The 61,418-nt window shown below is 42.4% G+C and overlaps 4 protein-coding genes across 8 annotated transcripts; 2 read left to right on the top strand and 2 right to left on the bottom strand.

Annotated features, from left to right (window-relative positions):
• Window positions 1-1,771: 1,771 nt before the first annotated feature.
• On the bottom strand, window positions 1,772-12,404 carry LOC128410467 (amine sulfotransferase-like). Of its 3 annotated transcripts, none has more exons than XM_053381741.1 (7): window positions 12,284-12,404; window positions 11,804-11,948; window positions 10,602-10,810; window positions 10,222-10,348; window positions 6,527-6,621; window positions 2,334-2,514; window positions 1,772-1,965 (listed from the first exon to the last, which is right to left on the bottom strand). In XM_053381741.1, the coding sequence occupies exons 2-7, from the start codon at window positions 11,943-11,945 to the stop codon at window positions 1,841-1,843; spliced, it is 879 nt and encodes a 292-aa protein (XP_053237716.1). In that variant the 5' UTR covers window positions 11,946-11,948; window positions 12,284-12,404; the 3' UTR covers window positions 1,772-1,840. The 3 variants fall into 3 exon arrangements, with proteins under 3 accessions (XP_053237716.1, XP_053237715.1, XP_053237714.1); XM_053381740.1 differs by having other exon boundaries at window positions 12,155-12,403; XM_053381739.1 differs by lacking the exon at window positions 12,284-12,404 and having other exon boundaries at window positions 11,804-11,954.
• Window positions 12,405-28,244: 15,840 nt separating this feature from the next.
• DHRS1 (dehydrogenase/reductase 1) lies at window positions 28,245-29,603 on the top strand. The gene has a single exon (XM_053381752.1). The coding sequence runs from the start codon at window positions 28,503-28,505 to the stop codon at window positions 29,490-29,492; it is 990 nt and encodes a 329-aa protein (XP_053237727.1). The 5' UTR covers window positions 28,245-28,502; the 3' UTR covers window positions 29,493-29,603.
• Window positions 29,604-31,563: 1,960 nt separating this feature from the next.
• ZUP1 (zinc finger containing ubiquitin peptidase 1) lies at window positions 31,564-43,528 on the bottom strand. 3 transcript variants are annotated; one of them, XR_008329515.1, is made up of 10 exons: window positions 43,432-43,528; window positions 40,518-40,628; window positions 39,071-39,183; window positions 38,085-38,253; window positions 36,801-36,989; window positions 35,753-35,921; window positions 34,907-35,058; window positions 33,298-33,515; window positions 33,074-33,195; window positions 31,564-31,845 (listed from the first exon to the last, which is right to left on the bottom strand). XR_008329515.1 is itself a non-coding variant. In XM_053381749.1 (9 exons), the coding sequence occupies exons 2-9, from the start codon at window positions 40,597-40,599 to the stop codon at window positions 33,148-33,150; spliced, it is 1,140 nt and encodes a 379-aa protein (XP_053237724.1). In that variant the 5' UTR covers window positions 40,600-40,628; window positions 43,432-43,528; the 3' UTR covers window positions 33,027-33,147. The 3 variants fall into 3 exon arrangements, 2 of the variants coding, with proteins under 2 accessions (XP_053237724.1, XP_053237725.1); XM_053381749.1 differs by lacking the exon at window positions 31,564-31,845 and having other exon boundaries at window positions 33,027-33,195; XM_053381750.1 differs by lacking the exons at window positions 31,564-31,845; window positions 43,432-43,528 and adding an exon at window positions 41,284-41,528 and having other exon boundaries at window positions 33,027-33,195.
• On the top strand, window positions 42,757-59,222 carry KPNA5 (karyopherin subunit alpha 5). The gene is made up of 14 exons (XM_053381748.1): window positions 42,757-43,039; window positions 45,081-45,214; window positions 46,657-46,758; window positions 46,839-46,938; window positions 48,459-48,553; window positions 49,953-50,084; window positions 50,977-51,065; window positions 51,319-51,418; window positions 51,694-51,857; window positions 53,126-53,204; window positions 54,812-54,937; window positions 55,809-55,936; window positions 56,351-56,529; window positions 57,926-59,222. The coding sequence occupies exons 1-14, from the start codon at window positions 43,036-43,038 to the stop codon at window positions 58,111-58,113; spliced, it is 1,620 nt and encodes a 539-aa protein (XP_053237723.1). The 5' UTR covers window positions 42,757-43,035; the 3' UTR covers window positions 58,114-59,222.
• The last annotated feature ends 2,196 nt before the right edge of the window (window positions 59,223-61,418 follow it).

The following is a 61,418-nucleotide window of genomic DNA, read 5'->3' on the forward strand; positions in this document are numbered from 1 at the left end:
AGGGAGCAGTGACACAAGTGTAACGGTCAGAAGGAAAGTGGGAGGCTGCGCGCGCGCGCGAAGTTCAAATGTGGAGGAGCGCGGGACAGCAGAAAACCCGGATTGGGAGCCAGGTCCTAAAGCCCGAAGGAGGGGGGGAGAAGAGTCAGGGGACTCAGCGTCAGAGGAATCTAGGAGGGCTGAGACTCCGACTAGCAGGAGGACCCAGAGAAAGAAGGAACAGAGGAAGAGGTGGAGTAAGGCTAGAATCTTAAACTGGTGTCAGGGGGGAGGAGATTCGGATGGGACTTCTACGGTCTAAGGCATAGACGTAGCGTTGCGCGCTGCGCGTCTGGAAATGAAACTGAACTTCAATAAAGACTTTTTTACTTGAGGAAGAGGCAGCGTTGGTCTTGTGTGAGCTGGGACCTTGGGCAGCGCTGACAGTCACATACCCTTTTTGAGAGAAAGAGCACTTGGAACCCCGGGAATCTTGCACTGCTCAAAATTGGGGTGGCATGCAACAAGATGGCATAAGAAGTCTTTCTTGACATAGATCGTGGGGGTAGGATGCAGAGGGCTTCTTCACTGCTTTGCTGTCAACTGCAGCCCAGGTTTCTCAGAGATGGGCAGTGGGGTCAGGATGGCACTAGTGATGTGCCCCTCTGAGCTCCTGAGACCTTGCCCAGGGCCTGGTGTGTTTGATTGCTGCTCTCAGGCCTAGGTTGGACCCTGGGCTAAATTTTCCTAGACCTTCAGGACGTGGCAAAGTGCAGCCTTCTCCCTTCATATGTCCCGTGCTTGGGCCCTGTTCCAAGAATACCTGGGCCCTAAGCTCTCTAAGGAGACTATCAAGCAAACAGGCACCCTTCAAGTGGGTTGGGTCTGCAAGGATTTTTTGCACTGGTGCAGGGATCTTTGTGTCCTTGGAGGAGATGGCGGCAGTGTTGGTTTAGCATTGAATTTACTCTAGTTTCCTCCCCTGAAGGAGAAGGCTTCTTGCTGACTGCAAGAGGCACCAAGGTTGTTCCACAGCAGCCGGTGTCTGGCTTGAGGTGTCCAATGTTTCAGGGCAGAACATTTCTCTACTACTGGCCTCTTCCCTGGACTCAGATGCTTCTTGGGGTCCTCATTTCACCTCCTCCATTCCCCAAAATTTGTTTTAACCCTTTCTCTCTGCTCCATGATCCCGATGGAATTTTCAACCTGACCCATGAAAGAAATTGCTATGGGCATCAAACATGCATTGTCCATTTTCCCCACTTGTCCTCCCCGCATATTCCTGACACACCCTCAAAAATGACTCTGTGGGGGTAAGGAGAACCCCAAGAACAGTGCAGAGGGAAAGGAGGGGGAGGGCGGAGGGGTTGTGCCATCTGGCAAACTGAAATGTTTGTCCTGAGAGAACAACTGGAAGAGTGTGAAGTGGAATTCCACCAACAATAAATAAATAAATGACTTGAATGACTCGTATGATTTACATTTGCATGTGCAACACCAATAGTTAGTTAGGTTTTTTTAACAATAATCTTTATTAATTTTCAGTTACAATAATCCAGTAGTAGCTTCATTAAAACAGTGCCAAATTATAATACAGTTACTAATCCCAATAGTTAGTTTGGGATTCCTTGACTGTTACACATGGAGTCAAAAATTAAGACATGTTGGAATGCAGAAAGAGAAGAGGTTTACAGTACAAATGTAATTGTATTGTAGTGGGGGTTTTTTAAAAAAAAAATTACACATATTCAGGCATTAGGAAGCTATTAAGCCACATGAGAGGTTTTCCCCCCTAACTCTTACAAATAGGCCTGGATTAAATGCATACACTTTATTTCATCCTTCCAAGCTGAAGGCAGACTCATGATTCCTCATGGATGTCCCAGCAGAACTTGAAGGGCAGCTTTTCCATTCTCTCCTTAAAAACACTGTCAAATCTTTCACTTTGTGCGACTGTCATTATGTTCTTCCAGTCTCCAACAGTGCCTGGCCCAGGAAGCAGACAGAAAGAAAGGGCATTGTGGTGGTCAAATAAATATCCATAACTCCAGATATATTCCATCCCTAGTTGGGAATATGACCCTCTGTGTGAAAAAGTTTCCACACTCCAGATTGTAAAGACAACTATGCCACCCTTAAATATACATATTTAGAAGAAGGGAAAAACAACAGAGAAAGTACATAATAGAACAACTCTAAAATTAGGAAACACCAGAAACTGAGAGTTTCATGAAGACTGGAAAAAATGAAATCACCATCACTTGGTGCCTATCAAATGTCATAGTAGGTGCCAAGTGAATCTGTCGGGAATTCTGCAAGCCGCAGTAAGTCAGTTTGATCTGCCACTGACTTACCTTTGCGAAGAAAATGCCCTCTGCTGTGGTCTATGAGATCCGGTGGCAAGAACTCATAGTTTGCCCTGGGATCTGCTTTCATTTTATTAAATGTAGCCTGATCCACAACAGCATCCACCTCCTTTTCCGTCAGTCTCTTTCCCAGGAAGTTGCATAATTTCAATACAGAGCTTCTTAGATCCTGAAATGGAACGTGGTTTAAATGTCAGGCCACCCACAATAGAGAAACCTGACAGCTTAGAGACTAAAACTCATGGAATAGGCAGAATAATAATAATAATAATTAACAACAACAACAACAACAACAACAACAACAACAACAACAACAACCTGCTCATCTGGCTGTGTTTTCCCAGCCACCCTGGGCAGCTTCCAACAAAATATTAAAATACAATAATTAATCAAACATTAAAAGCTTCCCTAAACAGGGCTGCCTTCAGATGTTTTCTAAAAGTCAGATAGTTGTTTATTTCTTTGCCATCTGATGGGAGGGCGTTCCACAGGGTGGGCGCCACTACCGAGAAGGCCCTCTGCCTGGTTCCCTGTAACTTCGCTTCTCTCAGTGAGGGAACCGTCAGAAGGTCCTTGGGGCTGGACCTCAGTGTCCGAGCAGAACGATGGGGGTGGAGATGCTCTTTCAGGTATACTGGGCCGAGACCGTTTAGGGCTTTAAAGATTAGCACCAACACTTGAGTTGTGCCCGGAAACGTTCTGGGAGCCAATGTAGGTCTTTCAGAACCGGTGTTATGTGGTCTCGGTGGCCGCTCCCAGTCACCAGTCTAGCTGCCGCATTCTGGATTAGTTGTAGTTTCCGGGTCACCTTCAAAGGTAGCCCCACGTAGAGCACATTGCAGTAGTCCAAGCAGAAGATAAGCAGAGGATGCGCCACTCTGGCAAGGCAGTCCAAGGGCAGGTAGGGTCTCAGTCCTGGACACAGAATTGGCCTGCACCTCCATGGACACCTGTGAGTCCAAAAGGACTCCCAGGCTGCACACCTGATCCTTCAGAGTCACAGTTACCCCATTCAAGACCAGGGAGCCCTTCACACCTACCCACCCTCTGTCCCCCCAAAACAGTACTTCTGTCTTGTCACAATTCAACCTCAATCTCTTAGCCACCATCCATCCTCCAACTGCCTCCAGACACCCACACAGGACCTTCACCACCTTCACTTGTTCCAATTTTAAAGAGAGCTAGAGCTGGGTATTATCCGCATACTGATGAACACCCAGCCCAAACCCCCTGATGATCTCTCCCAGCGGCTTCATACAGATGTTAAAAAGCATGGGTGAGAGGACGGAACCCTGAGGCACTCCACAAGTGAGAGCCCAAGGGTCTGAACACACATCCCCCAATACCACTTTCTGCATACGGCCCAGGAAGAAAGAGCAGAACCACTGTATGACAGTGCCCCCAGCTCCCAGCCCCTCTAGACAGTCCAGAAGGATGCCATGGTAGATGGTATCAAAGGCCGCTGAGAGATCCAGCAGAACTAAGAAACAGCTTTCAACTTTTTCTCTAGCCCACTGGAGATCATTGACCAGTGTGACCAAGACAGTTTCAGTCCCATGATGAGGCCTGAATCCTGACTGGAAGGGATCCAAATGGTCCGCATCCTCCAGGTGTGCCTGGAGTTGTTCAGCAACCACCTGATCAATCACCTTGCCCAAGAATGAAAGATTTGAGACTGGGCGATAGTTGGCCATATTGGCCGGGTCTAAAGATTTTTTTGTTAAGAAGCAGTTTAATGACTGCCTCTTTCAGTGGGTCTGGGAAGGCTCCCTCACAGAGGGAAGCATTCATCACCCTGCAGAGCCCATTGCCCAGCCCTTCGCAGCTCGCTTTTATTAGCCAGGATGGGCAAGGATCAAGGAGACAGGTGGTTGGTTTCACTCGTCCAAGCAGCTTGTCCACATCCTCGGAGGTAACAGATTGGAATTGATCCCATACAACTTGACTAGACAGGACTCTAGCGCTCTCCCGCCCCAGCCCTGCTCCCACTGTGGCGTCTACCTCATTCTGAATCTGAGAGACTTTATCTGCAAAGAACTTTGCAAAGTCATTGCAGAAGATATTGGGGCCTTTACCGGGCCCTGATGGCACAGGTGGTTCCATTAAATTGTGAACTACCTGAAAGAGTATCCTGCTGCTGTTTTCTGCAGATGCAACAGAGACAGTGAAGAAGGTCCTCTTCGCTGTCGCTATCACCACTACCAAGTGGTAGGCTCAATGTTAAGCTCTAACCCGTATCTGCTCAGATTCAGAATGAGTTTTCTGGCACCGACGCTCTAGCCGTCTCAGTGTTTGTTTCATCGCCCTCAGCTCTGGGGAAAACCAAGGGGCTGTCCAGGCTCCATGCAATCGGAGAGGGCGCTTCGGAGCCAGACAGTCAATAGCCCTGGTTAACTCCACATTCCAGCGGGCCACCAGGGAATCAGCTGAAAGGCCATCAACATGGGATAAAACATCCCCTACCACTCTCTGGAAACCATTTGGATCCATTAAGTGCAGGGGGCGGACCACCTGAATTGGTCCCACCTTCCTGCAGAGGTCACGGAGAAGTCCAGTTGCACCAGGAAGTGATCTGACCATGGCACTTCTTTTGTTTCGCTTTTACTTAGTGTCAGGTCACCCACATCCATAGAGGTGAACACCAGGTCTAAGGCATGTCCGCGGCTATGAGTTGAGCCAAACTTATTCAGGGACAGCCCCATGGAGGCCATGCTTTCCACAAAGTCCTGAGCGGCCCCTTGTAAGGTCGTGTCTGTGTGGATGTTAAAATCTCCCAGGACAACCAAACCAGGTGTCTCCAGGAGAACATCCACCACAACCTGAAGCAGCTTGGGCAGTGAATCCTTGGTGCAGCAGGGAGGTCGGTACACCAAAAGGAATCCTGTACTGCCCCTATTGCCCAACTTCCAGAACATGCACTCAGAAAACTGAGTCTTCCCAATAGGACGCCTGGTGCAAGCTAATGACTTCCTAAAAATCACTGCAAACCCCCCCCCCACATGACCTGGGTTCTTGTGCGTAAGAGAAACCTGGTGGACAAGCAGCGGCAAGAACAGGACCATCTGCTTCATCCAACCAAGTTTCTGTCACACATGCCAGATCAAGTCCTCCATCCACGATCAAGTCATGGATGGCAGTGGTCTTATGAATCATTGACTTGGCATTGCACAGCTGCACCTTCAGGTCATGTGGGTATCCCTTGCTGATTCCAGTATCCATCCGGTCAAGACCAGACCTGGAGGCAGGAATAGTCCTCAAACAGCGACTAAATCTGCTTCCTCTCTAATGACATGGTCTGGTCTTAGCGTAACTCCTCCTCCTACCCGTGATCACTGAGATTGGTTGTCCCAGTACACACACACACACACACACACACACACACACACCGTGGAACCTGCCCCAGCCATTCTGTTGGCTGGGGCCCACTCCCAGGCAGCCTTGACCCCACCCCTTAAAAACAAAATACAAACTAAACAAAAAACCAATAAAACAATAGAAACTAAAAATAATTTAATAAACGACACTCATACTAAATTTAAGCAAATCCCTAACCGCAACTAAACATTTAAGCTAAAAAAGAATTTAAAAGGATAAAAGAATAATTTAAAAACATTTTAAAAAGAACCCTCTGTGCTGTACAGAGGCCTGTCAGGCCCCGTTCTCAGGATAACAAGCAGGGGAAACAAGCAGCCTGGATCTTTCTTTGCCTAGTTTGTAATAATTGCCATTGAATTATATTGTACTTTCATTGTTGCTTTTATTCCATGAGCCATGCAGAATGCATTATATTATGGGGCAGCTCTTTCAACTGAGTCCACAAGTAAATAAATAAATGTCCCTGTTGAAGACACAAGGGAGGTTCTGTGACATCTCTCTTCAGCATCAGAGGGCCTGTGAAATGACATATCTTACTTGGGATCACGACACTTTATTTATCGCCCCATAATCCCTCAGGGGAAATGGTTAAAGTGCACTTTTCGCAGTCTGGGGTCTGAAAAGCGGCTCCTGAGTCCATGGCCCACTAGTCTTTTTTTAAAAAACCTTTAGAAAAGAGATGAGACTAGCAGGGGAAGCAGCAGCTGAGGGCACTTGAATAATCAAATTGCTTCCTTCCTCCATTTTGTAAAGGAGAGTTTTGAAGGATGTTTAATATCAGACTGGATAGCATTTTGATAACTTACCTTCTTCATTTCTTCATAGGTAAGAAATAGAATATTGAAGTCATCCTTGTGAGAGTACCAGCCTTCTACATGGTCCAACCATGAACTTGCAAGTACTGATGGGAAAGAAGTTGATTTGGCATAAAATGTAGATCAGGTGATTTTTCGAAAAACATTCAGAGAAAAGCAGTACAAACATATAAATTCCATTAAAACAATTTAGAGGAATCAGTTTAAGAACCAGCAGTGCTACAAACCATTAAAGAGAAGCTGAATTAATACCATCCACCCTCACCAAACACTTTCTCAGAGAAGGAATTTTCAGAAGAGTTCTGCATTTTAAGGCTCCCTTCTGTGCTTCCAGGCAATGTGATGGAAGAGTGATGGGTGGGCTGAGATCAGGCTAGCCTTCCTCCAGCTCACTTCCTTCCCACACTGCCAGTTTCCTTATATGGTGTGGCAGTTAATACTTGCAACATTTAGGAGACATGGTCTGGGTTTCTGAGTTATAACTTGACACAAATCTTTATACTTGATTAAGAATTCGGGGCTCCACCTTGTAATGATTTGTAGCTGCTGCATCCTGATGCAAAGAGAATATAAATCCAACTGATTTCCTTTGGGAGTTGGCCAGATCTACACCCTTCCTTCTGCTTCAATGGGCACCATTCATCAGTGGCATAAAATGGTGTAGTTGGAGTCTGAGTTGGAGACTCTTTGTGATGGATGTGGAATTTCCTCAGAGTAACCTATGGCATCAGACATGGCATTCTGAAAACGTTCCTTACCACACAGAGAATTTCTTTAATCTGTTGTCAAAGGAGATAAGGATGAAGGGACAAAAGAGATTCATTTTAAGCTTCCGGATCCTGTCTGCCTTGAAGCAGCTCTCAAGAGAGTGGGAGATCATTGCAGAGGGAAAAACAATGATGATTGAGGGTTATTATCCTTGCATATTCCCCAGGCTTCACTCGCAGTTTGTCTCGGTACCTGACTCCCGCTCCGGCATGGAATGCTAGAGGCAGGGATTTGTTGGGTGCAAAAGCACTTCACCTGCTGATAATCCTTCTATAACGCCATTAAGAAGCAGAGGTTCTCCTGTTAATGAGAGCTTAATTTGGACTAATGTATAGGCATGTGCTAGAAGAGATGAGATTACAAACTGCAGAACGGAATCAATTGCAAGGTCATCAAGGTTTGAACTTGAGAGAAGACTTCATTCGCTGCAAAAGACAGTGGGGAGGAACCTACGTCTTCTTTATACAAAGTTTTTTATTTCTTTACATTTATGATATGGCAACCCTCCCTTGAATGCTAGTCCAATTTATATATGTGCAAGTGAGGAAGAAGGACACTGGATTGTTGATATGGAATACAAAATTAAATGGAACTGTGTGTGAAGAAGAAAAAATGGAAAGAGAGAGGGAAGCTCTGTTTTGCAAAATATTTACGATGGAAACTTAGAGCTGTCTTTTCCATATCCTTTATTATTTATGGGCTGAACTAGAAAATGCTAAAGGACTTGGAATTTAATTTAATTTAATTGGAAGTACGACTTCGTAGTTATCTCTAGCTGAACAGAAAGACGAAAGGGATCTGTGAACTTGCCAAGGAACTGATAAGGTTCATTACTATTCAAACATGTATATGATAGAGAATACATTCACTTTTCAGACCATTCTCAATCTGCCAGAAGAATTGACTTCATTTGGATCTCAGAGGACTTAGTGCCAAAATCAAAATGGACAGAAATAAAACCAATGACTTTTTCAGACAATAACCCAGTTTATTTGGAATTAAGAGGTGAACAAAATCCAACAAGAAGATGGGGGTTATCAAAAGAAGGTGAGAGATGCGAAAAAAAGATGTGAAGAAAAAAGAAATTATGGATGAATTAATTTAAAAAGAAAAAGAATTGACAAAGCATCCTAAGAAAGAAGAAATAAAACAAAATATAAAGAGATAAAAACACAATTTTCTATGCTAGTGAACCAAGAAATAGAATGGAAAATAAAAAAATTAAGATAAATGAATTTTGAATTTGCAAATAAACCAGGGAAATAATTAGCATGGCAGTTAAAGAGAAAACAAGAAATTAATGTTATATCCAAGCTTGAAGTCGATAGAAAAATAATAGATGACCTGAAGGATATAACAATTTGTAAAGTATTACTTGAATTTATACAGAGCCAGTAAAGAAAACAAATTTAAAATAGAGGAATATTTAAAGGAGAACAATTTACCAAAAATTTCAAAAGAAAAACATACATTTAAACGCATCAATAACAATGAATGAACTTCAACAAGCTATCAACCAGACAAATCGTCTGGACCTGATGGACTGACCACCAAATATTACAGAAAACTGCAAATGTATATCTCAGAGCCACTGAAAGAACTTATGAATAACATCCTGAGATCAAGGAAAGCCCCAGAATCCTGGAAAGAGGCATATATTAGCTGCCCGGAGCCCGGTTATGGCCGGGGAGGGCAGGGTACAAATAAAAATTTATTATTATTACTATTGTTGTTGTTGTTGTTGTTGTTATTAAACAGGATACTGATTTAACAGCAGTAAAAAATTATAGACCAATTTCTCTGCTGAATAATGACTATAAACTGTTTGCCAGTATTATGGCGGAAAGTTTGTAAGTAATTTTGAAGGATTTGATACATCAGGATCAAGCTGGTTTTCTACCTGGCTGACAGATGAAAAATAACATAAGAAATATAATAGATGTGATTGAGTATCTAGAGGTCAGGGATGAAAGACAGGCAGCACTGATGTTTGTTGATTCAGAGAAGGCTTTTGATAATGTCTCTTGAAAAAAATGATTGAAATGATGGACTTCAGTCAGACTTTCTTAAATGGTATAGAAGCAATTTATTTTGAACAACAAGCGATCTTGATTGTAAACAAGACAATAACAGAAAAATGTAAGATAACAAAAGGAACAAGACAGGGTTACCCCCTATCTCCATTATTATTTATATTAACCTTAGAAATCTGGCAAAGAATATAAGAATGGATGATAGCATTAAAGGAATAACAGTGGGTTGAAAATCATATAAATTAAAGCTTTTGCGGATGACCTGGTGATAACGGTAGAAGACCCCTTGGACAACATACCAAGGGTGCTGGAAAAAATTAAACAATTTGGACAAGTAGCAGGCTTTAGGCTAAATAAAAATAAAACAAAGCTTCTGTTAAAGAATATGTCAGAAGAATGGAAAAATGAATTTAGAGAAACAACAAAATTGGTGGTAGAAAAGAAGGTAAAATACCTTGGTGTATGGCTAACAGCTAGAAATATAAACATTTTGAAAGATAATTATGTAAAGGAATGGAATGAAATGAGATGAAATAAAAAGAAATATGGAAGTGTAATATGGAAAATAAACCTGTCATGTGGGGGAGAATCTCAGTGATCAAAATGAATGTATTGATAAGAATGTTGTTTTTATTCCAATCAGTACCTGTAGTCAGAGGTGCAGTATACTTCAAACAATGGCAAAAAGATGTTTCAAAATTTGTCTGGCAAGGCATGATGGAAAACAGCAACAACCGGGAAAGATAGACATAATGATTGGTATTAGTAATTGTATTGCATTGTTGTAATGAGTCTGTCATTGGGTTGTAATTGAAAACTAATCAAAATTATTATTAAAATTATTATTAAAAAGTTGTTCATTTTAGAGTAGGAAATCATCCTTACCCTTTCCAGCCAAAAACCTCTCCATGAAAATTCCAAAATCTTCTACTTCTTCTAATTTGACTGAAGTTTTGGAAAAATGGTAATAGGAAACCAAGACATCCTTTGGGTTTCTGACCACATAAACAACCTGCAGGAATAACAACAAATTCTATTCTATTGCTGATCTTATTGTTCCTACTGTCTCTTCTGTTTTGCTTCTGTAGTTATTTCTGTGGCTCTGAAATGTGCCAGGAACCAGGTTGTTGAAGTAGGATATATACGCATAAAATTTCTGAACTGTCCTCAGAAACGGAGAAATGTTAACAGAAACCCAGATGTTAATTTAAATAAGACAAGACAAACATTGAATATGATCAAATAATAAATGTGCCATTTCCTACTTTTGCTCTTCTGTTCCTTAATCCCTTGGGTGCTAAATAGTAGGGTAGATGGGAAGCAAAGAGACGAGGTGATGGACGACTGATGTAATCCACATTGCGGATATTGTACTCCAGCCATGGAACTCTGTCTAGTAAATCCACTTTTTCAGTTCCATCTCGGTGACCTTCATGATAAATCAAGCTCAAAATATTTTGAGTCCATATTGTTCCTATAAATGAGAATAAGTCTATTTCATTCATTCATTGTCATGAATGTACTTAGTACTTTGCAGAGTGAAATAACTGAGAACAACATGTCTCTGCATCGAGGATTTGGGAAGACAGAACAATATTTGCTAATAAGTTCCTTTATTTTTTAGCAAGCTACCAAAAACGCTATTCCAGATTATTCTCAGAACATTATACAAATGACAGTCAAAGACCAGGAAATTAAAAGAAAGTTGTCTGTTCTCCAAAGTACTTTGATTCAGTGGATTCAAACCATGATTTTTTATCAATGCATTCTAGGAACAGGAATGTTGACAAATGGCCAGTGAGACAAACATAATAGGCAAAAGGCAGTTGCAGAAGCCTTTCTTCATGTCACCCAAGTCCTAAATGCCTGTACAGTGCAGAACTTCCCCTCTCTCTCCTCTCCCTTATTGTGTCCTCCCCACCCCACCAACCCTCCAAGGCAGATTTGGGGAACACTGGGGACACAAGGCGAGAGAAGAGTGAAGGAGGTTCTGGTGTGGAAGTGGAAGTTATTGCATGTAGGACACAATTGCATTGGATATGCCCCCCCCCCCCGTTATTGGCAAAGCTGTGGCAGATAAATGCTGAAATACAGAGACACAGTATGAAAGTTTTTTTAAGAATAGAATTTTGCAAACACCATTTTACAACCACATATAAAATCTGAAAGTCAGTAAATACAATAAACCCTTAGCAAGCAAATTTGAATGTTTTTGATGTGTATTTATGTTGTTTTCAAAACCTCAAACAGGTTGACACCGGTGGGAAACATATTACTCCATCTTAAAAATAATAATTGCCCAGTTCATCTTTACATAACCTGATAAGTTCCATACTACCCATATTCACCTCAATTTTGCATGTGGTTTTAAACTTGCCTTAGGATAATAGATACTATTTACATATATGTGGGTATCCATCATGGTTGAATGGCAATCATGGTTCTTCCTATGAAAATGCACTCTTACCTGACTTTGGATAAGTGACTAAATATACATCACTGTCTCTTATTTCAAAATCCTCCAAGGTATCCAAGTACTCCGCTGAAGCCATGTCTGGCTGGAAATAGAATCCTTTGTATGTGAAAAGGTATTTCTTGGCTGGTTCCATTGCCTGCATAAGAATAAAGAGATGAGAACAGTTACCTCTATTATGCGACAGCAGGAAATCAGAAAGAAATAGAGGTGTCATTTTGTGAAATCCTACACTTTTTGCAGACCCCATAGCAGAATCCCATGCTTCTCTTCCATCACAGGTGAGCAACATAAAGGCCCATCATTTAAAGAGCAGAGGCTTGGTTCATCATTGAAGCAACTCACCTAGCCTTTGCACTTTGTTGTTGTTGTTGTTGTTGTTGTTAGACTGAGGTGCCTTCCCGCTGCTCTTTAATTCTTCTTCATCTGACCCTTCCTCATTACTTTGAGAGCCTCTCTCCAGAGACAACTCACCTTGGTACTGTGCAAGCTTTGCCCTGCACAAGAAGGCTTTTCTCTTTCACCCTGACACGGTTGTTTGGTCAGTGCATGTGTGCAGCATGCAAAATAGCAGCCCTTGGCCTCACTTTATGCTGCCTGGCATCATAGTTTGGTCAGTGCTGCCATCCTCACACTCATTCCTGTACTCAGGGGAGGTGGGAAGGAAGCAAAAAACTTCCCCCTGCAATTGGAACGCTTGCAAATTCCTCCTGGGTGCTTTATGAACTGCATGGATGGGCTAATAATATTAATGGTAATGATAATAATCATGATGATGATGATAAGCAACTGGGGCAAAACCAGTTTTCCTTTCAGTGTTAGCCTCTGACTGTTCCTGGCATTGTTGGAGAGATTTATTTCTGTTCTACTCCCCCTATGACATACAGTGCCATTAAGCCTGAAAATCACTTTAATTCTTGTGTTTCATTGCTAAGAAATGCAGCAATCCTTTAGTGGAAAACATTGTATGTACAAAATAGTAACAAGAAAAATACTCTGATTGATTTTCCAATATATAAATTAAGGGTTGTATCCCATGCCGAATGAGCAGGGTTCCACTTGCACAATGGGAGTTCACATTCAGTCCCCTCAAAATAACTATTAATCTCTGGTAGCACAAATGTTGCATTCTGTGTGACACCAGAAAAGAATATGAACTGTGACCAGAGTTTTCATGCATCTGATGAAATACCTTATTGCCCCTCAGAACTCCTGCAAGAAAGAGTAGATTACTTGTTTGTCATTCAGTAGTCCTGCTTTTCCCTGGAAAGTTTAATTTACAAGAAAACTTACCTACCTTTGTTTTTAGAGTCAAAAAGTGTAGGAGAGAGAGGGAAAGAATGATCTCTTTTGCAGCTTGGAGTATTTCAGGTTTTCAAGGCTCAAGTTCAGAGTTCTCCAGGTAACTGCTTTATAGAATTCTGTTTTCAAGGCTCAAGTTCAGAGTTCTCCAGGTAACTGCTTTATAGAATTCTGTTAGCTAATAAGGGTTGGGTTAAGCCGATGGCTCCTCCTTAGTAAATCATTCCTGGCATGCTATGCAAGAAAAGAAAGGTAACACAGGTGCATAGAGACAGATAATGTAAAGAACAACAGGGGAATAACTTGTTTCTTTACTCAAACAACAGCCAATATCAACAGTGGTCTTTGTCCGTTTAAGATAGAAATGCAGTGTTACGTCTGCTCAGGTCCACTAGTAGAAAATGGGCTCAAATGGTAAGAGAGACCTGAGATTCACCAATGGATGTCTATTTGTACACACATGCCTGCACTGACTTACACCCCAATAACACCAACTTTAACTCCAAAATAATCCCTATTTGTTTTAATAAAACTTACTAAATAATTAGCATTGGTTGTTTTAGAAATCTATCTAAGAAAAGTAGCAACCTTTATGTCTTACTCCCCCAAATATTTTATGCCGTATTCTCCATTCCAAATATGTTGGACTGATAGATGTTTAAGTGCCCTTACAAGTCATCTCTGACGGAAAGCTCAGAAAGACCAGAGTATGCCATGCTTCAGAATTCCCCCAGAGTACTGAGCTGTAACCTCCTTCTCATAGGCTGTGGACAGGTGCGCCAAGTTGGGCCAAACATTGGGGGAGTGCATCACGTATTCATGATGTCACATGCATGACACCCCCCCAGCCCAGCCAGACCCACTCAGTCCACTATCCACCAGACACATTTTCTGGTGGGGGTGACTGGGCCTCCCCAACAGGCTCCCATCAGAACCTGGCTCCAGCATGTGAAGGAGCTGTCAAGACTGTCACTCTCCTCAACTGGGCTGCACCACGCGCATCTCCTCTTCAAGTGGGTCTGAGCCCTATGCCCCCAAATATTGAGGGGGCTGAAGCCCCCTCCACCCATATACTCAGTGTCCCTGGCTGTGGGCACAGCTAAGCAGAGGTGGGTGGAGTCAGCAATTTGGACATCAAGAGAAAAAGCAATAGAGAGAATTAGAGGGCAGAGGGGAGAGTTTGGTTCTGGGGTTCAGCTGGCTAGGAGTGTAACTCCTGGGCTGTGTGTGTGTAAAATCCACTCTGAGGAAAAACATCTACAGGCACAGAAGGAAGACTCTGAGCTTATATTGAAAGGCAGTGTCTTTAAAGAGTATTTCCACAAGGTTTAATGTGTAAATACACATGTATTTACACATGGTTTAATGTGTCAACCAAATTTCAACTTCCTGAAACAGTATGGGAACAGAAATACAGCTACAGTTCATCCATCAAAATTCACACATATCCAAATTATGCAAAACAGCTTTCCAACGGAAAGGGACCATGTTTATTATACAAATAAAGGTAAAGGTACCCCTGCCCATACGGGCCAGTCTTGACAGACTCTAGGGTTGTGCGCCCATCTCACTCTATAGGCTGGGGGCCAGCGCTGTCTGCAGACACTTCCAGGTCACGTGGCCAGCGTGACAAGCTGCATCTGGCGAGCCAGCGCAGCACACGGAACGCCGTTTACCTTCCCGCTAGTAAGCGGTCCCTATTTATCTACTTGCACCCGGGGGTGCTTTCGAACTGCTAGGTTGGCAGGCGCTGGGACCGAGTGACAGGAGCGCACCCCGCCGCGGGGATTCGAACCACCGACCTTTCGATCGGCAAGTCCTAGGCGCTGAGGCTTTAACCCACTGCGCCACCCGTGTGCCTTATACAAATAATATGATATAATATTATACAAATAATATGATATAATGCTTATTTTAGCCAAATATCCTACAGAAAGTGTTATATTAAGAAAAACCATTGTGTGTGTATTAAACATGTTTGTCTATAAATTTGTATATCAAGAGAAATGCACACTAAAATGCTGACACTTTTTTCTTCTAAAAAACACAGACTGGTGCAGAAGTATGGTGAACCAAAAAGAACAGTGGAAATGTGAGAAAGTGAGAGGAAACAAAAAAGATAAGAGTCACTCATCCATACTCTAAAGACTTTGAAGAAGCAGAGAATGGCGTAACCTGTACTAAATCATATTATGGCAGTTTATAAATACCAGAGTCTGGCTAAAATGTGAGATTCAATGAATGTGTGTGTTGCTAAACTCTTGGAAGAGTACAAAGAACCATTTTTATTCACGTATTCTTATAAGCTGCAAATCATGGAATCTGTGCTTTTTCACGTGATCGTGTTTGCTGTGTGAACTGTAGAGTATGTGTGTCAAAGAATGCAAATAATACATTCTGGGTGCACTTGTCTCTTATCAAACTTGTCTCTTATCAAACAGTATAAAGGTGCAGCTTTTTTCCTATAGGCTGGCATGGGCTTGAATTCTGATTAATCATTGCCATTCAGTAGGAATCGAGTGCTTTCTCCATCTAAAACGCTTGTGAGGCAATTTTATATTGAAGTTCAAATAAGTTCCCCCACTGAACCACTTGTTCAAATCCACTCGGGTCAAAATTTTGGGCCCCTTGCAAAGTTTATCATCCTTGGGGCTTGGGGTCAGGTGAGTTCCTCTGGAATCAGACTTTGTCACGCCAATTACCTAACCATTCTTCAGGGGCCAAAGGTGAGAAAGCAACAAGCAGCAGAGTCCTCTGAATGTTTACCTGAAGTAAATCAAACTGTATTCATGAAGAATTAATAAATTTGTTCATGAATGAAGCTTTTAAAGTGATTGTTCAGTACCATAAAACACAAAACAGGGTTAGTGCATATTATGGACTACATGCGTCACAAGTTCCTCATCTCTAGTGTCTTTTTTTAAAAATAATATTTATTACTTTTACAACAATTTAAACACTTGCAAAAAAAAAGAAAAAACAGTACATTACAATACAAAAACACTACATAAAAATTAACAAAACAAAACAAAAACAATTTAAAAACACATCAAAAGGGAAAAAAAGAAGAAATTTTTTTCCAATATCTTATCTTTCTTTCACATATTTCCACGGCCTCCTCACACCTCCCTTTTTGTATTCCACTTCTATTAATTATTTCAGCAATTCCTTTCCATCTTCCCCTGTTTTCTATCCTATAATTATCTTAACACATTTTAACCTTATTTTCCTTTAATACTCTATTAATCTATTTATACTTAATTCCTTATAACATTTCTACTGAAGCCATATAACTTCATTCCAACATTCTTCTAACATTCATTAATTTTACAATATTTCTATAAATAGTCTTTAAACTTTTCCCAGTCTTCTTCCACCGACTCTTCTCCCTGGTCTCGGATCTTGCCAGTCTTTCCCGCCAATTCCATCTAGTCCATCAACTTCATCTGCCATTATCCAACACTTCAGTGCTTTCAAGAAGCAGCCATTCTCTCAGCCAGCAAAAAGCAGATGATTCACAACAAAGTTTAGGGGTCTGGCAGGGCAGGTCCACCTCCTTCTTTGGCATCCGTCAATATCTTAAATTTTACTCGAGGCTTCCTGCCCTGCCAAACAAATCCAGAAACATCCCTCCGCCACCTCCTGAAACAATCCATCCCATCCAAAACTTGCACTGTTTGAAACAAAAGCAACATCCCTGGCAACACAGCAACCCTCATCCCCACCACAACAACTCGGCCCAACAATAACAACTTCAGATTTGTCCATATTTCCCAATCCCCCTTCTCTTCAATCCAACGTCCTTCACAGTTACCCTTAAATAAATTCACATTTTTGGCTGTCATACTGACCCCCAAAAACCTCTCTTTCTCAACCGATGTTAGTCCTGTCTCCTCCTGAAGCTCTGTCAAGCTTTCCTTTCCCAGTTCAGGTAGGGCTCTGGTCCTCAAATTCATCTGTTTTTCTTTAAGTTCCATCATAACAAATGTCAACTTATGTTCATCGAGTTGCCTTTGAATGGATGGGGCTCTCTCACACTCCAGTTGTATTGTTTTACATTCAGCAGCAAGGGTTTTCTCCCTGACTTCATCCGCAGTTTGCCGTATCAAGGTAGATTCCTGTATCAATTTCTGGATGGTTTCTGTGTTGGTGTTCACCTTTTGTCCCAGATTATTTAAACTTTCTACAATTAAGTCGATTTTATTATTTGCAGCGTCCACTTTCACATTCATCACGTCTGTTTTCTTGTGAAGCTGTTCCAGCGAATCATTTATTTTCACTAATGCGACCACTAAGGCCTCTTCTGTCGACATTTCGTCTGTTTTTTTCCTTTCCATTTGCCATAACACTTAAGAGATTCAAGGTCAATCCCAGAGTCTCACAATTTTTTATCTTGCAGCTGGAAATCCCCCTAGCCCAGCTCTTATAAAGTAACCAATTTCAGAGACTTCCACTAGGGGGAAACAGTTTCTATTTATAATAGTCAACAATGTCCCCTTTAAACGCAACTCATACAATCCAAAGTTAGTTTCAGTTTTCAGTTACTTTTTACTCCTTTTTAGAAGCAGCCGGAGACAATAGAAACAATGTATTTCTCTTACTTTGCTAGCTGTCAAGGAACGTTCTAAGTGCTGTCAATGAACATTCCAAAACGTCAGTCCTACTAGCAGCCCGTTTCCAGGGTCAGAGCGGCGGTATTTTAACTCCCTTCACTCTCTCCTGCAGGCATACTCAGTCCGCAACTCCCCCCCCTCTCCTGCCTCCAAGGGGGGTTTTATGCTCTTTACCGATGGAAATTTAGTCTTTTACAAAAGGCTTTCCAAGACTTCAGCTTGCAGCCTCCTTGCCTCAGTCTATTTACAAATAGGGAAGGTGGACTTCCTGTTTTGAACCTCCCCGTTTCGATGCCAAATTAAACATTTAAAATCCGATTCTCCCGTTTCAGCTCTACTCACAGGTAATTACTTTGGAGTCAAATTGTCCACAGGAAAAGGTCAATGCTCTCCGGCAACAGCTATGCGGCTTCGCTCCGTGGAAGAAGCAAACAATTCGAAGCACCGCGCCGCTCACCCCACATCGCTCTGGATCCCCGAAACCGGGTTTCCCCGCGAGTAGGGGAGGCGCAAAAGGTGCCCGCCGAATCCCACGTTCACAGGCTTCTCCCGCCTGTGATTTTTACGGGTCTCCGCCTTCGCCGTGGCGGTACAGACCCAAATTCCCACGGGGCAGATTCCTCCCGATCAGAGGAATTCCGCCATTGCCGGAGGCACCAACCCGGAAGTCCGCTTCTCTAGCGTCTTTTTCTCTGGGGGGACACAGGGCTACGTATACCCCTAAACATTTTGTGAATCTTGTACTTTTGTCCATTTACTGTATTTCTTTTTCTCGATTCGAACTATAAAATGGCAATTTTCTTGAGTCAAAATGAGAGTACCCCTGAACATTTTTTTTTTAGAAAAATGCACTGCTCATCTCAAAGTATGGGCAACACATCATTCTTTCAGACCAAGGACTCAGCTACATTAGTAAAAAAAAAAAACAGCACTTTGAGTGCATTATAAATATGCAACACCAGATGGCACTGGAGAACAAAAATAATTCTTTGCTAGTTTACATCACTTTTTTTTCCCTTTTGCTATAACAATTTAATTTCTGACTTATTTATAGTGGTCCCGTTCCCCCACCTGTGTATAGATCCATCCCAAGTGAAATTGTGGAAGACTTCTAGTCAAAATGACTTGAAATACTCACCAACATGTGTTCCAACAATCACAGCTCTCCACCATTTATTTGCAGCACATGGATTGGCAGATGCTATACCAGATGACACACTGTTCTAGAGAAGCAAACAACTTAGCAAACAACTCTATGCATAATATTTCTTGCTTGGTTCCAACACAGCTCTAGATGGACTCCTGCAAAATTCTCAAAATCTGGACAATTGGTACACACATGCAAGACACAGAAAAAGTTCCTAGAAATATTCTCAAGTATAGTGTCCAATTTAGCCATGCTCCAAGAAGCCCAACTAAACCATTTACTCAGGAAAGAGACAGGGCTGCTCATCCAACCTTCAGCTTTTCCCGCTGCTTTCTCCTGGGAAAACCTGACCTTTACTGCTAAATTGGAGCAGACAGCCATTGGGTTTTCCATGGATTAACACTGGCTCTGATTCATGGCTAAAAAAATGGGTTTCCCCAGAAACAGTATATTATCGACATCTCATTGTGGAAGAAAGAAGGTACCAATGTAAATAGGAAAGACATTTAATAAACATGTTCAGCATATTTTAGAATGAACAGCATATTGTGATGCACAAAGAATGTTTTAAGTGGGTTTTTTATCCTCTCCATTGACAAAAGCTATGGATTAGTCGTGTCCCACACTGTATACAATTTTCTTCTTTCAAGCTGGAAGGAGACTCATAATTCCTCATGGATGTCCCAGCAGAACTTGAAGGGCAGCTTTTCCATTTTCTCCTTAAAAACGTTGTCAAACCTTTCACTTTGTGCGACTGTCATCATGTTCTTCCAGTCTCCAACAGTGCCTGGCTCAGGAAGCAGACAAAAAGAAAGTGCATTGTGGTGGTCAAATAAATATCCATACCTCCAGATATATTTCATCCCTAGATGCAATTGTCAGGTGAATATGTCATGGATTCTGCAAGCAGCACCAAGTCAGTGTCATCTACCATTAACTTACCTTTCCGAAGAAAATGTCCTTTGCTGTGGTCCATGAGATCCGGTGGCAAGAACTCATAGTTTGCCCTGGGATCTGCTTTCATTTTATTAAATGTAGCCTGATCCACAACAGCATCCACCTCCTTTTCCGTCAGTCTCTTTCCCAGGAAGTTGCATAATTTCAAGACACAGCTTCTCAGATCCTGAAATGGAACGTGGTTTTAATGTCAGGCCATCCACAATAGAGAAACCTGACAGCTTAGAGACTAAAACTCATGGAATAGGCAGGAATACAAGCAGGGGAAACAAGCAGCCTACATCTTTCTTTGCCTAGTTTGTAATAATCGCCATTGCATTATATTGTACTTTCATTGTTGCTTTTATTCCATGAGCCATGCAGAACGCATTATATTATGGGGCAGCTCTTTCAACTGAGTCCACAAGTAAATAAATAAATGTCCCTGTTGAAGACACAAGGGAGGTTCTGTGACATCTCTCCTCAGCATCAGAGTGCCTGTGAAATGACATATCTTGCTTGGGATCATGACACTATATTATCAGTCCCATAATTCCTCAGGGGAAATGCTTTCAGTGCACTATTTTCAGTCTAAGGCCTGAAAAGCTGCTCCTGAATCCATGGCCTCCTTGGCTTTTTAATCTTTTAGAAAGGAGGAGATACTAGGAGGGGACGCAGCTGGCTGTTGCTTATGGGTGGATCTAAACACAGGGGGGGGGGGAAACCTCTATAAATAAGTCAGAAATTAGATTGTTTTAACTGAAGGGAGGGGGGATCCTATGGGAAATGTCATTTCAAACAATTCCTGCTCACTGGCGCCATCTGGTATTGCATGTTTAAAATGCATTCAATTTTTCTTTACTAATGTGGTTGAGTCCTAAGTCTCTACCAAAGTCAGAAGACATTGTTTTTCCCTGAAGGAAGACTGTGTCAGAAATTATTGTTTCCATTCACTTTGTTTGGAAAAATCATTGCATTCTTGTACATACAAAGATTGTGTGCCTTTTAAAAAGGTGCCTGGCTGGAAGAGCCCCATGCTGTCATTTATTTTATTTGGTGCTTGTCAGAGGCTGACTGGACACTGAGGAGCGGTGGCTGGGTTCTGATGGGTGGGCACACCAGGAGAAGGCGGCTTGGAGACTGAACTGGGGGGATCTGCAACAGCTGGGAGACAAGAGTGGGAGGCAGGAGAAGCTGCAGGATTGGAGAGGGAAGACCAGGCGCAGGAGGAGGCAGAGGCAGATCAGGCTGCTGGAATGTGAAGGGTTTTCATGCCTCCTCCTTCTGCTCCCACTTATCATGTTCTTCCAATCTCCAGGTCCAGAAGAGGACTGAAGTGGGAGGAGCAGAAGGTTACACACAAGCGGAGTCATTGCCTGCTTGTGCGCGGCTTGGGTAGGGGAGATTCATAAACCAAGGTTGGGGACAGGGCCTCTCCATTCTGGCAAGTGCCTCATCCAGCGCAAACCTACAAGTAGCTGAGATGGAGGACTGATAGATATGCTTTGCCTAACTTGTAAGCATATTTTTGCCAATGAAGAGTAAATTCCTCACTCTGGACATTCCTGACTGACAATGCCGTCGCGTGGATCACAGTGGCTAGGTCAGGGCGAGAGAGGTAAGGAGCCAACTGCTTAGCTTGGTGGAGAATGGAAAAATGCCACCTTTGTTATAGCTGCAATCTGCGCCTCCATGGAAAGGGAGGTGTTGAAGATTACACCAATACAATTTTAAAACAAGTCAGATGGTTACAAATGGAACAATGCAGTATAAATTCAGCAGAAGAGACGGATCCACCAAAATGAAATACCATAGCTGCCGAAGGCCAGTATAGAGTGTGTGGGGTTGTGAGTATAGGGCCCTGCCTGCAGAGCCCCACAGAGTACAGTCCAACAGAAAGTACTGCCATTCCCAGCACTTCCTCCCAGGAATGAGTAAAGCCAACTGAACATAGTGGTCCTTCTAGCCATTCCTGCCAATGGTGTCCTTTAGCTTATACCTCCTCAAAGAACGTATGCAGGGAGAGGGGAATGGTATTTGTGATAAATTGGAGGATTTCTCATGGGCTTGTTGTATGTTTCATTCCCTCCCCTTCTGCTATACTTATCCACAAGCAGTTGCTGGACCAGTGCGACCTTATCCACATTATTCACTCAGAATACAATGTTTTCCTTTTTGCTTGCAGCACATTTGAAATATGAAGTCTGCACATGAATATTATTTATTGCTTAATCATACAGAGAGCAGGATTGTGGCAGAAGGCTCCCAGACAAGGGTGGTCCAACATGTAGCCCTTAAGGCCTTTTTGGTGACCCTCAGTAATATTTGATGCCCCCCTCTCAGCCCTCGTGCTGCCTTCTCAAAACTTGGTAAGCAAGGTGCTGGTTTGGAGGCAGGAGGCAGGAGGTTTGTGACAGGGTCCTAGAGTCCTCTCTCCTCTTTCCCAAAGCCTAGCTAGTGCTTTGCCAGCTCTGGAAAGGAGGTTGGAGGGCTCTAGGACCTTTCCAGAGCTACACGCTTCCTTCCCAAAGCCCGGCACCTCCAATTGGAATCGAATGTTTCTCCATCTAAAATGTTTGTGAGGCAATTTTTAATGAGTTCAGAGAAATTCACTTGAATTGCACACAGGGGCGTATGAAGTGGGGTGTGTGAGGAGATTTCACCCCTCCCATTCAAAGAATCTGCTGATGTTCTCTGCTGATTCTCCAGAGAGAGGGGGGCGGTTTCTGCTCACTACTTATTCCGCTCCAGCCTCACATCAAAGAGAGAGACCGAGTGTTAGAGAAAGAGAGAGAGAGAGAGAGAGAGAGAGTTATCTCTGTATAGATAAGGTTGCTGCTAAGAGCAGCTGCAGATACTCAGTGCAGTTCAGCTTCTCCATTTAGCTCTGTATATAGTTTGTATGATAGTTGTAGATAGAATAAAAGTAGTTATTCTACAGAGCTGTTCTCTGAGTGGTTTATGCTCTGCTATACTCTGCTGTGCAACGACTGTCTTTGGAGTGAATCTGGTGCTCACAACTCTGAGTTGTGAGTCCACAGCACTTAGACCTGTTCCTGTGCAGAAGGTGGTCTCTGGAAGTGCTACCCAGCTCGCCTGGCCCAGTCGGGGCTGAAGTGGATGAGTCCAGTCGGTGGCACTGGCTCAAGGGCGATGCTGACAGGGTGGAGGGGGTGGGTTGCCCTGGGTGCTACTCGGGGGGGGGGTGTGACAAGATGGCCCCTGCCTTCCCCCAGCTGTAGAGCAGCCGAGGGCACGAGCAGTCCGCATGGGCGCCACTCATGCGGCATCTGTACGGGCTGCCGCTATTGTGCGCTGTCCTTACGGGCATCCACACGGGCTGCCTCTCGCATGACAACTGTACGGGCTGCCATGGGTGTGCACTCCGTACGGGATGCCGCAAATGCACAGTCTGTACGGGCTGTGCCACACATGCACACTCCGTACAGGATGCCGCTCGCGTGCCAGCCCATACAGCCACCACGCCCAAGCAGCAGCCCATACGGAGTGCACATATGCGGCATCCTGTACGGACTGCCCATGTGTGGCATCCTGTACAGAGTGCACATGCACGGCAGCCCATACAGTCGCTGCGCATGCGTATTCTGTATGGGATGCTGCACAGACACACTCTGTACAGGCTGTCCCGCCCCGGGTGCCGGAGAGGGTTCTTCCACCACTGATTGCACAACCATTATTCAGGGTTTGAATCCCCACACAGTCATGAAGCTCACTGCGTTACTTTGGGCCAGTCACCATTCTTAGCTTAACCTACCTCAAAGAGTTTTTGTGAGAAAGAAATGGAGAGGAGAACCATGTACAGTGGTACCTCAGGTTAAGTACTTAATTCGTTCTGGAGGTCTGTTCTTAACCTGAAACCATTCTTAACCTGAGGTACCACGTTAGCTAATGGGGCCTCCCACTGCCACTGCGCGATATGCAGATACAGTGATGGAAATGAATACCAAGCTGCAGTCTCGAGAACTGCTTTACCTACCAAGTTTTCTGCAGCCACAAACAAGCAGCATCCCAAGTTTGGCTAGAGGGAAAGAGGCCCACAGCTCTTTTGCAACTGCTATTGCAAAACTTTTGATCGCAGCAGCCATAAATATGTATCTCAATTGTGCTTGTGTTATCTTTCCGACCACTCCCTTTGGCAATAGGTGGGCCACAGTTTTGCACCGTCAGCTTCCGTGCAAACTATTTATGAAGAGTTGGCAGTCACTGGGCCCAGTGCTGCCAACAAATAAAATAGTGATTAAATAATGGGCAGCCGAGTCTAAGCCCAACCAGCTTCTGAGTGCCCATTTCAGAAAGGAACTAAAGCATTTCCAAACTGAACATGAGATCAAGCAGCCCGCCCGTGATGAGAGCACGGTCCACATAAAATTTGCCACACAGAGACCAACTTAGCTACCATCTGGGTGGAGAGGGAGGATGTGGACCCTCACTTATCCCTGAGTGCTGCACACCATGTGTACTGCATTAAGGGAGGCGGGTGGCTCGGTGGTCTAAACCACTGAGCCTCTTGGGCTTGCCGATCGGAAGGTCAGCAGTTCGAATCCCCACAACAGGGTGAGCTCCCGTTGCTCTGTCCCTGCTCCTGCTAACCTAGCAGTTAGAATGCACACCTGTGCAAGTAGATAAATAGGTACTGCTGTGGCAGGAAGGTAAATGGTGTTTCCATGCACTCTGGTTTTCCGTTGTGCCAGAAGCGGTTTAGTCATGCTGGCCACGTGACCTGGAAAACTGTCTGTGGACAAACGCCGGCTCCCTCGGCCTGAAAGTGAGATGAGTGCCGCAACCCCATAGTCGCCTTTGACTGGACTTAACCATCCAGGGGTCCTTTCCTTTTTTTTTTAACTACATAATCAAAAGAGGGAAACCCAAAAAAAGGGGGAGAAGAGATAAATGGGCTCAAGACTCACTTTCCTCAACCAGTGTGGCAAAATGGTTAGAGTGTTGGACTAGGACCTGGGAGGGCAGGGTTTGAATCCCTAACAAAGAATACAGAAACCGAAAAAACCTTCAAGCAGAAACTTGGCACCAGCAATTAAAGCATAGTATAAAAGATGAAGACTGGAGAAAACTGAGCCTAATTGGGCTGGAGCCCTTCCTAACCCCCGAGGGATCCTTTGAGTCTCCCCAAAAGGTCTGCTACAGGGGCAACCGTGCAGAAATGGTTTCCCCCAGAACAAAGCACTGGGTGTGTAACTGCAGCTCAAAATGGCCCTTCTTGAGAGCAAAAGGAGGGCAACCTTTGCACCTGATAAAACCAGTAAACAACCTTGGACACACTGCCTGCTCCTGCTGATTTGCCATGAAAAAGCAACATATCCTGTTTTTCTCCTCTTCTTCAACATAATTTTGGGTGCTGTTTGCGTGTTTGGTCTGCTGGGGCTTCTGCTTGCCCTGTGGCCATCAGGTCAGAAATTTCCTAGGTCTTGCTTGGGGGTGATTTTCCAGGTTCTTAATACTTGGCTGCCATTTTGTATGTGCATTTCTCTCCTGGTAGACCCACACACTTGATGGGGCCTTGTTAGGACCTTCTCGCTTATTTTCTGCTGGGTTAAACCCTTTCCCAACTCTTTTAAGTTTTCTGTCTTTTTACTGCTTTGTCTAGATTCATTATGTTTCCAATGAAGGGCAAGAGTAGACCCAAGCACAAGGGTTATTCATGAATACTGAAATCACTTCCATGATTTCTTGTAGGCAATTCATCCCTCTTTAATTCTCTTTAAAATAAAATAAAGTTCAGTGGCATTTCTTCAAGAAGCTTCTTCATATACTGTAATTGCAGGCCAAGGTGTGGTCAATGTTATTGTTTGAGACTCTGTCCTGCCATGGCATGTAACCCTCCAACAGTTTGACTTCACCTGCAGAGGCACATTCCTCCATTGCCTCCAGAGACAGACAGATGCCAACAACAACAATTATTGTTATTATGTTAATATGTAACACTTAATATGTGTAAAGCACTTGGCAGTGATTATGTCTTTCATCCCTGCTAATATCTTGGGTTGTCATTATCATAACATACATCTTAGTTCTAAGCTGCAGTTACGCACCCAGTGCTTTGTTGTGGCTGTTGTTATCAGATACAGCAGTATTTGTCATCTTTCTTTTTATTTAAAAATATATATACTTCCACTTCCCTTTACAGTGCCATCACAGCACAAGTGCATTTTACTTGGAAACAGAGAAGCCACTCTGTTGTCACAAAATTGTCTTTATGCAAAAAGATCAACTCATTGTCATCTGCTAGGATCCTCAAAGCCAATTCTTGGGAAATGAGATTACCCAGATTTTGACTTCATGCTACGAAAATTGCTGCATTACCAACTGAGTATCCTTAGCTTGTTGGTGAAGCAATGTCTGTGATGATACCATTTAGTAGTACATAAATCCTTGTGAGTCAGGATCTCCAGCAATGACTGTTATGGGGATGAAACTAAGTAGCAGGCTGTGTGTCAATAATTATCTGGGACTGACTACCATCAAAGTTCGTATTGACCTACTTGTTGGCAAAATGCATATCCCTTTAAACACACCACCTCAAGAGGAGAGGGATGTTTTGCAAGTGAGAAACCAGGTCATTGAATCTACCTGAATGGTATGCATATAACCCAGATGTAGATCCAAACCCAAACTAAAGCAAAGCTTTATTTTATTGTAAGAAAAGAGAGAGATTATGGGGCTGCATGGTAGCATTCATTATTAAAACTTACCCATTTGTAACTCTAAAGAGAGAAAAAGTTCCTATTGCTACAAGAAAGAGCATGTGTCAGAAGTTGCTTCTCTTAGGCTCAAGGGCGTAAGGAATGGAATACAACTCTGTCTGTGAAGCAGCTCTGACCAAAACGCAGGGATGGGATTTGTACACCTCCATGGTTGCTCTGGGGCAACAGAAATCCCCTTCAGGCCTGTGGCCTGAATCCAATATTGCATCATTGGGAGCGTAGGTATCTAGACAGAGCTCAGATAGCCTTCTTTCTAACTAAAACCAAGCTTTAAATGCCTTTTCTTCTCACCAAATTCATGTGAAATGTGGACTTTGGGGTACAAGGTGAGTGTGTGCTGGGTGCCTTTTTTGGGTTGCCAAATCTCCAGCTCCCAATGAAGTAGGGGCTGGTCTGCCACGGGCACACACCTTACAGAGGGTCACCAAACCAAAATGCAGGGGAACCACTACCGTACTGAGACTGTTTGCTTCCCTTCCAGGGAATGACTATAAAAGCAAGTGTCCTGTCATTTACAGGCAACTGGGGGAATGTTTGTTTTTATAATAATTTTTATTGAATTTTCAATTTTACATTCTTAATTAGAGGTGAGGAACCTTTTTTATCCGATGGGCTGCATTCCCTTTTGGACACCTTTCTGAGGACTACAAGCCATAGGCAAAGGTGGGCAGAGCAGCCAATCTAAATTTAACTTGGATGCTAATTTTTGCCTTTAACACATACCTGTGTCCTCCATCCACCTTGATTTGAACAAGGTGTTCAAGCAAAGTATTGGCTCCAAGTAGTAATTCATAAGTAGTCTGTTATTTACACTGAAACTCTCTGCCTTTCTCACACTGCGGGTTGTTGCTTTTTAAAAAAAAATGCATTTTTTATTAAATATTTCTTGGTTTACAAAAGTATTGCAATGTCTCTTTTTTCAAGTTACATTTTCTACAGATCAGTTTCACTTGTTGAGACATTTGTGTTACATTAGGATGAAAAGGGGGAAAGAGGTGGAGGGGGAATGTGGTGGGTGGGGTGGCGTCAGGCAGCAATGCTTCTATTCTACTTAGTGTATGTGTGGGGTTTTGTGTCAGCGCCACTTCTGTGGGTTCTCTTTACTATTCACTTGTGGTGGGAACAGGGCTGGATTTAGGTTTGATGAGGCTCTAAGCTACTGAAGGTAATGGGGCCCTTTATATGTCCAGCTGTCCTTTGTCAACAACAAATTGTTGCTGTTTTTTGTGTTGAATATATGCTATTTGATAATTTATGGACCTAATAGTTATCTTAAAGCCATTTGCACATGTTGCCATGCAACCAGTCCATGCAGAATGTAGGCACCCTATATACAGAAATGAGCAAACCAGTGATATTTTAGGGAGCAGGCGAGCAGGAGCTTACATCTCAGAAGCCTACACAACACAAAACACTGTTGCTGTATGTAGCTTTTATTTTATTTGTTTTTTATCTTATATTTTGGAAATGTACATCCAGGTTTTTCTTCCTTTAAAATTTTTTTGGGCCCCAAAGAATGGGGCCCTAAGCTATAGCTTGTTTAGCTGATACACAAATCCGGCAGACCTGTCAGGAGTAAGCACTGCGGGTTGTTTCAAGGCGGGTTACTCCCCACGCTTTGGCAGGGAGGCTTGTCACCTCCGCAAACATTGGTCAGCAGGCTCAGGTAAGCGGGCAGAGCGGTGGGTGAAGCAGCGAAAGTGGAAGGAGCGCCGCGTTGGGGAGGCGAAATGCAGCTTCGCGTACGGCGCGCGCGCGCGCCTTCAGCGCCTTCCCCGCCGCCCGATCCCGCCCTGCCTGTTCGCGGGAGGAGCCGCGTGGAGGAGGAGGGCCTTTAAGCCGAGCTCCCCAACCGTCCAGACCGGCACTGCAGCTTTGACAGCCGCTGCCGCCGCTCCAGCCCGACTGCGGCCTGCACGCTTCTCATCCGCCTGGCAACGCTTCGCCTCGCCGCCATGGCCAAGCCTCTGTCGGGGCAGGTGTGCGTGGTGACGGGCGCCTCTCGAGGCATCGGCAAGGGTATCGCGCTGCAGCTGTCCGGGGCGGGCGCCACCGTGTATATCACGGCTCGGCACCGCGAGGCGCTGGAGGAGGCGGCGACGGAGGTGCGGGCCCGCGGCGGGAAGTGCGTGCCGGTGGTGTGCGACTCGTCCCGGGAGGAAGACGTGGTGGCGCTGTTCGAGCGCGTCCGGCAGGAGCAGGCGGGCCGCCTGGACGTGCTGGTCAACAACGCCTTCTCCGGGGTGGGCTCCATCGTGGAGGGGTTCGGGCTGCCCTTCTGGGAGAGCTCGACGGCCCTGTGGGACCAGATCAACAACGCGGGCCTGCGGGGCCACTACATCTGCACCGTCTACGCCGCCCGGCTGATGGTGCCCGCCGGCAGGGGGCTGATCGTCACCATCTCGTCGCCCGGAGGGCTGCGCTACATGTTCGACGTGCCCTACGGGATCGGCAAGGCCGCCTGCGACCGCCTGGCCGCCGACTGCGCCGTCGAGCTGCGCCCCTTCGGCGTGGCCTCGGTGGCGCTGTGGCCGGGCTTCGTGCGCACCGAGAGCCTGGCGAAGGAAGTGGAGCACAGGACGGGGCCCATGATGGCGAAGCTGAAGGAGAAGATGGCCTCCATGGGAGAGACCCCCGAAGTGAGCGGGAAGTGCGTGGTGAGCCTGGCGTCCGACCCGCGCGTCATGCGCCACAGCGGGAAGGTGCTCCTCAACCCGGACCTCGCCCGCCTTTACGGCTTCAAGGATGTGGACGGCAGGGAAGTCTTCAACTACCTCTCGGTGCGGGACATCCTCTCGGAGCTGATGCCCAAACTGGCCGGTTTATTCCGCCTCATACCTCGGTTCATCACCATCCCCAAGTGGGCTCTCGCTCTCTATTCTAGCAAGTTTTCCGTTTACCCACCCATCCAGCCGCCTCAATTTAAATCAAAAAAACAAGCCTAAGAGGTATATTGCGCAGCTATGCCTTTAACCTTCTCCGGTTGCTGAAAACTTCAATTTGACACTTATTTGGCTGGTGCGTTAACTATTTTATTATTACAGTTGTTTGCAATAGAAAGCACTTCCAAATTTGAAATCATTTTAAAAAGTGTTTTCCATTTGCCTCTTAATAGGAAGGACTGATTTCTGCAATATCTTCTTTCTGTGCTTGATAGAAAGCTGTTAACGAGTTTCCTTATAATTCTGTATTCAATTATAAGCCCAAGTTTGGACACTTGGGGGTGCATCTTTCATCATTCCTGTATTTTGGATGTGACAGAAGTAGCTGAAACAAGCTACTTTGCAATTAAATGCATTTGCTCTGAGAGACTTTGTCATAGCTGGCAATACTTTGCCCCAATTTTTTGCACTTGTGAAACGCACCATTCCTGCCCGCCCCTAAATTTTCTACACGGGGCCTGGTGATATCACTGCATCTTTATCGAAGAGCAAGCACTGTTTTAGATCTGGAAGATCATCCCACTGAAGGGAAGATAGTTTTGCACTCTGGGAAAATGCACAAACTGCTCAGGTAATCCAGAGAGTACACACCCTATGTTTTGCTCTAATATATGCATTGGTATGGGTTAAAAAAAACCCTTTGCAATGTCTTAAGCTTCATTTCAAAAGATGTGTGAAATTCTAAAAAGGCATATCTAGGCTTCTTGAGAAAAAAGATGTACTCTGGAACAGACAGAGGTGAGGCATTCTTAACTAGAGGTGAGGAATCTTTTTCATCCAGTGGGCCACATTCTCTTTCAGACAACTTTCTGAGGGCAACAGGCAATAGGCAAAGGTGGGCAAAGCAGCCAATATAAATTTAACTTTGATGTTAATTTTTGCCTTTTACATACAAACATATTCCTATCTCCTCCATCCATCCAGAAAAGCATGAACACATCATCAGAGTTGAAGGACATATTCCAGCCATGCAAATACAAAGAGATTCCTCCCACTTTTGTCATACCCTTACTCTACCTCAGTTCTGCTCTTTGCTTTTCATAGGAAAGGGGCTAAGGTATATCAGCATTTTTCTGCCTCAGACTTTTGAGGGTCTGCTGTGTTACTTTAAGAGATGAAGGAACAGAGAGGTGAGTTTGTTGGGGTAACTCCATTACATGCACCCTAAAGGGCCCATTAGAAAAAAATAAAAGCAACTTCAGGTAGAAGTCATTTTAATAGTGGTGAGAAACAAAACCTTTCCCACTCACCTTTCTTTATCTAGATTGTGTGTGCCCTCTGCTCTCCCCCACCCTTTCTTTTTGGGTTGGTGATATGTTTGCAATAATAAAAGTAAGTTACATCTAATCTCTCCAATACCAACTACTTTTGAAAATGATAAAAGTTTCAGTTAAATAGTAGACATGACACAGCTGCTGTGGACTTTACTCTCCCTTTATCTCTGATTGGATGCTGAGAAACTGGTTCCAACGATAGCTGGTCTACATCCAGGTTTGGTTTTGTAATAACTACATTAGCAAAAAATGTTATGACATTTGTATCCCATCTAGAAAACCAATACTGATAAAACCAGTTAATATAAATCTCCTTCCACAATCCCCCTTGCTTGGCCTGCCAAGGCACTGACCTCAAACTGTCAGTTTTGGGAAGAAAGCAAGTGACTGTAGTGGTAAGGGATAAAACTATCCCTTACCAACTGCAGATCTGGTTAATGCTTCACAATGATGTTACATGTACCCTACAGAGGTTTCTTTATCCAATTGGCCAGTTTCTGAATATTTGCTTCCAGCGTTTTGCTGTGCAACACTCTATAACAATCACTGTTGGAAGTTGTATAATTCATGCCTGGCATCATCACCCGCTTGGAAGCTCATTTGTATTAGCACTTAAAACAGCAGCTGACTTGGAAAATGCAGAGGGATGGTGGCAAGCAAGTTTAAGCCAGCCTTGGGTCTTCTAGCACTGCCATGCTGTTGCTGTCTCCCTCCAAGAGAAGGAAGAGAGGAGAGGGGTTGCATGTTGAGCATGTCCATCAAATAACAAATATGGTAAATTTAAGTACAGACAGCTGGGATACAAAAGGCTCAAGCGGTACAGCCTAAATGCTTATAGGCACATGTGTTAACCAGCACGTGCAAACAATAAAACATGTTAAGACACAGATGGGAAGTCATGGGCCTCAAGCTGTTGTCCCATCAACTTCAGCTAGCATGACCAGTGATTTATGGAAGTTGTAGTTCATCAACATCTTGATAATCACAGGTTGCTTCTTCCTGCTCCAAAGGTAACTAAGGAGGCATTACTTAATCTCCTGTAGATTCTCCCCATTTAATTATGGCTTTATTGCAGCTGAAACCTGCAGTTGACAAGATGTTCTCAAGTGTTAACTTGAATTACATTATAATTAGAGATGCAATCCTGAACAATTCCACCCAGACCAGTAATACAAGTTCTAGGCAGTCTTGAGTGGGATGCTAGATTATGTTGTAATTATTTTAATAGAATGTCTATGTCAGACATATGCAGCTTGGTTAAACATTCCAAAGTACTTCAGATCTTTTTAAAGGAATACTAAATGCAACTTGTAGCCTGGCTGTTAAATCCCTGCACTTTTTGTTCTTGCCTGAAGTGGCTTGGAAAACTAAACACACTGTGCAGTCAAGTGAGTTGCGGAGTTGTAGGAATACTGGCTGCATCAACATGTTGACACCAACTTTTCAGCTGCCCTGTGATCTTACAACCTTTGATAGTCTTACTCTGCTTGCCTAGGTACTTACAGGATCCTATAATACCAGAGGTAAAATGTACATTTAAGGGAAGTGGGGCAACTGTAATTCAAACCAAAGTAAACTTTCTGTTGTGAGACATCCCACTAAGCCAGAAATCTCATTCTTTCTTTCTTTTTATTCCCTTTGAGGACTTCCTGCTGCACCCCTCTAGTATAAGGGCTGAGTTAGCCATTTTAGAATATGTCAAGTACTATCAGATACTGTAGTATGTGCCACACTTTGGCTGGTTCTGTATTAGCACATAAATATTTTTTTCCTCTGAATTCATCATGCGAAAGGCTGGGCTGGATGAATCCCAAGCCGGAATTAAGATTGCCAGAAGAAATATCAACAACCTCAGATATGCAGATGACACAACCTTGATGGCAGAAAGTGAGGAGGAATTAAAGAACCTTTTGACTCCCTGGAAAAGACCCTCATGCTGGGAAAGATGGAGGGCACAAGGAGAAGGGGACGACAGAGGACGAGATGGTTGGACAGTGTTCTCGAAGCTACAAACATGAGTCTGACCAAACTGCGGGAGGCAGTGGAAGACAGGAGTGCCTGGCGTGCTCTGGTCTATGAGGTCACCAAGAGTCAGACACGACTAAACAACTGAACAACAACAATTTTTTTCTCTGAAACACTGAAAAGAGCAGCACAGTCTTGTTGCCTGTCATACATATTTAAAAACAGTTTGCTATAGTGACTTGGTAATTTAGGATTGCACCTTTCCTCAATCTGATATAACAAATCACATGCCAACAAGTCATTTCCCCCCAACGTTTATTTTTAAATTTTAAAAAGTTTATGTACATCGTTCAAGAACCTGTGTGAATGTACCAGAATCTCTCCTGCAGCTTCCTTGATTTTCTTCAGGATTCCTAATTTCAAGAAATCCGCTGAGCCACGAAACGCTGAGAAGCCTGCCTACGAGTCTTAAGTGGGAGACAAACAAGAGTTAGCATTGCCACTTTTACTCACACCACAGTAGATCACTAAGATATTTAATCAGATGGGCTCTTATCTGAAATACTCACAACTTTTTCCTCCGCTGACAGTACACCGTCTATGGCCACAAGCTGATACTGTTTATGTTTTAAGCTGCCCACAAATCTTCGAAGCAATCTGAGACTGTTCCCATCTATGCCTTTTAAGAGTTTTTGCATCTCTTGTGAGGGGCAACCTGGATCAAACATCAGTAGGCACACAGTTTTGTTCTTCCTTTCTTCTATTCCAATAATAGTACGACTATGACCTATTTTTTTAAAAAACAAACAAACAAAGACACCCATCAAGTATACATTTCTGCTAACACACGGTCTACAAACCACTTAAGCAAAACCCCAAGCTGCTGTACAGAATTGCAATATATAACTTAATGCTTACACAGATAATTGTAATTGTTATAAGAACAAATTACTTGTATAAATGTCTTTTTCAGGTAAGTTTTATTTTAAAAATCTAACATTTTCTCTCTGACTTTCAAAGCAGCTCATAACACAAACCATCCCCTCAAATCCGTTAATATACCAAATAAAACAAAACAAAACCCACTAGTCTAACCCCCTGCAATGCAAGAATCTCAACTACAACATGACAAATGGCCATCCACCCTCTGCCTAAAATCTCCAAGTAAGGAGAGTCCACCACCTCTCGTGGGAGCTTTTACTATCAGAAAGTTCTTTCTTGTGTTTAGTTGGAATCTCCTTTCTTGTAATTTGAATCCATTGGTTCAGGCTAGCAGGGGGTCAGCAAACTTTTTCAGAAGGGGGCCAGTGCACTGTCCCTCAGACCTTGTGGGGGAGCGGACTATTTTTTTTTGGGGGGGGTGAACAAATTCCTTTGCCCCACAAATAACCCAGAGATGCATTTTAAATAAAAGGACACATTCTACTCATGTAAAAACACGCTGATTCCTGGCCCGTCCGTGGGCTGGATTTAGGAGGCGATTAGGTCGGATCCGGCCCCTGGGCCTTAGCTTGCCTACCTATGGGCTATAGTCTCCAGAGCAGGAGAAAACAAACTCGTTCCCTCCTCCATGTGGCAGCCCTTTAAATATTTGAAGATGGCTATCGTATCTCCTTTCAGCCTCCCCTTATCCGGGCTAAACATAACTCAGCTCCCTCAACCGTTCTTTGTAAGGCTTGGTTTCCAGACTCCTGGTCATCTTGGGCACCCTCTGCAAACGTTCCAGCTTGTAAATATCCTCCTTAAATTGTGGTATCCAGAATTGGTCACTGTACTCCAGGTGTGGTCTGACCAAGGCAGAATAGAGAACTACTATGACTTCCCTTGATTGGGACACTATAATTTTGTTGATACAGCATAGAATAGAATTTGCTTTCTTCCCACCCCTGCTACACCACACTGTTGACTCATGTTAAGCTTGGTCTACAGTTGTCTACAATTACAATCTTTTTTGTAAACTACTTTGAGGAGGTTTTTTTGTTTTTGTTTTTACAACTGAGAAGTGTATACATTTTATGAAATAAATAATACAATTATATTTGAGAATTACAGTTAAGAAGACATTCCACTGCTCTTCCAGGAAGCATAATTCATAAAACAAAAAATGACATGGGGACATCAGTAATGCATAACACAGCTTCACGTTTAGAAAAGAGAGAAGTGGAAAGTTTTGCTGACCTTGGTGCTGAAGGTAGATTGGTGGCTTGGGAGTACACACAACCTTTGAACTGTTTTCCTTGTCTGCCGAGTAATAGTTGAAAACCCATTCCAACAAACGAGGATGTGTTCCTGCAGGGCCTGTTGGCTGGTGAAAATCAATGACCTGACACCTATAAGGCAGTTTAAATGAAGCCTTTATAAACTGTTACAATGTCAGATAGCATCTTTTGTTTAGTGCATTAGTCACCAAGTTCTACCACTGTTATATTTTTTTTGCCTCGGCTGTAAGAACAATGGTCACATTTGTGAGTTTGTAGTAGCACATATTACTTCAAGTACACAGCTCCCCCTAGTGTGAGAATGATCTTTTACTTGATACTTTAAAAAAAAAAACCTTACTGCAATGTTAATCTGGGTGGCTTTTTTCTTCTTTTTTTACTACCTAATTGTTACTTGCCCTGATTTGAAACACTAATGAATGGGATATATATGTTTTATAAATAAATATACAACTTATACTTTTTCTTTGTATGAAACTTAAACCAGTGAAATGAAAGCATGCTGTAGCAAGCAATAACTTTGCACCATTTATACATGGAAGAACTTTGGAAGTAGCAATCTTCTTTTAAAAAGAGAGTTGCAAGGGAAGATGCAAGAAGGAAGTTCCTAGGCAGTTGATTGACCAATTGCCAACACAATTTTTCCCTTAAGTATTTCATGTTCTTATTCTCCTGGAAATGCCATCTCTACATAGGACCAGTTCGAACTTGAATTTCTGTGATATTCACATAAAATCACTCTCATAATTGGTGTCATGTGCTTAGAACTAAAACCTTTTTACTTCCTTTAATAGGCAGCACTTACTTTATCCTGAGAGAAGTTAAAAGTGAATAAATTTCACATGCTCCTATCCATGCCTTAGTTCCATGTAATCTGCTGTTGAAGTGAGAAGCTCCTTGTGGGTCAAAGCCTTCTTTCCAAGCATCTTCAATCAATGACTGAATTTTTGGAATGCATGGAATTGATGAATTATCTAAAACAAGAACAACAACGGGACAACATTCAAGTTGCAGCTATGAAAAGGCAAAACCAAAGTTACAATAGATTTCTAAGCGTCCTGAAGTGGGACGGCCTTTACTGTTGGGGAATTACTTCCTCTTGTTTGACATAAAAGCTTTCCAGCAAAAAATGATATCAGTGGGAAGGACTTCCCCTAGACTTGAGCCCGAGTAAGGCCTAAGGACGTATAGTTAAAGCCATGATTTTCCCAGTAGTGATGTATGGAAGTGAGAGCTGGGCCGTAAAGAAGGCTGATCGCCGAAGAATTGATGCTTTTGAATTATGGTGCTGGAGGAGACTCTTGAGAGTCCCATGGATTGCAAGAAGATCAAACCTATCCATTCTTAAGGAAATCAGCCCTGAATGCTCACTGGAAGGACAGATCGTGAAGTTGAGGCTCCAATACTTTGGCCACCTCATGAGAAGAGAAGACTCCCTGGAAAAGACCCTGATGTTGGGAAAGATGGAGGGCACAAGGAGAAGGGGACGACAGAGGACGAGATAGTTGGACAGTGTTCTCGAAGCTACAAACATGAGCCTGACGAAACTGCGGGAGGTGGTGGAAGACAGGAGTGCCTGGCGTGCTCTGGTCCATGGGGTCACGAAGAGTCGGACACGACTAAAAGACTAAACAACAAAAGGCCTAAGGAAGTTATGATCTGGACAGGGAAAGGTTCATATTCGGCAGGCTCATTTTCAAGCTATAAAATTGAAAAAACTGTTCTTGTATCCACCAATTTTTAACCTATATGATGCAGATATTGTAATATACGCCAGCATAGGAACACATTTTAGCAAGCGCTCAGGCTGGCAAATGTGCCACTGGCAGCACAATTCCATGCAAAATACCCACCTTTCAAGCACTCTTCATAGGTACTGTTCCTCAAGAGGGAAGAAAGAAGCATTTGGAAGTTCCTATAACCGCAGCCCCAACCTCTGTCTCCTAAAGAACAATGGAAGTGATCTACTCCTGTAGAAAGCCATACACGCTTTATGTCTTTACATTCATTCTGATAGTACTGGCACAGTACTTCAGTAATTCCTGATTTTAAAAAGGGAAGACAAGGAGAGAAAGAGACTTAAGTTTATGCAATTCTATTTACTGATGATACATCAACAACAGTCACACAATTTGCAAGATGCAACCAGTATGAAAAAAGTAAAAATAATGACTGCCAAATTCTACATAACTAGACAAATAGCAGGGAACAAGTAGTGAATAGTTTAACACGCCGACAGAAGACATGGCTCCAAGCCTGTTCCTCAGCTATAGATTTACTATCCTATGTTAGGCAAGCTGTCTAAGGCCTTATGGTGAATGGAGAGAGACTAAGGCACATGCAACTAAGAGGGCAAATTAAGTGACACACAGCACAAGTGAATTTAATGATTATTTCAATTTTGAAGCTAAAACAATAGTTAAAAGGTGAAAAATCTGGCAAAAACCACAAGAGTGCCAAAGTAGTCACACAAGAAGAACTGCCTAAAGCCAAGAGTAAAGATATAATATGTGAAACCTGTGATCACCACTGTGCCGTCAGACAAGGAAGTTGCAAGTTTGAAGGGCTGACAAGGCAAACAGCCAGTCACCACCACTGTACAGCTTTATTTAAGCAGAATGTTTCCTTAATGAAGGTGTCAAATCATTACAGGAGACTAGGTGTAATATATTAAGATACTGTGAACCAAGCAGAAACAAGACAGCATTTGGTCATAATTACTGAGAAAGTTTTATAAAATCATTCACCCTTAGCTAGATAGCAAGCACTAGATAGATACACCAGAGAACTGCAGTATGTTTCCTGTTACTATTTGCGAAGGTTGGCAAAAACCATGATGCCTGCCGGTTCTCTACTTTGAAATTTGTCATGGTATTTAGATAAAACATTTAGACAATTTATAACCTATTTTTGAATTGTGACTTTAAATCTACCTGAGCACCATTATCTTTAATATGGATTGTAGGAATTGCCATTCTTAGCTCCTGTCTAAAGGTCCATACTCTTATTTCTCTGCAGGCAGAAAAAAAGTATTTTGCAATCTGCAGCACACTTAATGAACAATGGCTTTTGGCAAAATGATTTTTAGACACCTCAGTCAGACCTTTGAAGAAACTCACACATTTTTAATTACTCACCCGAAGTCTTTGTCTTTCCATCATCAATACCAAAAGCCAGAGATTCCATCATGTCTGCTTTTCTCCTGTGATAGTCAGATGGGGTCATTCTCCCAAAAGCCACTTCCTTTTCCATATTTTTTAGTGACTGCTGTTTATATCCTCCGGAGCCATCCAAGCCATATTGCCTCTGTTAAGGATATATTATACTTTTAAGCAATAAAAAGTCTTAGCAGTTCTTGGAGAAAGAAGAATTGTTAGCGCATGCAATCCTGCTTCAACCTTGCACAGAGGAGAGAATGCAAGAGAACCATGGAAGTTGATTCAGAACACGAAGCTGCCCATTTAAGAGTTAAGCGTAACCTTTGTAGTAACTATAACCAGAATACCCTTTTTCAATGATATGATGTATTTATGTATGTATTTTTCAATGTCATTGGGGACCTTTTAGAGAACAAGTGACTAATAAACTTAATAAATTATATATATCTACACACACACACACACACACACACACTTTATCGTATACATACACACACACTCATATGCACTCTTTATGGTATTTCTCTAAAGAAATAAGAATAAATATTGCAATTTGTATTGCTTCTGAACTAGGGTAGTACAGCTTGAAAAACCTACGCACAAGATTCCATGATAATTAATAAGAAACAGCCAATTATCTACAGAGTCATTCTTTGTGATGAATTCTCAGAAGAGAAATTGCTCACATTTCTACTTGTAACCTCTGAACGCTGGAAGTCTCTGCACACTTGTCTCTATAGTTTTCCTTTTAAAGTTTGGGAACCTCTGACCTAGCTTATAAAATGTATCCTGACCAAAGACATTAGGCTCTCTGCTCAACCAACTGCTACCAAGAGACACTTAACGATAAACATTAATTCTTTGTGCACAAAAGAAATACATAAATGTATCACACATTTACAAAACACTCCATATATTTACAAGCTATACCGAAGTACATTGCAACTAGAACACCGATACCACACCTGTAGCTTTTGGAAATCTTCTCTTTCTTGTTTTGCTGCTGCTGCTCTTCTTTGCCTGTCTTCCTCATTCTGGAGATGCTGTGCCAATTCTAGGTCAGTCAAGTTTCTTTCCACTGTCACGCAATATCATATAAAATAAAAGTCTAATGACTATTTCAAAGCTACAGCTACATAACAATTGGTTATGTTGTACATTACGTTTGCTATAGAAGACCTGCCATATTTGATGATGTTGAATATTTCTGAAAATTCCAGGTTTTTATCAATAACCTGTATGTTGTAAATTTGCAGCACAATCCTATGTTACTGAGAAGCTAAGTCCCATTGTGCTTATATTGGGCTGACGTCTAGCAGAGTGTACAGAATTGCAACTTCAATTACCTACATTCCTAGGCAGAATGTATTATTTAATACCATTCATAGTCACCTAGATCACAGATTTAAACCCAGCTTCTCACTTGTAGTTCAGATATAATGATACATACAAATTGGTTAAACACATTAATATGAATGCTCTATTTAGCCGTAAATGAACAAAATATATGTCTGTCTAACCTTGCTGCTTTCTGTTTCATTTCCTCTGCACAGCATATCTGTAATGCCTTGCTCCACACCCATCCTGAGCCCACAGATGCATAGTAGTGAATGCTCTGGAGATTTTGCTCATTGCAGCCCATTTGTACCTGTCTGTTTAGCTAAGGACCCAGCATTTTTGAGAAGCGAGGACCAGTAAATTAATTCCTTGGTAGAGCAATTTATTTTCCTAAGATGAAAGGTAAATTGTTATTGTTTGCTTAGGGAGAGGAATATTGATACTTTGGGAACTGGTCAAGTTGCAGTGTCCACCAAAATGGGCTTAGGGGGTAATCCTCTCAATGAAATACAAACACTATTGTAGATCCAGGGCTTGTGGTGACTAACCAATCCTTGGTTCCCAGTACCAAAATCATGATAAGTACCTCACTTGTGCCGAAAACAGATATTTCTTTTAAGGCAACCTTAACTCATTACATTTGATTGAAGGCCACTGATTCGGCTTTTAAGAAGTTGCTTATGCTTGTATTCAGATTTAACCGTGCTATGTTAAAAAACAAAAATATGTGATTTGTTTTTTTAATCGACTCCTCAAATGTCTTCTTTAATTGTTTTTTATCCACCCAGGGCACAGATATATGCTATTTAGGTGTCTCTACTGATACAGTCTCTAGCATTACAGGAAAGAGACATACAAAACAAAATTGCTACCAGTTCTGAAAGTGTTGTTGTTGTTACACTGCATTGTTTTCTACTTTTTTATGATATGCTAACATGATATATGAAGTTCCAAGTCATATAATTTCATGTTGCCTTGCATTATTTGGATAATACCAGCTTCTCCTGAATGAAACATTACATCTTTCATCAATATACAAAATATGTCTTTCCTATTTTGGAATCTTCCCCTTACCTTCTAAAAAGGTGCATTCCTCCAAGTGTAATTCAACATGTTCCTGCAGAATTGGGTAATCAGTACAAACAAGGTGGCACATTGGGCATTCATACAGCTCCTGACCATTTTCTGCATTAAAGCAAAGTATTAAGAGTAAATGATGAGGTCATTGCATATTCTTCTGTTGGAAAGAAACGCTTGCTTGCTAAGCTCATACCTAGAAGGCAGTTCCAAGTTTGGGGGAGTCCCTTGGTAGTGGCTGCTCTTGAGTGCTAGATGGCTTGGAGCTGCCAATGCCTTAATATTGTAACTCCGTGAGGAATAAACTGCAGTACTCAGACCGAGGGAAAGACTGTTTTAGCATGCTTTGAATATATTGTGTATGGGCAAAGGAAAAACAACAAGAGTACAGTATATATTAATGAAAAGAGTTCGGAAATGAGGGCCAAGCTCCTGTTGCCTCTCACCCCATATATATATATATATGAGCATAAGAGCTCATAGGCGCATATATATATATGAGAGGCTCTGCTCTCATGCTCACAGGCAGCACGAGAGCACGGTGGATCCTGCTGCCCTACATACTATATAAGCGCCTGACGTTTATAAAGCCAGACCCATATTCCGACCAGAGACGGTTCCCACGTGCATATCAATCTAGCGGGCGACTCGCACGTGTGAATGTGCGGTCGCAGGTCTCTCTCGACACTCCGCACGCAAACGATTCATTCTCAAGCCAGACAGCTCCGAAATGTGAAGCGACATCCCTTCAGGTCTCACTCACCGCGGGCGGGAGAAGGCGGCGGGGCGCGGGCGCCAGCGGACGGGGCCCCCTGCAGAAGCCGCTGCTGTCCCTGCCGGGCTTTGCCGGAGAACTCCAGCTCTGCGCCCTTCCCGGCGGGAGCCACGCCCCCTTGGCACGAGGCGGATATAAACACCTCGACACCTACCGCGGCTGCCAGGAGCCCAGCGCGAGCGGAGAAGAGCCCACCGCGTACGTCGCCCAGACGCACGCGCGCTCTCCCGGCTCTATCCTCTCACGTGACTCCTAGACTTACTAAAAAGGGAAACAAGCCTACACTTTCGTTTCACAGGCAGCCACTGTGTAACCCGACCCTTGCGCACGCGCAGTTTACGCACGCTCTCCAGAAGAGTCTATGTTGGCTTTCCCCAACGAGGTGGCGTGGAGATGCTTTGAGTTACAGCTCCCATCCTACCGAGCCTGCGCGGACTTCCCGTAGGCATCATCTGGTTGCGGAGACAGGGTGCTGGTTCCTGCAGAATTCCACGAAGAGGAAACTAAGTATAAGAGAGCGAACTTCTAAACTAAACTAAACTTCTTTTAGTTTCCCGCAACCTACTGGATATGATTTGGACTGAAAGTCCTGCAACAGTTGCAGCCCAAAAATATCCAGTAAGGTACCAGGTTGCGGAAAACTGACCTACAGAGTTCTCGTTCTTGCTTATATATAGTTTCCTTTTTGAAGCGCTCAAAAGTATAATTCGGTGGGAGTGTCATGGAACACAAAAGGGCTTCTGAGTAGACATGGTTAGGGCTGCACTGTTAGTCCTTCTTTACTAGTGTATATTTACAGGGCCGGATTTAGGCTTGATGAGGCCCTAAGCTACTGAAAGTAACGGAGCCCTTTATACGTCCAGCTGTCCTTTGTCAACAACAAATTGTCCCTGGTTTTAGTGTGTTGAATAGCATATATATAGCATATGCTATATGAATATATGCAACTAGTCCATGCATAATGTAGGCACCCTATATATAGAAATGAGCCAACCAGTGATATTTTAGGGAGCAAGCTAGCAGGCATGGCCCATGACTTACATTATAGGAGCCTACACAACACAAAACACAGTTCCTGTATGTAGGTTTTATATGTTTTTAATCTTATACTTTGGAAACGTACATCCAGTTGTTTCCCCTTTATATTTTTTGGGGGCCCCAAGAGTGGGGCCCTAAGCTATAGTTTGTTTAGCTTATATGTAAATCCGGCACTGCGAGCCAATTAATCGCTTCCCTGCAACGATAGAAACCGACCGACCCCTTCTTCCACCCCTCTCACGAGAGCCCCTCTATCTCCCTCTTATCATGGGTAGCTGGGAAGGGGTTATTATGGTGGTTTCGATCAACAAACAGCCGGGTCCAGAGCTCTGCTGCATGATGCGCACTCTCCGCGTTCCGTCGCGCCTGTGCCTTGTTACGCTCTGCTTTTTCCCCTTAGGCGGAGCAAAACGTCACCTAGTTAACCCGCGCGCTGAGAGCCGCCTGTCGCTCTTCCGCTGCTGCCTAGCTCTATGGGCGTGCCTTCCGTGGGCCGTGAGAGAACCGCGAGCCCCGTTTCTCGCCATTGGCGGCTCCGTTCCCCCTCCGCGCGCCCCCGCCGGCGCGCGGGTGGTGCTGGGCGGAGGGGAGATAGAAGAGGAAGGACCGGCTTCTTCGGCGCGCCTGGAGCCGCCATCTTGGACGGCGAATCTGCCCGCTCTGCTGCTCTGCGGAGGGGAAAGCGGCGGGGGGCTGCCCGCAATGGGTGCGTGAGTGTGAAGGGAGGGGCGCGGGGCGAGCTCCTTCCTGCCACTGGATTCCGGGTGGCGGGAGGAAAGGAGGGTGGCTCAAAATGCAAGGGGCGCTTTGCTGCCTCCCCATCCCTATTTCTTTTAAAGGACGATGGCGCTGCTGCCCTATCTCCTCCCGACCCACAGGCGTGCGGGGCAGTGCTGCACTCCCCACCCCCTTTTTGGGCTGTTGCGTTCGGGTGGAAAGCCCACGGGCAACTCATGGCTGCGGTCCTGTGCGCGTAATCCACACTGACATCGGTGGGACTCATTTCCGAGCAAATATGTGTATATATAGGGCATATGCACGCGCGCGCACATATATATCTGTCTATATTAATAACTGGTTTGCAAGTGCTATTCTTACCTTCGTTCCTTCACGCGAGCTTCCCCTACTTGCTGGTCCTGGTGCTCCACGAGGCGGGGACTTGGCCGTCTTGTTTTGACGGGGATTCCCCTGGCACGGGCTCCCCCCCCCCCCCCAGGAATCTGCCCGTTTGATTTTGGTGATTTGTACTTGCTGGCTGCCTTTGAGGCAGGACGTTGGGCAGGGGTAGATTTTTTGCGGGAAACAACAAAAACGACACTCTTCAAATGCTCTAGATTTCTAAGAATTCTAGTCGCCTGTCAAGCGCCCCCGCCCCCCCAACCATGGGGGGGGGTGAGGCCGGGAGGGTCCTTGGTGACTAAGACGCTCCAATAGCCTTCAGGCAGCAGAGCCCAATGTGACCCCCTGTCCACATTTGCCAAGGGGACCACCTGCCACTTTGCACTCCTTCAGGGAGGAAATCTAATCCTGCACCTTCCTGCCTCTCTTTCCCCTCTTGGGAGTGGGACATGTCAGTATGGGGCCCTGGGACTTGTAGATCTGGCCCTGAATGACCAAGGCTGTGTTGGGTGATTTGGCCACGCAGCTGTCAAACAATTCCCAGCCTTCCTCCCAACTTTGGAGCTGGTGGTGTCATGGTGCAACAGTCCAGCAATCTCCACCCACCTCTGCAGCTTCAAAATGGGAAGACAGTGCTGCTGGTCACATTTGCCAGAGGGTGGCACCACACTTGCCATGGCGAGCAGATTTATTCAAAAGCTGCCCGAAATTTTTAGACAGTATGGGGGTGCCAACTTTCCGTCCACTTTCTGTAATTGTGTCTTGTTAACAGCAGCTTGAGGTGAGGACTTGAGCATGTGATGCACGCGCTGTGACAAGCTTACCTCCTGCTTACTGTATATCAAGCCACTGTTAAAGGCTAGTTTCTTCTAGTCCGCTGGCAACCCTAACTATACATTTAATGTCCAGCACCTGATTTTTTGAAGTGATTCAGTTGAAGATCCTTGTATCTGAGGTGTTTTGAACATTTTGTCTTTGAATTAAGTCTGTGATGTCAATTCATGTAAGAAACATTCACATAGATTTCCATCAACTTCCTGTAAATTGGAACGCTTTATAATATCTTGTTTAAGATCTTCTGCCCCATGCACCTTTTCTGTTTGAAGGATGCTTGGTGGCAACAGGTGGTAGTGCCCTCTCAGGAGTGGCGCCCTTTTTTGAAACTTTAAAAAACACAAATGCTGCAATCTTTCCTCATAGGAGACTTGCTTCAGCTGCTTGTTCACGTATTGTAAAGCTGTATCTGGTAGCAGCAGAAATTCCTGTGTTACATGCTGATGTTGCCTACACAGACATAATAATATGCAGAACAGTAAATATTCATATATTCTTTCTAGGGCCAGATTCACACCATATATTTAAAGCACATCCAGCACACACTTAAAGCACATGACTTGCCCCAATGAATCCTGAGAACTGTAGTTTGTTAAGGGCACTTAGAACAGTAGCTCGGGGGGGGGGCTACAGTTCCCAGGATCTTTAGTGGAAGCAGTATGTATTAAAAGTGCATTGAATGTTATTTAAATGTGAGATGTGGATTGGCCCTAGGTTATCGCCTCTTGTTACCTTGGCCTTGACTGGCAGTCCAGAGAAGAAAATGCAATCAATTCTCTTGCTCTTTATTGTAGATACCATGGCAAGCCCAGAAAAGGATCACTACAGAATGAAAAGTTATAAAAACAATGCCCTCAATCCCCAAGAGATGCGGCGACGAAGAGAAGAGGAAGGTATTCAGCTTCGTAAACAGAAAAGGGAAGAACAAGTAAGTCTTTAAAGATTATGGGAGGGATTCGGTATCACGCTAAGGTGATCATTCCATCAGCACAAGCATTTTTGCTTGCCAGACAGAGCACACTTCCTTTCCTCCCTTGTGCTTTTCAGGGAGGGGGGGAGGTCGGTCTGCTGACCCTCCCAAGCAGATTTGGGGGGTGGCGGCAGGGGGAAAGCCTTGTTTTGCTAGGAGTAGTCATTGCACTAGCTTCCTCTAACACAACAACATAGTTGAATCTGGCCCTATGCCTGCAATCCAAGTTCCCTGGAAGTAAATCTCATTTAATTCAGCGGGACTTATTTCTGCATAGATGTGCATAGGATTTTGTTATTAAATGCGTGCCTTGTTGAGTGATCGTTTGTTGTTTAGTGATTGTCTTGTTTGTTAGCCACCTTTTTTTGGCTGATTTGCAGAATAAAAGATCTATAGATAAATAAGTGACATTATTCAGTTTAGGAGAACTGTGCATCTATACATATGGAAGTATGTTACCATGGTCTGCTAAACCAAGAGGTGTTAGGGAGCCGATGAAACCTCAGCTTTTGTGATGTACTGTCAGTTGTTTTTACTACCCAAAGAAAGCTCTTATTTGCTAATACACCACTGTGTTTTTATTTGTGGTATTGCTCTACTTGCATATAGACCCATGTTTACAGTAAGTGATTATTGTGCAGATATATTTGGGTTTGGCTTTTAGAAAAGTAGTGTTAGTTTTTAAAGGTATTTTATTTTAAGTGTAGGGGATATTGCCTTGCGAATCAGCCAAAGGGCAGCTGTTTTTCAGTAGCCTGCCAGGTGCATTTGGACACAAATAGAACATGATGGTGTTTGCCGTCTTCTGTTTGTTCTCAGCATCTGGTGTCAGAACTGTATTTGTTTGGAAAATGCAATAGGGCACATCAGGACAATAAGTTATTGGTCCACAGTAGATTTGCCCTCTTTTCCCTTACCCCACTGAAATCAAACTCTCGAAACAGAGAATTATTAGCTACTAGATAAAATAGCTTTAGGTTTACAATGTTGAATTTTGGAGTTTGTGTAATAGGTCTAAACTGGAAACCTTCTGGGGCCAGTTCAGACATGTAGTGGAAGCCAAGACTGAGATCAGGTTCAGGTTGTGGAATTATATGTATTGTCTCCCCTCTTCTGCAAAATTTGATCCGGCTCTTCTCTTGCTATTTCCAGCATTGCCTAGGATCATTACCAAATCGAGTTAAAATGTACGGTAACTGGGTGTGTACTTAAACTTTTATTGAAATCCCTGATTTTAAAGAAGCTGTCAGAGGAAGCGAATGATTTTTGTTTTTGAACAACTTGGAAATGGAGTTGGTTGAGCAAATGGGTTTTAAAATTGAGGGTTATTTATGTAAACAAATTTTAAATGCCGTTCTCTCCCTCCTCAATCTGAAAACAAACCTGATTCTTTTTCTTAGTTATTTAAACGCAGAAATGTTGCTCTACTGGGAAATGAAGAGTCAATGCAAGAAAGTCCAATCCAGGATCCTGATGTGAGCTCTACAGTGCCTATTCCTGAGGTAAATTACCCGCAACAGACAGAGCATTTTGATAGTTGTAGCTGAAAGATGTCAGAGTGATAATGGCTTTTACTTTTTAGGAAGATGTCATTACCTGTGATATGGTGCAGATGGTTTTCTCAGAAGATCCCGACCAACAACTTGCAGCTACTCAGAGATTTAGAAAACTGCTTTCTAAAGGTAAATTGTATTTCTTTTCATAGAAAATGGAAGCTGCAAATGTTATTCCCACGGGTTCAAATTGCATGGGGGGGGGACAGATTTATTTTTAAAACACAGTTTGTTGGGCTGTGGTCTGTGTTTTTCATCACATGAGTGCCTGTATTCATTCAGAAATAATGGCTGAATGCCAAAAGTCACTCTGTGAAAACAAAACAAAACGGTAGCAGGACAGCAACTGCACGCTTCACTTAATATCCCACTGTTCTTTGCAGCTCCAATAATTCATCTAGTTTGTTGTAGGGGACTTAAAACTAATTGTTTTTATTGGATGTACTCAAAGTTGAGTGTTCTCTTACTGTGGCAATGTTATTTGTATCAACTGTGTTGAAATTATTTTCATAAATTGAACTAGTGACAAAAATAATTTGGAACTCTGCTTGCGCACAAGCACACACATCCCAACCACAGGATTATGCTGCTGGGCCCCATGAGAGGTTCCTTTTGGGCTTAGGAGGTGAGCACCCATGGCCACAAAGTAATCAAGCCCCTGCAATGGCTTGAGGGACAAAGAAAGATTGCTACTACTTCCCCCTCCCTTTTCACTTTCAACATTTATCACTGGAGCTTGTCTTGGGCTCAAGAGGCAAAGGCACTCTGTGTTCAATTGCCACAATGCGCTCTGGCCAAAAGGGTGGGTTAAGCTTGAACCTCCTTCTTTCCTTGTAGCTATTATGGAGGTTTATGCTTGGCTTAAAGGAAGCATCTGGTGGCAGCTTTTGTCCCTTGAGCCAACTGAATTTCCAGTGTTAGCTGCCAAAAATATATACATGCTTGTATAAGCCTGTGCCGGTTTTTGGAATTTGTGGAAACTGTGTGAGCGAGCGTGATTTTGAAACTTCCCCCCCACCTTGCAAGACTAGTCATTGATCCAACAAAGGATAGGACAAATGAATTGTGGCTAAGTTTACCAATTGCTATTAGCCACAAATCTCCTGTGTTCGGTGGCACTATTAATGTTAGAGTTGTATGGAGGAGCAAAGAAAGGAGGAGAACTTATGGGCTTCTCGGACACATATGTCTCATAACTAGAAAACAGGACAAGCAGCAGCTTTGGTCAAATCCAGCTGACCTCTTCATGTTTTAACCGTTTGCATCTGTGCTCACTCACTGAGGTTATACAATTATATACAGTACGTGTTTGGTCATCTTCCAGCTGATTTATTGTTTAATCAACTAGATTTTCTTGGTTGATAACATTAGCTTATTTCCTTTACTGACTGGGCAAAACATAGATCATCTGTTATATTTTTACTTTACCTTATCCCCAGGGAGATCTTAGCAACATTTTAACTTTATTATATCCCTATGAGTAACAGAGACAGTTATTTGGAATTCTTCATCCAAACCCAGCAGCCTAGCAGCTATATCTGCTGCTTACCTGTTTCCTTAATTGCACCTTCCTGTCTTCTTTAACCTGCTCCAAGCTGAACTTTGGCCTAACGTTTGTTTTAATCAGTCTAATTAACCTGTATTTTCAGAACCTAATCCTCCAATAGATGAAGTCATACAAAAACCAGGAGTTGTGCAGAGATTTGTGAAATTTCTAGAAAAGAATGACAATTGCACTCTTCAGGTGAGTTCGCTTAATAATATATGTGCTAAGGCATTAGGAAAATGTCAACATTTGAAGAATTCAGATCTTCTGCTGGGAGATGGTGGTGTTTTCTCTCTCTCAGACATACCATACATGAAGAGACAAATACACACACACAATAAAAAATACAAATTAAAGGTAGCCATGTTGACTTTCCTTGTAATTTTGCCTTTGGGTAGAGCCTGAAGGGCTTTTATTCCATTGTAGCATCCTACATTTGAAATTTCCTGCCTCTGGAGGTGCAACAGGTGCTTACAGTGGCTCAGTTTTGGTACCAGTTGAAAGTGTGCCTGTTTTGTTTGGCTTTTGGGTCTCCATAAGCTGCATGGTTGACTTTTTTCCTGTAGTCATGTGGTTGTATGATAAGGTTTTCTCCCGCTGTATTGGCTTTTCTCTGTGTTGAATATGTTTGTGGGTCTTAAATGTATATGTTAACTTGAATTCTCAAATTTAATGTTACATTGTGTCAACTGCCCTGGGATTTATTTATTTTTTTAAATGAAGAGCTGTAGGTTATATAAACAAATAAGGATTTGAATTCTGCTTTTTGCACATGCTTCTAGTTCTCTCCTCCCCTCCTGTATTAGGGAGGGATACTGGTTGTGGGAGAGAGATTGTGATCTGTGCCCCAGTACATCTACAAGGCAGCTTTGCAGAATACTTCCATTGGGAGATATCCCAATGTTTCATTGCAAATATGTCAAAACATACATACATAAACACTGTAAAGTGGTATGTAAGTGGTGGCAACATTGGACTGGACCTCTGGCTGCTCATGCAGCTGCCATGGTCTTTCTTTGCTTCTTCCACAGAGCCTACTTGTGAAATAATTTTATTCTGTTTATCTATTACATCTGCCTCCCACCATTCAGGAAAAGGTATCCACATACATCAGTATCAGTTTAACAATCCTGTGAGACTGAGCGAAAGTGATTTGCCCAAGACCAGCAGTGGGAGATTCATGGCTGAGCAGGAATTTCAACCCATATTTCTCTGATCATAGTCCAACATTACTTATTTTCATTAATATACTTTCAAAATAAAATGTTGGCTTGTTTCATCACAAGAAATGGAAAATGTGGTTACAGAGTGCATTTTAGAGTGTTGTTTATGCTGTACTTTTGTACTGTTTTATTGTTGTTAGCCGCCCTGAGCCCGGCTTCGGCTGGGGAGGGCGGGATATAAATAAAATTTATTATTATTATTATTATTTTGTACCTAGGAAATAAAATGGAGAGAGGGCTGTTGTACTCCAGTTTTGCTTGCTGAATTTCCAAGGGCATCTAGTTGGCCACTGTCGTGAGCAGGCTATTCCTATGTTCTTAATCTTAATCCATATTTTACAGTTTTTTTATTTAACTATATTTTTATCTTTTAGTTTGAAGCAGCATGGGCTCTTACAAATATAGCATCTGGGACATTTCTGCACACCAAAGTGGTAATCGAGACCGGAGCTGTCCCAATTTTTATCAAGTTGCTGAACTCTGAACATGAAGATGTCCAGGAACAGGTAACTTCTGGGGTTTTTTATCACTTAAATTAGAAAACAAAAGTGTTGGGCTTCAAGGAACCTCAGGAGACAGGACCATGCAAACTTGGAAATGAGGCCCAGCGCCAACACATTGATCTGGTTTCAAAGTAATGTTAAACTGTGGCTTAGTGTTAATTTCCTGAGCTTGAGGCTTTTTCACAGAGTTTTGCTTAATGGGTTGATAGAAACTGGGATTGTGGTTAAGATTTCTCACCCTTAACCGTGATCTGCAGCCAAGGTTGGTTCTGTGGTTACAAATCTTACTTAAGTTACTTAACTACAGCCTCTCATGCAGAAATGAATTGTTTCAGGCAAAACAAACTTTTCTCTGCCTGATACAGCACGCTAATTTTATTTACTTTTATGGAGCTTTAGCCACTCTCCATTGATAGTTGTCTCCAGTAAAATAGGCACATGCTGAACCACTTGAATGGCCCCTGGGATGCAATGTAGGTACCTGGACAATGCTGCCTATTATGAGATTTCCATACCCTTGGCAAGCTAGTTATCCATGGCAATTATAAGCTTCTGATACATTCATTTTTTCAGTGACTGCTCCTTTGCTATTGGGATTGTGTTTGGTGCTGGCATATAGGTTCCGTTGTTGTGCTGGGACTGAGCAGCCTGATTTATTATATTCAAATTTACAACAGATTGAACTGCAGAGGTAAACTCTTAGGGTGGCGCTTTCCATTCTTTTATCGTAGTCAGCTTAATTTAGGTCATAGCTTCTTTTCACATGTTCTTGAGTTTTATTTTATTTTATTTTTTAAAAATGCTAATTCTGTAATGTGAAGACAGCAGTGTACAAGAGTTGCAGTTAAAGACTTTAAAAAATGTATTAATATTAATTTAACCCTTTGTTTCTAAGGCAGTGTGGGCTCTTGGTAATATCGCTGGAGACAATGCAGAATGTAGAGATTACGTGTTAAACTGTGGAATACTTCCCCCTCTCTTACAGTAAGTACTGATAATCTCTGGCAATAAATATTAATTTTACACATGTTTAAACATTGGAAATAGCTAGGCTTAATTTCAGGTTTTAAAAGGTTAGCTTGAAAACTGTTATAAATAATTAAGGCTGTAATCCCATGCACATCTTCCTGTAATACTCATTGAACTCAATGGCACTTACTGCTGAGCACACATGATTGTGCTATTATGTAATTTAGATGCTGTATTCTATTTCAAACTTGTTTGTTTTTCTTGACAGACTGCTAACACATTCAAACAGACTTACAACGACTAGAAATGCAGTCTGGGCACTTTCAAACCTCTGTAGAGGCAAGAACCCACCTCCTGATTTCAGCAAGGTAGAGTCCAATTTATGTGGTACTATAATGGTCAAAAGCATAAATTGCTTTAAAACAATGTATTTCCCCATGCAAAGTCAATACAAACCAATCTTTCCTCAGTCTTAATTGGTGGGTCAATTTTTAGTCAGACTGTTTTGTTGTGGAATGAACTGAACTAATACCAAAGGAAGGGTTTCAACTCTTTAGAAAACTGCTTGCAACAGATATGAAATTTCTAAAAAGAGGACATTTCTGATAACGTGCCTTTTCTTCTTCTTTTTACACTCCTGAAGGTTCGTCTTTGCTTAGGTGTTTTGTCAAGATTGTTGTTTAGCAGCGACCCAGATGTATTAGCAGATGCTTGCTGGGCCCTCTCTTACCTATCCGATGGACCAAATGATAAAATCCAAGCAGTTATTGACTCTGGAGTCTGCCGAAGATTAGTAGAACTTCTGATGTAAGTCCCTTTTTAATAGAAGAATTATGATACTAGGAATCTGTAGCCAAAGATATCAACAGTTGTGTTCTCAAACCAATGTGTCAAAAGTAATGTAGTCTTTTTGTACCCCACTGTAACCCAATAGTTTTCCCTCTGTCCTTAGGATCTTTATGATTCCCCCACCCACCCAATACATCTGCAGTGATTGTCACAGCACCAACCTTTCCTCCTCTGCATTCTCTTAAATATTCTGTGGCACATTTGAAACTCTGCCAGATGCTAAGAAAGGAACTTGTAGAGTGTAGATATTTGAGAGGCATATAACCAGTCCAGTTTATTTTTATCTATTAGCAAAAACTGGATTTACATTGTACAATATAAGCAATAGGACCTGAAGCAAAATGTTGCAGTGTGGGGGGCTATTCCCCCCCTTTCTAAGGTACACCATGTCTTCCCCCTCCACAAACAGCATTCTGTGTCCCCTAAGTATGCTTAATCCTCATTCAGCTATTTTTGTGGATTTTCCTGCTTTATTCCCTTTCTCCCCCCGCCCCACCCCGCAAAAAACGTTCTTCTGTACTTCTACATACTTTGGAGTTCCCTGCCAGCCTGTTAACCCTTCACTCTTGTGTGTAGATAGTACTGTCTCGGCTATGGAAGAAACAGCACTGAATGAGTTTGTTATTCGTATGTACAAGTGGGATCTGAAAGGAACTGTTGCAGTGGGAACTCCTTCTGTGCCAGCCATTCAGACTAGATACTCCATTCCATTCCCCCTTCCTCCTGGTTTTCTCTTTCTCTCCTAACAGATATTCAACATGTTTTCCATCCCACCTCCCCAGTAAATCCTGGGGTTCCCCCAAACATATCAGAACCTTTACCTTATATCTCAGTAGCCCCTTCTGGGCTAAAAAGCTGTCATAACTCAACACCGGAATTTAGTATATAAATTGATAATAAGCCATAATCCAAACAGCTGCTGGTTTAGCTCGTGTGTTCAATCTTCCATTCTTGTCTGTGTCTGAGACTTGCATACTGTGACATCTCCAAACAAATAACCGTATTTTTCCATGTATAAGACGCACCCATGTATAAGACACCCCCTATTTTGGGGGACTCCAAATTAAGAAAACACCCCTCAGCACTACCCGTGTATAAGGCGAGCCCCAATTTTAAACCTTTTTTTTTGGTAAAAAACCCCATGTCTTATACACGGAAAAATACGGTAATCTATTTTAGGGTCTGAGAATAATTTAACCTGCTCTATGCACTTTTGTTTTCTCCAGGCACAATGACTACAAAGTGGTATCGCCTGCATTAAGAGCAGTAGGAAATATTGTTACGGGCGATGATATTCAAACACAGGTCAGTGGAGCTTTTTGAAAAACTTCAGTGACAACGTGTAATGGCTTAACTTTGTTTGGGGGGGGTTTCAAGAGATTGCAACAGGATACTTTGTTAATATTTTGCAATGGATATAGATGGTGCTGATTGAACAGATGGAATGTTATCCAGACTTATGTATAGTCGAGGGGAAATCTGCCTGTCTTGCAGAAGAACTGTCCTTAAACTATCAAAAAGCCATATTCTTTGCGGCAACTGACATTATTTCACTGAAATGTGTATTTTCTTGCTTCACTAAGTTAGAAACTAAAGAATAGCAATAATTAATAGTAATGCAGTTATATGCTAAAGTTACTGTGGCTGAGGTCAGACTTTTGTCATTCTGAATGTTTTAAAGCAGGGCACCATTAAAAGCAGACCTTGGTGGTTTTGTGGCAAAGTACAAATTCGGAAGGTGTTGGCACCTGTACAAGAAGATTATTAAACATAATGATGGTGTATGCTATAGCTTGGCCTGCTCCTCACCTCTCCACACTCATACCTTTTTGAATCTTGAACACAATTTTTAAAACAATCTTCTTTTGTAGGGTGCCCAGTTTATAATTACCCCCCATTCAATTACATAGTCTGTTCTTCTAGCACTTTGTAACTGCCCTCAGAATATAGAATTCCCACTTTCTCATATTTCTGCTTACACCTAATTACATTTTGAATTGAAACTGGAGGCGACTTTTGACAAGTGGAAGATGTCTTCTGTTCACCAGAGGGCTGTTGTGTAATTTTCCACAGAGACTCATACAAGGAAAACAAAACTAAATCCCAGGGTGATGATGCTCTTGTGTAACTGGAAGCAAGAGAATGGCTATAGAACAGGGATGGAGAATCTCAGGCCTTGAGGCTTAAAGTGACCTGCTAGACCTCTCTGTCTGACCCCAGTGCTTCCCCAGGCCACACACCCCCTTTCCTTCCTCTGTTGTCTCACTGCAGTGCACCCTTGAACTGTGACAATGCTGCTTGCTTGGCTGAATGGAAAGGTGTAGGTGTGTGTGTGGAAGCCTCTGGCTTTTACATGGCAGTAATGTAGCCTACTTGGGAAAGGTAAAATAAAAGTCACACCTGTTGATCTTTACACTTTCATTTCTAGCCTCCCAGAAAGTTGCCCACAAGAGACTATGACCCTCAACTGCAAAGCATTCCCCATCCCTGCTGTACAGCTTACCTTACAGCATTGTGCAAATTCTTATAGTGCTGGTGAAGAAGGGCTGCAAATTTATAATTCTTTTGCTGACGGTTAGATCCAACTCTTTGAATTTAGGTAGCAATGAGGTTCTGTTGGATTTTCTGTTAGAGCTAAAACTCCCATTCTGTTTTTGTGCTCCATTTCCGCTGTATATTGCCTCTTGTGACATCATTGGGATCTTAAATAGCACATTTTTTTCGAAAGCATATGATCGTAACTTTTTCTGTAAATATACTGCATATGGCATTATAATATTTAAAAATAACTCTGCGGTTGTAACCGTACCTGTGAATATTTATTTCAACCATATGGACTGTGTTTGGATATATGGACTACATTTGATTATACACTGCTTAGGCAGAACTTTTCATCTTTCAAATTATTTTAGGTAATTCTAAATTGCTCTGCATTACCCTGTCTCTTACATTTGCTGAGTAGTCCCAAGGAATCTATACGGAAAGAAGCTTGCTGGACAGTTTCTAATATTACTGCAGGAAACAGAGGCCAAATTCAGGTAATATATTTGGGTCTTTTTGACAGTGCTGACATAGCAGTGGACCATGTCATATTTGCCTTTACTTAACTACGTCTCCATCTGTTCCTGATGCAAATCTTTGTATGTTCCACATGCTGAATTATGATGAATAGCTGGGATATATACCCCAGAATGTATGGGGAGGGTCTTAGACTGAACATCTTAACAAACACTTCATCATATCAAAGGAATGTACTCATGATTGCCTTTAAATCAGGGGTGGCAAACCTTCTGAGACAGGAGAGGCTCCTATGTGGGTATCTTTGTGTGTGTGTGTGTGTGTGTGTGTGTGTGTGTGTGTAGAGCCCTTGTAGGGGTTGGCAGCCTTCAGTAAGGCCCTCAACCTGAAAAAAGATTAACCCTTGCTTCAAACGGTCATGTTGGCATAGCTCCAGTTCACACCCTCATCTTTGTGGGAAGTATGGATACTTGTACTCCAATTTGGGGCCAGTTTTCAAAGTCAGTTGTCTGTTAGATAAAAATGACAGCGGACAACATCCAGTTCACTGCTTGTCAAACAAACAGGAGTATTCTTGGGTAAGATACAATTTGCCAATTTCTCTAAAGAAACTAAAATTCCCATGGCTTATTATCTGAATGAGATTTGTGTAAAGGCCATTCTGAACTTGCCAGTGTTCTGGGAAAAGTAAGCAAAGTGTTACGGACAACTTGCTAAGCATAAATTGCCAATTTTTCATAAAGTCCCTGGGATCATTTTCTTTTTCCAGAAAAATGATCACTGTGTCTTTTCAAGGAATGCATTTAAAATGTACTTTTCAGTTAAGTTCACTTGGTTAGTTTGTTGACTTTAAGTTATACTTCAGTGTTCCACTTTTCCTTTTTCTCCTAGGCTGTTATAGATGCAAATATATTTCCAGTATTGATTGAAATTCTTCAGAAAGCTGAATTTCGCACTATAAAAGAAGCAGCATGGGCCATCACTAATGCAACATCAGGAGGGACTCCTGAACAGATTAGGTAATGGATTGCAATTGATTCATAGGTGATGGGAGTGAATATTTTTACTTTCGCCGTTCATTTTCTAAACTATTGTACGATGCCATGAATACTTTTCTGGGTTTCTAGTACTTGAAATTATAATTTATTTAGATTTATGCAGAAAAGAGAGCTAAAATCAACATGGCTTTCATTGTAGAAGTATAGCTAATTGATATAATGTGTGTGTGTGCTTGTGCACGTGTGTGTGTGTATTTCATGTATTAAAATGTGTGTGTACATACACAGGAATATGCTCTAAAAAGTCAAGTGTGTCCTCTGTGTTGTTTGTGAAAGTATCTTCATGCATCTATCCTGGGACAGTGTTGCATCAAATAAGTACTGATCCAAGCCTCTTCTCTCTTTCTGTCTTTTTTTTAACCTACTGTACCAAAGTTATTTGGTGGCTTTAGGCTGTACCAAGCCTCTCTGCGATCTTCTGACTGTGATGGATTCTAAAATAGTTCAGGTGGCATTGAACGGACTTGAAAACATTCTGCGACATGGAGAGCAAGAATCTAAACAAAATGGGATTGGGGTTAATCCTTACTGTGCCCGTATAGAGGAAGCGTATGGTAAGAAATTGTGGTGTGAATGCTGCAAGCCTATTACCAGTATAAAATAATTCCTCTGAATAGTTGGGTTACTGTTGTTCTCCTGAAATCTTTGTTTAGAAATTAGGGCAGCAGCCCTATGCAGTTTTATTTGAGACTGTTCCCCACTGAACACCGAGACATAGTCCTGAGTAAACATCCGTAGGAGTGGGCAAGAGGACTCTAATTTCTGTAGTGAGGGCAGGTCCCACACGTTGGCCAGAAGTGTATTTTATATAAACTTAAGTGGTTGCAGTTATTTAAGTAGGTAAGCAGTAAGCAGTAGAATTGAGCTAGTGAGCAATAGAATCGCAGGCAGAACCAAATCTTCCAAATTTGGAAGCATTCTTAATATTACATGTCCCAACGTAATCTACCCTTCTTTGTGAATCTTTAGGAGAGAATTGCAAATTTCTTAACAAGGCCCTGAAGGGAGTTCTTGTATAATTGAGTTCGCTGTTAAAAAGATGTAGCAACTGAAGGTCATAATTCTTGGCTGGCTTTTCTGCCAAAGCCAGTTGTGGTTGCTAAGGCCTATGTTAGCCCAGCGCATGCTAGTGCTCCATCTGCTTTTCCTGTAGGTTGCTTGCTGGTTTGGCTGCTCCAGGGCAAGGTGTGCTAGTGCATCAACTTGGAGCAACCTGGGAAGCAGCCCATCAGCCCTGCAGGAAGATTGGCATGGAGTCTGCTGGCCTGGCAGCTGTATAACCAAGGCACTAAGCAGATGGGCAGGCAAAGAACCCCAGGCTTTCCTCTCCTGTCTTCGAGCTGGAAAGAGGTGGAGAATACCCAGGCAGCTCTGTGGTTGGTCGGCAGGCTACTTGCTTCTCACACTTGCCAGAGAGCAGCAGTGGTGTACAAAAATGTGGAAGCCCGATTATAATGTACTGAGTGCACTAACATTTCAAACTGAGGATTTTGTTTAGTGGGTTATGCTCAGTGTTAGTCATACTCTAGAGTAGACCCATTGAGATTGAAGGCTTTGAGGGCTCCGCTCTGAGTATGATTTCATTGGATATCACCCACTGGGTGTAACTGTACATTGTTTTTTCTATGTAAGCAACCACTGATCTGTGTATTTCTCACTTCTTGTCTCTAGGTAGATATTTGAGAGAAATACTATTTTGTATGCAAGGGGGCATGCGTGCTGCCTGCAGTCCATAACAAGCACATTTCGAGTAGTTCATCTAAATTAGTGAGATTATTTTGGAGTAACTCTATTGTAGATTGAAGCCTTAGGTTCAGTAAATATTACAGATGCGTTTAGAACTTAGCGTTTCCTCTTTGCAGCCAACTCACATGAGTATGGCCAGTTTATTTAGCTGTTTAAGAAAGTATGTACATCTTAAACCACATGTGCTCTCTCTCTCAAATTTAGGACTAGATAAAATTGAAATTCTTCAAAGTCATGAAAACCAGGAGATCTACCAAAAAGCTTTTGATCTTATTGAACATTACTTTGGTGTGGAAGAAGAGGATGCCAATATTGTACCACCAGTGGATGAAAATGAACAGCAGTTTTTGTTCCAGCAGCAGGAAGCTCCAATGGAGGGATTCCAGTTGTAACCATTCAGTTTAAAGCAAAATAAGTAGCTCATCATGGTAGCCTCCATTTGTGGGCCAAAGACAGGAAAGGGGAAAATGTTTTGCTGGAGACGGATGAAGAAGCAAACTCGTGCATTTATGTGTTTCTGTGTCAGACACAAGTATTGGTTCATTCTTTTTTATATGTGTATGTTTCCATTGTCTTACGTGCAGAAAAACCGACTAATCACAACTGAAAGTTTAGAATAAGGCTTGAATAGTGACCTCAGTAAGACATTGGAAACTGATGCTGAGTTTTCAAGCAGTTGTTAAAAAGGCAAAATTGCGCATAAACAGCTGTTGATATTTTAAATTTTGGCTGTAGGGTTCACATGCCCATTCTACACTAAATCTACCTCTTTGCATTGGAGCAAGAAAGATGTTTCAGAACTGACGTATATATGAGCTCCTAGTAAAAGCTAAGCTTAGAATGTGAACATTATTTATTTAAATAGTGGGAAATATAGTTTTATGTGTGATACTTTGTGATAAACTGATGAAATATATTTATATTTAAAAGCATAACACTTACTGGGGTGCACTGCTGGTTACATGACATAACCTTACAATGTAGGGAAAAAATGGTTTTTCTGCTATGTGAAAAGGGATGGTAGCTTTGTAATTTATATAGCCCTTACCTAGCCATGTCAGCAAAATTCCCTCTTCCTCTTATTTATTCAGTGGTATTGCAAATAGGTTTGCCAAGTGTTCAGCTGGCTCCTTCAACAGCAGCTAGATGGGCAGTGGGATAATGTTTGCCTCCATGCTGTGAAATGTATTACCTGCTGATTTTTGTGCATCAAGTTGCTCTTAAAAGGCACGAGAGCAGGCTAGGCTGTTTTTGGTCAGTTGGCAACCTGATTACAAAATGGTTAAAAATTAGTTTGCCTTGCAATGACCTCTGTGTTCTTGTGAGGATGAGGGAAGGTTTCTCTGTATAGAAGACTCCACGTTGTAACTTAAATGCTACCAAAGTGTGTGAAACTGCAATATTGTCTTTTCTTGAAACAATGATTACATGCTTTATTTACACACAGTCCATGTATTACATTGACCCAAATACACTAATGCATCTCATACAACTTTTGGGGGAAGGTTTTTTTAAAAAAACAACAACAGCAGCAGACCGGTCAGAGTATTTCCGGTTTGCAGCAGTGCTATATTGGGAGAACATATTTTTCAGTTAATTGAAATAAAGATCGGTTTCACTGTAAATACGATAGTAGGTGTTTTGAGTATGCAAATTTCTCTGACAATTTATGCAAAGTGTTTAAATGATATGATGCCAGGCAATTTAAGAAATAACCTAAATTCAGAACCAGAGACCATTTTGTCGCTAGGTTTGAATCCACGTGGATATTTATTTATTTATTTATTTGGTAGCACAATTAAAGGACTCCGGTTAATTTTGCTTACCACAAATGTATTGATCTGTGTGACATATATAAAACAACTTGTATATAATTGCAGTTGATTGCCTTTTTTCATAGTATTGTGTAATGTTAAACTAAAGCAAAAATAGATGCACTCCAAAATCTAAGGGGGCTCTTTATATTGTACCTGCAAACAAAGTCATATGTTAAAAGTTTAAATCTTGATCTTTCCGTCTTCTGTTCCAGTCCTATGAGCATGATCAATGCAAGGACCTGCCATAGCCAGGCTGGGTGGAGACAAAGCAGCTGTGTTGCTTATGCATCTTGCATAGTATTGAAAAATTATCCTTCAGTGGCAGATGCGTATTGTGAGGAATTTCCACGTGAAGCAGCTCAGAGTACAGGTCAGCTGTTAGACACATACATCTTGCTCCATCCCCTGGGAGACTTTTGCTCTCCATAGTTGTGAGAACTGGAAGTGCAGTAACAGATACATGCCTAGCCTTCTGTGATGCGCACAGGTCTCTGTAGCCAGGTTCACAAAGGCATTGTAGCAGCAATATCCACTTCTAAAGGGTTATGGAGTCGAAGTTTGCCAGTGGAGGTGTTGTAATATTAATAGCTGTAGCTTATGTAAAGATAGTGAGGTACAACTAGGGGGAAAATGCAGGAATGCTTGCTGGAAATCAAATGTATCATGGGGAGAAGAATTGTGCAGCTAGCTATGAATTCTGTTTGTAGCTTTGAACAGGTAACACTTGATATAAGGGTGAATTTGTCCCCTTTTTTAATAGGAAATGTTGGTCCTGAGTGTCTTATATCATTCATTCCAAATACAGGTTAATGAAAGTGGTCAGTAAAACAGATAAATTTATCAGAATTGCTCTAGTATGTTAAAAAAAACAAAAACAAATGTTCAGGGTTGACAGGGTATCCCATTGTTTTGCTATATTACAAAAATTGCCAGTTGTGCCTGCTCTTAATTGGAGAATTCAGTAGATACTATCATCAAAACATTTACATCTGAGCCAAACACTCAAGACTTTATACAAACCGTAGAAGAAATATAAATATTAGAGACAAATGAATTTAATGTGTAATTTGGAAGTATGTCTCTTTGAGTCTAGTCTATAACATGAATTTGGAAACTTCCGAGAATCATTGCTGAAGCTGTACGATTTTATATGGTTAATTTGGATCTTTTAAATACCAGTATTTGATTTGACTTCAAATTCACTCTTATGTATGAAACTGAGAAGTCTTGATGCTTAATAGAGGGATGTTGGAGGTGAAAACTTTTATCAGAACATGTGTGAGTGGCAACTGTAGTCTCCTGGATTTAGTAGTCAATCCAAAATTATTTGGAGTTTTTGAATTTGTATAATTAAACCGTTATGGTGTTTCCCGGGTGCAGGTTGTGTGATTCTCACATAAATGCCTCATTTTGACATGACCTCAGTCTATGCAACCATGCCAAGTATTTATTTCAGATACAAAACCATATCTGAATTTTGTTTTGTGTTTGGGTCCCTGCACTTTTATCATTGAATAATTTATTCATTTTGCTATTACATTTATAGTATTGCCTTTTTAAAAGGGTGGTAAAGAAATAATGGGCGTTCATTCAATGATTGGTTTACATTTAGAAAATGATTATTAGTTGGATTGTTTAACAGAAAATAATTATTACTACTACATTTGATTCCAGATTGATTTATTTGCTTGAACCTTATTAACTTATTAACCTGCAAATTTATTTGAAAAAATACAGATTATGAAACTGATACAAAGATTCACATCTCCAATAAGAGTTGTTCTTAGTCATTATTGTTACTGTGTTTTTGAACATTCATTTGTAATTTGATTGATACTGCATCTTTAAAGACACACTAGAGGCTCTAACTGAACAAACTT

Source organism: Podarcis raffonei, chromosome 3 (assembly GCF_027172205.1).
Source record: "Podarcis raffonei isolate rPodRaf1 chromosome 3, rPodRaf1.pri, whole genome shotgun sequence".
NCBI classification, from domain to species: domain Eukaryota; kingdom Metazoa; phylum Chordata; class Lepidosauria; order Squamata; family Lacertidae; genus Podarcis; species Podarcis raffonei.

Coding starts and splice junctions, on each gene's coding strand:
- LOC128410467 (XM_053381739.1), bottom strand. CDS start 11,954: ATGCAGGCAATGGAACCAGCCAAGAAATACCTTTTCACATACAAAGGA. Junction 10,811..11,803: donor AGTCACTTATCCAAAGTCAG/GTAAGAGTGCAT, acceptor TCTCATTTATAG/GAACAATATGGACTCAAAAT. Junction 2,515..6,526: donor CCTATGAAGAAATGAAGAAG/GTAAGTTATCAA, acceptor GTTCCATTTCAG/GATCTAAGAAGCTCTGTATT.
- DHRS1 (XM_053381752.1), top strand. CDS start 28,503: ATGGCCAAGCCTCTGTCGGGGCAGGTGTGCGTGGTGACGGGCGCCTCT.
- ZUP1 (XM_053381749.1), bottom strand. CDS start 40,599: ATGTGCCACCTTGTTTGTACTGATTACCCAATTCTGCAGGAACATGTT. Junction 39,184..40,517: donor GGAATGCACCTTTTTAGAAG/GTAAGGGGAAGA, acceptor ATTGCGTGACAG/TGGAAAGAAACTTGACTGAC. Junction 35,922..36,800: donor CTATGAAGAGTGCTTGAAAG/GTGGGTATTTTG, acceptor TTCTTGTTTTAG/ATAATTCATCAATTCCATGC.
- KPNA5 (XM_053381748.1), top strand. Junction 45,215..46,656: donor AACAGAAAAGGGAAGAACAA/GTAAGTCTTTAA, acceptor TCTTTTTCTTAG/TTATTTAAACGCAGAAATGT. Junction 48,554..49,952: donor ATGACAATTGCACTCTTCAG/GTGAGTTCGCTT, acceptor TTTATCTTTTAG/TTTGAAGCAGCATGGGCTCT.